Source organism: Harpia harpyja, chromosome 10, assembly GCF_026419915.1.
Source record: "Harpia harpyja isolate bHarHar1 chromosome 10, bHarHar1 primary haplotype, whole genome shotgun sequence".
NCBI classification, from domain to species: domain Eukaryota; kingdom Metazoa; phylum Chordata; class Aves; order Accipitriformes; family Accipitridae; genus Harpia; species Harpia harpyja.
The window spans coordinates 12,327,517-12,399,605 of NC_068949.1; the positions used below are offsets into that span (position 1 = coordinate 12,327,517).

At 40.4% G+C, this 72,089-nt stretch overlaps 1 protein-coding gene across 1 annotated transcript; it reads left to right on the forward strand.

The window, feature by feature from the left end:
• The first annotated feature begins 35,162 nt into the window (after nucleotides 1–35,162).
• Nucleotides 35,163–50,199, forward strand: TMEM26 (transmembrane protein 26). The gene is made up of 6 exons (XM_052800086.1): nucleotides 35,163–35,708; nucleotides 38,954–39,032; nucleotides 44,727–44,840; nucleotides 45,369–45,589; nucleotides 46,638–46,714; nucleotides 48,986–50,199. Exons 1-6 carry the CDS (start codon nucleotides 35,518–35,520, stop codon nucleotides 49,396–49,398), a joined length of 1,095 nt encoding a protein of 364 aa, XP_052656046.1. The 5' UTR covers nucleotides 35,163–35,517; the 3' UTR covers nucleotides 49,399–50,199.
• Nucleotides 50,200–72,089: the final 21,890 nt, after the last annotated feature.

Genomic DNA, 72,089 nt, shown 5'->3' on the forward strand with positions numbered 1-72,089 from the left:
GATCATTAGATAGCAGGTGGGGGAGGGCAGACGGAGGCAGATGAAAATTTATCGATTTCAGGATCTGAACTTTAAAGAACTGTTTGATCCTTTTCTTTCAAAATTCTGCACATATTGAGGAGAGATATAGTTGATATATTCAGTATTATACTCTGTGTCTATAGGGATAAGTTCCTTCACAACCCAACTTGCATTTGATTTTTATGTTATAAAATAAGACAGTTCAGCATCTAAGGAAATGTTTCTATAAGGGGTAAAAAAATAAAATACTTTAAACAAAGTCACCACCTCCACATTGTACATTGCTCAGGAGATTTTATGTGGCTACATAGTTGTGCTAACAAGAGAATATAATCTTACTCATGGAGGAAAGCAAGAACAGAAAGTTAAATTCCTCTCTGCAGAATGAGGGGTTTCACACATACAGCCAAAGTGTGAGGAATTCCAGTAAGCCTAGAGCAGGCATGGTGAACTAGTAAGCAGAAAAAATTTTAATCTGAATGATTCCATGAAGTATGCAATAATTTCTGTCTTGAGTGCAGGCCAGGTTTGCTCTCACCAGTTCTGAAGCAAGGAGAGAAGGAGCCAGGGCCAAGCCTTTACCATTGTATATTTGCCAACTCATAGCAATTGAACAATGACTACACTTTCCTGAAGGAGCCGCCTGGCTCTTAGAAATGTAGGTTAGTGTAATGTGTGTCAGGTATAAGAAAGGGGTTTCAGAGCTAGTCCTGTATTCAATTTGATTGCAAGATTAATTCCTAAATGGTGCTATATATGAGCAGATCTTCACCATACGGTACTTCTCTCTGCAGAATACAGGGGTCCTTATTTAGGCTCCAATCTTGCAATCGAGTCAACAGTGGCAGTGCTTATGTCCAAGAGGATAGCCACCTAGTTCCAATGAATTAATGATACAGGCTACATTCATATAGATAAGATTGAAGGACGGGACTTACTCTGAAGGAAATTTATATTCCTTAAAAATAAACTTGAAAAGGATTGAGAATTAGACTCTAATCAGTACTGGGTTTATTCTGCAGTGGTTTGAAGAAAATGGCATATGAAATCAATAGGAAATGATACACTGAAGGTATTTGTCATCATGCACCTTCTCATTACCCGCATTGTGCCAACTGCCAAAAGGAATGGAGGGAGGCATAACAGCTGCTAAACAAAGAGCAGGCAAGTGTAGAATCACCTGGGTTATAGCAAAGATTTCTCCTAATCTTTTACTGCAGAAAGAAAACCCAACTTGTTAAATTAAAACACAGCTCATGAGTACATCAGTGAACATGGTTGAACAGCTAAGTAAATTACTCAACTCTCCTTTCCAAAACTCCATTTCCATTTCAACTTCTGCAGTTTCTTTGCTATGAGCAATGACATTTAACAGGATTCTTTAGATCACTTCTGTAATGCAATGTCCTAATTACGGTAAATGCTCTCTCTACTTTACCAGTTGCTTGATAAAACTGATTTGATTTTTCTTTTCATTAACAAAGAAAACAAAAAATTAAAGCCGTAGTTACAGACAGGTTGGGAAACAGTTGCATTATGCTTAGGAACTGCTATGAAGAGAAAAGAAAAGTTGAAGAGAGGCCTAAAGAAATCAAGTATTTGTTGTTAGCATAACAGAAATGAAGGTATAACACACTTGTAGTACATTTTGGATACATGTTAATATACTTTAGAGCTTTCAGGAAAAAATATAAAAGTGCTTAATTACAGCTACTTGGTGCTGAGTACTCACATTTTTATACAGAAGAGGCATAATATAAAAACACTGGCTGTACAGCCAGATACTCCCAGTCCACTGGCCACAAGGAGAAACTCTAGCTGGTGATCCACCTGTCATGGTGGGTTGTTTAAAACGGTAACATGAAGGCTGTTGGCTATATTCTTTGCTTTGGAAGATAAAAGGAGTGCAGTAACAATTTCAATAACATGCAGAACACTTTCCACTTGCACCGTTTCATTTCTGCAGATGTGTCCTTGGGTGCAACACCTACATCAGCATTTTGGCTAAGAGTGACTGGGGCATGCACCTGGATTCTGCTCCCTTCCACATGGCCAGGACAAGATGCCTCATTCTCTCATGCTTACAATGGTGGTTTGGCAACCACCAGGTAAGGTTTCTGATATAGAGTCCAACTAAGGTATGTTTTTAATATAATGGGTAGACTAAAAAAATGTTAGAAGAAAAATACTGGCCAGCAGGTGCTGCTGGGAAAGAAGAAATAGCATGAACTATATCTCTTTTACCTTAGCTCCTGTTCCCTACTTGATTATAACACTAAACCTGGTTAAACTGGAATGTTCACAGTTTCAGTCTGAGCCTTAAAGGCCAAATATTTTACAGCCCTATTTGCCCATACCATTACCAGGCTCAATATTCACTTCTTAAAGTAATGGTGATGAGCTGGTGACATTGTGTTCCACATTCCTGATGGCCTGTCATAGCCTCCCCCACCATACAGAGAGGAAAGGAAAGATCCTCCTGGCATTTATGAAAATCACAGCCTCTTTATAGACAAGGGAAGGAAAGACTGGCTTCTCAGCAACAGGTAGCTGAGAAAAATAAGCAAGGCACTTTGTTTCCTCTCTCTCCCTCTTCCCCACCTATGTAGCAGGGCTGAAAACTTTCTCAGCTCAGGGTGCTGCTATTGTGAAAATAAAGTCAATTTATGCTTATGAAGCATTTAGTCACTGCAGCGATGATGGCCATATGTTAGATAAGTGCTTTTTGTGAGAAAGTGTTTTTTAAATTGTGGAGCCCAAACAGCTATTGAGCTAGGAATAAAGAAACAGGATAAGGTAATTTCTCTGCTATCACATTTTTGAGTGTTACAGTAACGAGAAAAAAAAGAAGTCACTCAACTCTAACATATCTGACAAATATGTATTACCCAATTATCTCTATAAACATTTTCCATTCCACTATTTGCTTTCCTTTTTAAGGTCCAAACTTGCAAACTTTTCTCAAGCACAGCTTGCTCTACAAGATAATCGTGTTTTGTTGGGGAAAAGATTTCAGGTCCTGGGCACTATGGTCATATGAATGAGGAATAATGTGCAGTATATGAATGAGTTCAAGATAAGAAATAGAGCAAGTCTTACATTCCATTCCAGCTTACGATTTGCTGTTCACTTAAGCAGGACCAGATCAAGACATGTATTTAAAGACAATACTAATTTCTAATGCAGAAAGATGATCCTAAGGTGGAAATTAAGAAAATAAATTACAAAAGTTTTTTTTCCTCCTATTTCTGTATTATTGTGTTATTTAGATTGATTAGTAAGTGAAAACTAACATCAATTTCATTCATATATCCAAAGATGTCCAGAATTGTCACAAGTTTACCTGATGTCTATGTCCCTGAGTGATATATTATGTACTTTTATTTCTGATGACATTGAAGATGCAGCCAGAAAAGTCCTATTGGCCAGACATCTGAGGAGAGTCAGGAGGGTAAGTTATCCCAGCCAAGTGCAGAAATAATTTATGATGTCTAGGGTTTTTTTTTAATTATGTTTTGTTGTTGTTGTTGGAGTGTGGCAAATGAGCTGGCTACTGAAAGCTCCCTAAAGACAAAAAGAAATCTCAGCGTTTGGGCAATCCACACTAGAGATGTGGGGCACAGAACTTGACCAAGGCAGTAACAGTGCCACTGGGGCAGTAAACCTCCATAAGAGCAGCAATGGGTGGCACGGTGCAAGGCACTGAAATACAAGTCATCCGCCACCGCAGAGCTCCCTTCCCAGCCCACCCTCCTGAAGCTGGTGCCTGGACTACAGCACCGGGATCCAGGGTGAGCCTCCACTCCTAAAAACGAGGAGAGAAGTCAGCTTTTGCTCCTTACTCAGCAAGAGCACTCTTGCTTCCCCCACTTTTTCCCCCCAACAATACTGCAGCAAGTAAGCCTGCAAACAGAAAGGGCATCTCAAAGGGCTTTTCCCCTTTCCATCCTATGCAGAAGCATAAGCGTAAGGCAGGGCAAGAGGGATTCAGGGATACAGCTTTTTAAGATGAAAACCTTTGGAGACTGCTACTGTACTTTTGCTGGAGCTCTACTCCTCTTGCTATAGAGAGAAGATAAATATGAGCTCATTTCCTATTGAAGCACACAAAATGTAAAATAAATATTGCCATATATGCAGAGGATTTCATTTCCTGTAACAGCATCCAAACACCTTTACCAATGTTTACCTCACTATACCAACTCAATTTTATTCTTGAGTAATGGAGTCAGGTCATCAATTTTACAGGATATTCTCTCAATGAGCTGTCAGATATATGCCAGGATATTTCAGGTGGTGTCACCAAGCTATTTGCTGGCCTGCCTAAGCTGCAGTGCATGAAACACAAGCTTAGGATAACTAGTTCAGCGTGGTCCCTACCCAAATATAGACTGCATTGAACCAAAAGTATTGGGCTATTTGATTAAATATCACATTTCCATGAGCTGTTTTATCTGCTACTGATGATCTTGAGACAAAGATCATTACAGTAACTTAGCCTACATTCTCATCCTGCACACACAGTGCCCCAATTTTACTCTGCGTGTTTGGCAGGACTTGGTATCTCTCAGCTTGTTTCACTGTCCAGAGGGCTCTGCCTGGCCTCCCACAGCAGCTCCGATTCCTCCTCATCTCCCCTCCAAAGGCACAGGACTGAAATGGCCCCACAGAGTTTGGAGGGAACAGGATATGCTGCGTGTGCAATTAAAGGCTGCAAGAGAAATTGGCTGCTTTGTATCCTTATCCCTAGCTCTGCTCCCTAGTTCCTGTTAAAAGATCAAAGGTGAGAGAGCGAGAAGAGGCTCTTGCTGGATCTTGAGATGAAATGGCAGGCCATAGACCTGAACCACTGCTGCTCTTATCTTCTGTAATCATTCAGCTACTTTGCATCTGCCCTGCCTCTCTGTAAAAATCAAGGAATGTAAAGGAGTACATTTGGCCCTAAGCCATTACTTTGCTTTAATTCCTTTCCCAAAGAAAATTTGCTTCAACGGTTTGATATGAATTTTTTTTTAAAGAATAGATGATATTAGCTGCCTCCTGCAGATAAGACTTCTGAGTTTTAAAGCTCCCTGTTTTCATTCCAATACTTTGATTAAAGGTTTCAAGAGATTCATTTTGGTAATTTTAACTTCTTTTCTCCGAAATGTGGTAAAGGCTACAGTGAAAAAAAAAAAAAGCAGCAAATAGTCCTGAAACAGGACTTCCATTCCACTGTTCTGTGTTATATATAGAAAAATTTCAGTCTCCAGAAAAAGTTGGGGTGATAGCACACTAGGCAACCCACATTCATCCTGTTTGAGTCCTGAGACACAGCCTGAGCGTGGGAAGATACAGGTCAGTTGAAATCACTGGAACTGCACTAGTTCAAATCAGGAATGGCCAAGAAGTGGTGGACCTATATGGAAGCTTTTGTCAGACTTGACCCCCAAACTCAACACCCCCCCCCCCCCCAACCCACCCCACCCCCCAAGAAAAAAACCCAGAAAAAGGAGCTATGACTCTGCAGAGGGATAAATTCAGCACCTTGTCAGGGTAGAGAGAGGAAATACCAGGTCACTGGGTCAGGTGCTGGGATGTGCAAAGACAGCGCAGTGTGTCCAGTCCCACTTTACCTGCATGGGAACAAAAGATATCTCAAAGCGTGGGGGAAAAAAAGGGGGTGGGGCCATTCTTGCCCTAAACATACAGAGAGTCTGACTGGCAGCATTTCACATGTGTGTCACTTTTTTGATTCTGTTTGCAGGCTTAAGGATTGGGTGGCACCTCCCAGTTTCATCTGATACAGCTGCCCTGATTTCTGTAGTATTAGACTTACTTCTGATAATGATCAATTAGATTTTGCATGTATGTGAGTACATGCATGCAAACTTGTCCTTAGCAATGCTCTTTTTAGCAAAGTCTGCCTTCCCACCCCAACATAAAACTATATTTTAGTAAAAATTGCTATAGACGAAGCAGCAGCACATTGGAATGAATTTATTTTTAAGAAGTGTCTCTTGGAAATGTATTGCTTAAAGTAATGTAAATTGATCTATAAGTGTTACTTCACAGCTTGCCAATAATAGCAAATATAACATGCTCCCCTACTACTGTTGCAATAAGACATAATAGTTGAAATATTTTTGTTTGTTTAGATTGGATTTAAAGAGTCAATAACAGCAGCTACTACTTGGTTCTAATGCAAATGGGGTTTTCTTTTCCTTGATCACAATGTTTGTTCCCTGCAATGAAAAACAGCTTATCACTTAGTTTCATGTGAAGTAAATATATAAATAACCCATCCCTCAAATGAAAATCCACTGTGAAACTGCAAAATTTTGATGCATTTTTAAAATTCCATACCAAAAGATTTTCAGACCTGATCTTTTAAAGAAATTGCTTTTTGAGAAATTCAAATGCCACTGCTATACAAAACAAAAACATCTTTTGAGATGCCTATTGTATGTAATTTCTTCTATAACTTCTACCAGTATTTTTTTCTTTAACTTTTATTTACCTCATGACATGTATTTGACAACTTAAAAGGGTTCAAAAGATGCTGTTTCCTTCCACAGCAAACAAGTTTGCTACCTAATGGATGGCAAGATACCCACTACAAATTTATATCCACCTTTGTATACAGGAAACTGGAGTACTTGCATTTAACCTGAAAATTCTCTTTAATCATTGCCATTCAAATAGTACCTGAAAAGTACCTGGGAAGTTAGAAACACATGTATATTAGTATTCTGGCTCAGCTGCTGTGATTCACTATTCACACACACAACGACCATGGTTCCTTTGGCCCAGAGTATCTCCTGCATTACTATGCTACTTTCCTCTTTCAAGAAAGCAATCACAGTACTACAGTAATAACTGCAGTCCATGTGGCTGCTGAGGACTACTGGTTCCTTCCAAATGCAAAGTTAAGGCAGAAAATAAGGATGAGGAAAAAAAGGAAAAATAAAAACAAAAAATGGATGAGCCAAACAAGGGAAATAGAATTAGTTTGGGGGAATGTTTCCCATTTAAGCTAGTATGGTACATATCAGACACTTTCTTTCCCTCTCTCCCCACCCCTGCCTACCTCCCTTTCAAGATGTTTTCATTTCAGGCCCTGTTGTTCATATGTTTCATACCATTTGCATGATATTGAAACTAAACCTTTCATTATATTCTGACTTTGCTACTGTCACCAGCAGCTACATCACACATATGAACCAAACAGTGAGTAATCAACTGTTTTACCTCTTTGGTTGCTTTTTTTCCCTTCCTGATTCACAATAAGAGACGTGAGATTTCTTAGGCCAGCAGGGTAAGCAGAATCCATCAGAGCAGAAGGAAGAGGTTACAGGTATTAGGCAAAGCTGCCACCTTCAGCTTGAAGAATTATAGTTGTTCTCCACTGGTGACACACTAACAAAAGAAAGTTAGCCAAGTGTATTTAATGTTCAACTGAGTCTTTAAATTAGCTTAACAATAAATACTCCTCATTTACATTTTTATGATGCAAAAGCTATATGATCATCAGAAGGTTTTGATTTTATCCTGGTAACTTCATAAGGGATTCCCCCCCCCCAATGCTCTCCCTTCACTTTCACTTAACACTTTCATTGCTAGAATTTTCCTGGATGTTTTGGTTTAAATAAGCTTCTTTATATATTAAGCCTGAATATCTATTTATTTGATTGTTTCCTCTTATGTTGAACACTGTTTCCAAACTGTATCCAGATGGCCTGCATATTTCAGTTTTAGGGCACAGATATGAACCCCTTTTCATTTTATTTGCTTTGTTGTTTGGGGTTTTTTTAAACTATGTTAAGACTTAGGTTTTTCCTGGTGGTTTTGTTGTTTGGGTTTTTTTTTAAAAAAATCACAGAAGTCCATAAAACTATACCCTAGATACATGGCACAGAGCTTTGAGAAACAGATTATTCTCTTTTGAGAATATATCACAACAAATAAAAAGCTTACAATGCCCAACCTTACTCATATACCTCAAATTTTCCTTCTGGGCAAGGGACTGCAGGACCTTAGTTATCTTCCTTGCCCTTACCTTCAAACAAGTCTGTTTCATATTTTTCCTTGTTTATTTTTCCCCAGCTGTCTCTGGAAGTAGCTGACTGTCCACAGGATGGCTGGGCTGGCCAGCATGAGCAGGAGCAGCAGAGGCTTGCAAGGAGAACAGCTGGGGTGCTGCAGGTTTGCTCTCAGGATGCCTTCCTCACACAGCAGCCTAACATGGAGGCAGGCAACAAGCACCTGGAGCTCAAGAGACACCCGGACAAACACAGCAGGGCACAGCTAGGGGACAAAAGCAGCAGTCTGGCTTGGAATGATCTTTTGCTGAGGAGGAAACAACTAAAATTACTGCCCAGGTGCAGTATAGGTGCAGGTGTAGGTGTAGGCTGGTGCTAGAATCACTGTGTATCACCATGCCCTCCCTCATTGCTCCCTTCTCAGCAACATACTGTTGGGACAGACCCTCTCAGTTTGACTCATAGATCTCACACATATCTAACCTTGCAGATGTGCTTTTCTACAGTTCAAAACACTATTCTTAGTGAAGACCCTAAAAAACGCTACCACTGACGACCTGGCAAAATAGTTGCTCCGATCTGCACACGGATACCCTCTCTGCACTGCTTTTTTCCACTGCATCTCTACAAATCTCCCATGATTTTGCTCTTCACTCATAAAGACAGCATAGTTTGTTTCTCACATTGGAGCTTGGTTAGAAGTCTGCCAAAGGATATTCATCCACTGATGTTCTCCAAGAAAACTGACAGCATTTTTATTCCCATCAGAAGTGGTCACTTAGTTGATTATGCTACATAATGAGTGATAGACTGAGCCACGCATTGTAACTCACATTCCCTAGTGACTCAACATCAAGTCTTTCAGTCTCTTTTCAAAGCTTATAGAAGAAACAACCCTAAAAGCTCCACTCCATCAAGGGTCCCTTTAGGCCAAGACGAAAAGCAGGTTCACATTTATCAATCCTCGAACAAGAAAACTATCAATCACTGAAAATACTTAATGCAAAACAGTGAAGAATGTTTGCTAAAGGCAAACAGTACTGCACACAGAGTTACTCAGGAATACAGTGTAAAGTCAAATACTGATTGTCTCTGCAGATATGCACAACCTATACAGGACACAAAGACACACTGCCCTTTGCCTAAACAAATCAAGATCTATAAATCATGCTGACACTCACCACAGTTTAACTCTCTCACCTGAGAAATTACAGCATTCTTGCTGTTTATGACTTGCAGGGCTATAGTGGAATAGAGTTTGTCCTTGTGAAATTTAACTGTTTCCAGGGTATTTTCAGAGGTCTGGTAATATCACTGAGCCTTACCATGTTGCTGTAACTAAGGAGTGGTGACATATTGTTGCATGGTACGCAGTATAATTGTTATTGCTGGAACAGGGTACTTGCAATTTTTGCCTTGCCGGCCAGCAAAGGCAGACCTAAGACTGCCTGTTTACATGCAGCAACATATTTCTCTAGAAGAGTTTGCCATATTAACTCTCACTAGCCAATTTTAATGAGACCAATTTGTACTGGAAAATGGATTAATGATATAAAGCAATTACTTAGCACTGCATGTGTGCAAGTAAAACAACATTTTCAGGAAGGGAATAGAGTCGGCCACCTCTAACAAGGCCTGTGTGCATAACCTCATCTAGTTTCTGTGGGGTTCCTAAGATGTCCATTATAATGATATCCAATTTTGGATTTCAGTTATTTCCTACATTCAAAGAAACCAGCCTTTTATTGACTACACTGATCTCTCAGAACAGGAAACAATATATTGCTAAAACTGAGGTCCACAGACAATTAGCATGAGCTACATTTACTCAGTAAATTATGTACTTCAGTCTCTGCAGTGCCATGGAAATCTTTGAAATGTGTCCTAAGAGACTACAACAGTATTTCAAAGACCCCCTTGAATTCCCACAAATTTAGACATAGTGATACTGAGCAATTGACAATCTCCAAGAGACATTCTGTAAAAAACAACTTTTCAACAGTTAAATTATCACAGGAAAAAGATCAGAAGGGGTAGTATTGTGAAACCAATTTATTCAGCCCCAAGGAACACTAGCAGGGTAACAAACTGATTTCTTTAATATTAGTGTGTTGCAATTGATTGACTTCAATATCTGTGAAGGTATATGCAGACTTTGGTTGTAGCTGTTCCTACTTTTCTATGACTTGCCCTGGTATCTAATAAGTGACATGACAGCTTTTCTCCTGGTTGGTGAAACTTGTAAAAACTTGATGATCTCTGACTTCCATCATTCCATTAAATTTGGTCAAAATGGGCTAACAGTTATTTGGTACAGAACAATAAAAAAAAAAAAAACAACAAAACAAAAAAACCCCAGACTTGTGTAAGTCTAAAACTGATCCAAATACCACTGCAATTTTTGCAAGAACTCCAAAGGTTAGATTCACAAAATGTTAACATATATATGAGTGGTGACATATACATGATTGTTTGCAAGCTATCAGGAACATTCTCAACAGATCATTGAAGTACAACAATTTTTCCTTCATACTCAGATGCTCTCTGACCAGGCAGAAGAGCTTTCTCTCAGGCCTTGATGGTTTGGATCAATCTGTCTCAGCAGATTGGGTTGGAGCAGTCTAGCATACAGATGGAGATGTTCTAATGTACGCCAACTAGCTCTAATCTGAATGTATGGCCAGCTAGCTGAGGACCGTAACTACCTCTGATTCCGATTCCATTCCTATCATGGCTTGAAATGGAGGTGCTGGTGTAGCACTAAGAGAGGTGAGCCCTTTGTGTGCTGGGAAAATACAAGAACTCTCTTGTCACCACTTGCTACAAGATCAGTAGAAACAGAACTAAACAAGAAAAGCATTGGCACATAAAGTAGATTTTTGGGTATGTGCCCACCAACATTTATGTTGATTTTTTCCCTCCATATGAATCACACACACACAAAAAAAGAAAGCAAAGCACAGCTCTCACTAGTACTGCATTTGGGGGCCAGCTCTCAACTACAATTTATTCATTCCAAATGAGCTATGAGCATAACTTAAATGCAGCCACATGGCAGCACAGTTTAAAATGAGAAGCCTATGGAAGTCAGAAAGTGGGGAATTAGCTTAGTAAAGTGAGAGCAGCTGCATTCTTTGGTCTAAAAACTAAAGCAAAGTGAGCATGCATTACAATTGTTGGGGAAATATCTGTTAAGATACCTATTCATTCTTTCTCTGATTTTGGCGAAGTGGCTAGTGGCAGTATTATGAGAATAGCTTTTGTAGCAGAACTTTCAACCAAGTCCAAATGGGGAAATGCTGAAACTCCCAAGAGAAATATCTACTCTTGTGACACTTCCTGCCTTATGTTTAGAAGAGGAGGGCCTGAAGAGACATCTAGAATGACTAAAAATAAATATTTCACGATTTGTGTAAATATAGAGAAGCAGAGAGAGAAAAGCGCCACACAGTGGTCACCTGAATCACTTTCTTTTTCCTCGTTATTTGCTCCCAACTAGGCCAACAAAACTGCCAAAGGGAATGCCTAGCAGAAGTGTTTGAAACATCAGCTCCCTGGTGACCTATATATCCTTATGTGGTTATATACTCAACTCACGTCAATCACTGCAGCTTCTTTAAAATCAGTGCTGCTATGTTCAGCATCTATCCCAAGGATTTCAGACTTTTTTTTGTCTTTTGGGCAGAGCTAGTAGCACCCATTTCTTTCATTATGCTGTGGTAGCAGCTTCAGGTGAGTAAGAGTTATGGTGACAGTCACCCATCATGACCAAAGCTATTTATTACTTGCAGCATTGTGCAAATATGAGTGGGATCCAGGGTATATCAAAGTAACCAAGGAGATTCTTCTTAGGCTTCAGCGCTGTATCATACATAAACCAGCTTCATTTGCTAAAGCTGTGCAGTGAAAGAGTGAGGTCAGTACAGGGAGAGGAAGGCAGAAAACAAGTTTACAGACCCTGAGGCTACTGAAAAGAAGAGGGCAGGCACACAACCACATTGTACAAATTACTCATTTAAAAACACAAATTCAGTTTGTCTTACGTTTGATAAGGTATAGAAGGAGAAGATTTTAATCTGTCAAAAATACTTGGCCTTTAAGGTGGGAGATAAGGAAACGTCAGCATGAGAAACAGCAAAAATTTTCATGCTTTTGAGCATGATCATCATTAGGTGCTCCGTAATTTTCATTGCTGTTTGCTGAACCTATACTTTTGGCCAGCTTATCAGTCATAGAAGAAATAATCAAGGGGAATCTCTGATGAACATTGCATTTCGTGATGCCAACATTTTGTTCTCATTGCATTTCCTGAGGGTGTTGCTAGTGACTCCCTCACTATGCTTATGCATTACATGGCTACTTCTGTTCTGATGATTGCCAGGCTTCCCCCACAGGGCTCCAGTGTCCACCTCCATGGATCACATGCCTCAAGTCTAAGCTCTCAGTAAAATATTTGAATTTAGATTAATTTCTATAAGTGTGTTATGAAATAATTGAAACTTGTGCATATATATTATCGAAACATGATAAGCACCTCATGTTAGCTTTTTATTTGCCTTCATATAGTCACTTTATGCAATGTAGGAATTAATCACAAGGGAGAGTTCATTACAGCAGACCTGCTCTGCCACGTACTCTCATACAATGGATCCTGAAGATACATGGATGTTTGGACAGAGCAGCATTAGAGAAGAGGAACATGGCTTTGGATGACACGGCTGCTTAAGGCTGACTTTGATTGTTGTCTTGATAGTAACTGCACAGAAATGCCTTATTGCTCTTAATTTCCTCTTCAACCCAGGTTAAGGTCTAAAACTTTTTTTTCTAGAAAGAAAAGTGGTCCAGAATCTACTGCTTTTACTCACTAGAAAGGCCCTGCAGACATAAATTCCCCTGCCTGCCTTCCTGCTATCCTTGTCTGTGGTAGCACAGTGCTCCAAACGAGGGTGCACTTCATAGAGAGGCACTAAGCTTGTCTCACCAAGAGCTCTCAGTAGGAATTTCCACAGCACCATGTCAAGGCTCTTGATTGCAACATTTAGAACAAAGACTATTATCTCATTCATTATGTTCATAAAACTTTGAGAACATTTCAGGTGCTGGGTTAGCTTTAAATGGTAGCTACATGTTTGCTGCTGCTCCTCTGTTGTCTCCATTTCACTATAAGGGACTAAGTAATCTAAGCAATATTTACTAGCACTACCTGTTTACCAGCAATATAATAAAAACTGTAGACTTCATTTACAAGTACATTTTTCTCTAGGAAGCTAAAGGGTTATCAGAAAGTGGTTTTTCCGTACAGCTCTGATGGTCTGGGAATGAGGAGAATCTTTCACCCATACCTTCTCCACTTACATCTCTGAGGCATGTAAAAAATATCTAGGTTTTTTGGTTTTGGGTTTTTTTTTTCCCCACTGCTAGCTGATTTACAACCTTTTTTTTTCAGCTTTGTGAAATCTATATTTCTGGCAGTGTTCACAAGCTGCACTTCAGAGTTGTTTCATCCATGTAGTGACTTCATCTCGGAACAGCCAAGATAAACAACTCTAGCCATTTCATAACATTTCATGTATCTCTTGATAATTTCCAGATTTTCCTATATTTCTTATGAATCTGGTAACATAGTATCATGCATTTTAGCAATCTGCTGTTGTTTCACTCAACAGCTGTAATGACGTGTTCTCCAATTTAGATTTTTCCGATTTATATTAAAGCTGCAATGCCTCTGATTATACAGGACTAAAAGCACTCCTGAATTGGCAAAATTTAAGATCTACTCCAACTCCCAGTTACATAAAGAAAAAGGCTTCAAATCACTTAATTTACTGAACCATTAATTAGTATTCTACTTCACTGACCTTTTCAGAATGTCTAAGACCCATGGAAATAAAGGCTTCTTGAAAAATAAAAGACTAAAACATCCACTTTAGTTACACACCAGTGGCATAATACTCCCTTATATATTAATGTATGTATTGAAAAAGAAGCAGGACAATTCTGTTCCATAAAACTGGGACAAACAGGTAAGTTTAGGCAATGATGTTAACAACATTAAATATTTTTTCAGATGTCAAAGGTCGGTGTTTTCAGATGATGGGAATTAGACTATACCCAATACATGAAAGAATTAACAAAGCCATTGATTTACTCTCCTAGCATTAGGATTCTGGAGTCTGAGTTTAGGGTCCATTTTGGAAAAGAGAAGGGAAAAAAAAAAAAAGAAAAATCAAGGTAAAAATAATGGTCTGTTACATAGTTCATGCTCTGAAAGTCTCTGAGACTAAGTTTGAGAACAGATACTACCAGCTAAGTAGGACAAAAAAATACAACTGATACTGAGTACATTAGTGTAATTTATGCATTCATAAAACTGATAGACACATTTCTGAAAGTCTTTAAAGTAGAAGTAATAATGGAGCTAGTCAGCAATTTACCACTAGCAATTAATCATTCTCACAATATTCACAACATTCAGTTTTGTTCTTGTTATTCAAGGAAGTGATGATTAATTGATAAAAGTTTAGCAAGTGCACTAATAGCAGGTGCTCCTAATTGCAAACTCTCAGGGATAATTTGGTCTGAGCTACTTTATGCTAATTTGTACAGCATTAGTCATAACAGTCTGTAATTTTACTTTTAGAACAACTTTTTCCTATAGTCACTATAATCTAATTAAGAATTTTAACTAGTTATTTGTATTGGAGAACACAGCTGAATTGTAAATGTGAGAGCCTGATTACCATAAAAGATTGAAGAAGAGGTCCTTAAAAATATGCCCCCACCAATTCAAAGACCTTGTTAATTGGTTTCAGAGATAGCTCTGTTTTAAAGTACTTTTAATGATAATATTTACCCTAATATCCTATAGTTTGAAACCCAATCCCATTGTTCATATCCCCCATCTCTTCTGAAGTTTCCTTTTAACAGCAAGTACTTCTCAGAGGCTGAACACAATCATCAGTGGAAAAAGCTGTATTCAGCTACCTGTTATTCTGCAGTTGCTGTACACCCAAAAGGCTCACTGAGGTAAATGAACTCAAGCTACTGGGCAAACAACTGTTAGCAAACAACTAGACAAACAAGCACGCACTTACAACAGCCAAATAATTGAACAATGGAATTTTTTTATTCAGTTGGTCTCTGGGAAAATCAACTATATCAGCTCTGGTTCTTTAAAAATAAGTCTTTACTCCCAAATTATTGCACAAACCAATTAATATTGTATTTTTCAAGTAAACTGTGGTACATGCCAGGAGTTGCTACATTTTCATACATACCTTCTGGGAGGTATCTGAAAACCGTGCACCAATAGCACTGGGGTTCATATCCCTGTATAGCAAATATAATGGGAATTCACCCCAGCTCCTCCCTCTCTCTCTAAACCATATTCCATTCCCTAGTCATCTCCCTGCCTTGGATTCCTCCTTGTTCCAGGCATTAGGCAGGCAAAGACCTGGTTACCTACACAGTATTTAAAGAAAGAAGTTAGGTTATACCAAATGCAATCTGTATGCATGAAAATACAACACCACCAGCAAACTGCAGAAGGACGATCATGATTGCTCACTGCATCAGCCAGCACAACAAAAGCTTCACACGGCCATGAGTCACAAACTACGCAGACAGACCTCAGAGCCATGTGGAAGCGAAGCAAATTGGAACCATGGCACTCTGCAATCCTATAGCTCCATCACAGGAGGGAGCTGAGCTTGACTTGTGGCCAAGGCCCAGTGGCATCAGCTTCAGCACCCTGCTTGCTACTGCCCTGCATAGCCAGCAGCCCCCAGGGCAGCACAGCCCTGCTGGCAGTGGTGGGACATGCTCTTGCCTAGACTGCCTACAAGCTGGGATCTGGAAATCCCTTGATCATGTGGTAAGAGGGATACCACGTGATAGAGGGATCTGGACAGGCTGGATTGTTGGGCCGAGGCCAATTGTATGAGGTTCAACAAGGCCAAGTGCCAGGTCCTGCACTTCGGTCACAGCAATCCCATGCAGCGCTACAGGCTTGGGGAAGAGTGGCTGGAAAGCTGCCCGGCAGAGAAAGACCTGGGGGTGGTGGTTGACAGCCGGCTGAATATGAGCCAGCAGTGTGCCCAGGTGGCCAAGAAGGCCAATCGCATCCTAGCCTGTATCAGGAACAGTGTGGCCAGCAGGAGCAGGGAGGTGGTTGTTCCCCTGTACTCGGCACTGGTGAGGCCGCACCTCGAGTGCTGTGTTCAGTTTTGGGCCCCTCACCACAGGAAAGACACTGAGGTGCTTGAGCGTGTCCAGAGAAGGGCAACCAAGTTGGTGAGGGGCCTTGAGCACAAGCCTTATGAGGAGCGGCTGAGGGAGCTGGGGCTGTTCAGTCTTGAGAAAAGGAGGCTGAGGAGAGACCTTACCGCTCTCTACAACCACCTGAAAGGAGGTTGTAGTGAGGTGGGTGCTGGTCTCTTCTGTCAGGTGGCTGGAGATAGGACGAGAGGAAATGGCCTCAAGTTGCGGCAAGGGAGATTTAGATTGGGTATTAGGGAAAATTTCTTTACTGAAAGGGTTGTCAGGCATTGCAACAGGCTGCCCGGGGAAGTGGTTGAGTCACCATCCCTGGAGGTGTTCAAAAAAACCACATAGACGGGGCACTTCAGGGCATGGTTTAGTGGGCATGGTGGTGTTGGGTTGACAGTTGGACTTGATGATCTTAAAGGTCTTTTCCAACCTAAATGATTCTACAGTTCTATGATAAGCCCTTGTGGATGTGGTTACAAGTCAAAATCAAAATACTCCCAGCAACAAGTCCTTTTTTCAATGCCGTTTTACAGAGACAACTGTTCTTACAAAGAACTAATAATAGCAACAAACACTGAATCATTCTATGGGGAGCAGGTAGATTTTTCACAGGGTGTTTAAAGACCTGCTTCAATGTTTATTGGACTTGAGGAATGCTCATGTCTCTTCCATGATACCGGATGAGGTCTTGACTCCTCAAAACATGAAAATGAATGGTCAGCTCAAACACACTTGGAAATACTTTCTGCATATACTCAATTTTTTTACAGAATTTCACATTGTGGATTATCTGACAGCTAAAAAGCCAAGCTTGATGAGTGCTCTCTGCATTACTGATTGTCCCATTGGTGTGTAAGCTGATCATACAACAGAACTGGAAGCGAGCCACAACTAACTCCTCTCATCTGCAGTTCTTAGTAACAGTGGGGAGGTAGGATGTGGTATTTGATTTGAAACCAGAAGCAGCTGCCAAACAGATGTTCTTGCCAAGGCATACAAAACTTTGTGCTATATGTCTTCAACCCAAATGACAGTCCAAATCTGCTAGCTAGTAGCTAAGCCATCTTCTTTTGCAAGGCTTTGGGAAAGAGAGATGCAGTACAGACTAGGTTGTATATAAGAATTGCTGAACCTTGTGACTAGGATGGGAACTTCCCTTTGGGATGCTAAGGATCTTGCCTGTGTTTGCATTTACCCAGTCTACAATAAATAAAACTAAAACCTAGGTATTGTCAGATGACTGTAAGAATAGGTGAAAATTACAGGCTCTAAGCTCCTCTGACAAGGTTCACACCATGTATGCAATATCTAGAATTTAGTATCTGAAGCCAGTGTTTAAGCTAGGGGCCCAGATTTGACTTTTGTAGAACAGCTCAATAAATACCCTGGAGAAGCAGCACTCCAACTTAATGCTTTTTTTTTTCCCTGCGTTATGGTTATCGAAATAGATACGTGCACAATAGAGGTCCATTAGCATTTTTATCAACACTGCAAGTGGGCCAGGAAAGAACATTAGAGACTTGCTTCCCTCAGTAGCTCTTTGAATTTCCTCTCCCCCTTCACACACATGCACTTCTCATACCTCACCATTAAGTACTGGATTTCAAATTCCCTTGAACATAAATCATCTATTACTAATGCAACAATCTCAGGCAGAAAAATAACTTATTTTCCTGCCTGAGATCTGCTCTTCACATGGCTTGAAAATAATTGTCAACTCAGTGGCTAAAAAACTGAAAGCCAGTGATTAACTTTAAATACCAACGCAAGCTCCAGTTGCATTATTCTAAAAATTCTTATGCCATAAACACCTCCGTAGCACCCAAGTGCCTTCCAATAGTGTACGAAGCAACCATGACTAACATCTGTCATGTGTCATTAGTACTCTCATCCCTCAAGGGGAAAAGCATTTGCAGTGAAGTGTTTTGTTTTGGTAGGAAATTAAAAGAAAAAACTGCACACAGCTACATGTTTATCTTAGAGGAACCAAGATCAAGAGATGTATATTGCACTTGGAGCAGGATATGGTCAGCCATAAGGGTCCCTAGCTCTTGGGGAAGTTTATAACATGGTCTTACGCTGCCCCCTTTGGAAAGTCTGCTTTCTGGCACAGGCCTGTATCTTGATCATAAGAACGAGAAAGTTGTCAACCACAGAGCTGTCAGCTGCCTTTTAGCAGGGCTGAGCCTAAGTCATGGGTCTCTGAATAGAAGGGCTGAGGAGTTGAACTTGATTCAGTGCCAAACAGAAAGTCAGCACAGGGGAGAAGATGGGCTTGATGTGCTCAGGGAGCCCATGGTGATGAGGAGACTCCTGTGCTCTTTGGAGCTTCTAAGACTCACAAGTCTTTATGGCTAGGTACCACTGAGCTCCCCTACAAATGTGTCTCATCACAAGGGCATCTACAAATGCTCGTCAGCTAACTGGAGTCATTGCCACCTTGCTCAAGTTTAGCTTCTTCCATCTATTCTTCAAACATAAGCCAACTATGCCATGTTGCAGTGGCATGGCATGGTATTGAGATGATGTGTTTGGTCATAAGACAAAATAGGATGCATGTCACCTCCACCGTATAGCTCAGTCCAGTTCTCTGCAGGCAACAACTGGACAAGAATTGGAATAGAAAGAGGTTGCTCTAGTTGGAGGCGCAGCCTCTCACCAGTATCCACCGAGAAGGCCTCAGACTAGCTGACTTGGTTACCCTGGGCTTTGACAAACACTCTCCAAGCTTGAGTCCCTCCCTTGTAAGGTCATCCCCACAGTTTTACTAAAGCATGTTCAGTTTCACCTCTTGGCCCAAATCCAGATTGTCCTAGGACTGCAATACGAAGCTTCAATTACATTACCTCAGACTTGGCCAGCAGTATTTTATTTATAAGGAAATGTTTGAAAACTAGTCTCTGGTTTAGCAATGCAGGCTCAACTTGTAATTTCACAGTAACTGGTCACTTCATTACATGTAATGTTGGCTTGCAGGACTGGCCTTGAAAACTTGGGGTGATAGAGCATCATCCATGACAAGTGGTAAAGCCACACCTGGATGCTTTTTTCCCCTTTGCCCCAGGCAGCTGCAGGGATTTCCTGGTCTACATCTCAAGAGCCAGAAGGCGGTGTTGATTCATCAACCTATTTTTAGTCTGTTGTTTAGCTTCCTTCCTTAGTGGCTTCAGACCAGCACACGACAATGCATTAAACCACCTTCCATCCAGTAGACACCATCATGACATATCGATGGTTTATCTGGCAAAGCTTTAAAGCACACCTGCCTCTCCTGTGCTGGTAGCTTTGCTCATGCAGACATCATGTCTAGAAAAGGTCCCTGAGCAACACTCATCGACCAGCTCTGCCTACACTGCTGCAAGAGCTCAAAGCTGCTTACATGCAAATACAGGAGAGATCAAAACTCCATTAAAAGCTTGCCCTTGGAGACTAACACAAGAAATGGAATGAACCCACTCAGAGCCACCTATTTTCAAGTCCCTGCAAATTTGTCAGGGACACAGACCCTATATTTTAAAGGATGTTTCTTTTTTATACAATAAATACCTGGCAAAAGAAAGATGCGTGAGTTTGTGTTATTATTAGATATTTCATATTTAGCTCTTTTCTCACATGTGAGTATTTTAAGGCTGCACCCATGGATGGCATGTAGTTACTGTAGTGACAGAAGTATTAAAATACCTTTAAATACCTCCATGGAGACATCTTTTTTAACCTCTTTGGTGCAGCTGTATTTATAGAAATAGCAGTTGCCAGTTTTTCAAGGCTAATTATTTTGACTTATGGTGATATTTTCCATATTCCATGAAATGTCCCTTACTTAATATGCTTTACTGTGACATTTCTCTTCTTACCAGTTTTATTAGTGTACGATACATGGGTAATGGTGACTAAATATCTTGCTTTTAAAACAAAGAAAATCCTCCTTTTAGAATGCAATATGCATGCAAATGAAAAGGTAAACGGTATCAAGAGTCAGGGTGGGCATAATCTCCTCCCCCCTCACTAACTTCTGGTAGTGACAGATTGACAAGAGGAGGTCAGGTGCACTACTGAAAGAAACATTTTAAAAAGCTGGTATTAAAAAGCTATTCATATTACTGAGAAGGAAGATGGAAAAAGAGTTTGAGGGCCTGCACAAACCTGCAGTACAGCTAGTAGCAAAAAAACCAACCCCAAAATACCACCAAACACCCCCCCCACACACACACCAGCTGAGTTTGTAAAACATCTCTGCTACCACTGAATCAGTAATCCGATAACTTCTCTATTTCCTTTGCGTAACTGCCTTGAAATACAAAAGGAAGAGCCAGGGACTCCAGGTTATGAGAAACCAACTCTGCCTACTCTATTTCTTTCTTTCCTTTATTTTACTTGACTCTTTGATTGTAAACATTTATCTACAGCATAATGCAGATCTGGTTTCAGTTCCCAAATACCTCATTCTTTAAATATTCAGTTTTGTAACCTTGTTATGTAGGACTTCAAAATTGTGGAGCCCACCAAGAACAGGTGGACAGTTCACCCACATCCTCCAGAGTGTGTAGTATGTCCCTTTAGGATACTGCACAACATATTTTATTTCTAGATATGTTAACTCATGCTTCAGTACTGATATCATCCTAAACAATGCTGCCCTCTTTCACCCCCTGCTACATTTGTAAGTCTGCCCTTCAGCATCTCCAATACAGTTTCAATTGTGCCTTATCTCAAACCACATCTTGCCTTTCTGGTTCCTTGTCAGGCTCATGAACTGACTGTTATTACAAGTTCAAGAATGCATATCCAACCACCACACTGGAAGATTCTTGAACTTCTAGCAACAGTCAGCACATGAATCATTTCTCATTGTCCAGGCTCACTTCTTCCTTTACAGATGCCTCTTTCAGCATATCTCAAGTTGTGCCTGTTTTGGTGCTCCTAATTTAGCTACTAGTGACCTCTCATTACACACTAACACCACCTAATTTCTACATCTGGTACAACAGCTTTCTCCTCTGACTTCTCAGAGACTGTAACAACAGCCAGGAAGTTTATTCAACTTTGCACCTTATTTCAAATCACAGTCCCACTACCCTTTAATCCTTTGAATGGGTGATCTGCAGTAAGCTAGTTTGGGATAGCTTCATTAAACATACTGTGCAGAATAAAATGGTGTCACAAGAAAGCTATTAACATGCAATGAAAAAATATGAGAATCATAAGTGAGAAGTACCAGTATAGTTCTCCTCATACTGTCCTATCAATGTAATAAACAAGTTCATAAATAATAAATAATTACAACAATGAGTAATACAAAAAGCTGTCTTTTTTTTGGTGGAACCTTCTCCATTCTAGAAGTGTATTATATTTGGAAACTATCCATTTCATTTGTGCATGACAGTTCACAGACTTGTAGCTAATTATTGCCATCAAACATGCATAAGACAGCAGAGAAAAAAAAACACCTGTCAAGCCATAAAGATGAGTTGATCAGTTAAATATATATAGAAAGTTTATGCAGAGCCCAAAACTACTGTACCACCCATCTATATTGCAACATCAGTATCTCAGAACGTGGACATCATTTGCATGTATTATATTTCCTCAAAATATGCCAAATTACAGTTTATAAATCATATGCTCATGTGCCATTCACGCTGTCATACTAGTGCTTCAGTTCTGTCATACCAATTTCAATTTCCAGTTCTATAGCACCAGTGGTTCACTTTGTTCGGTACTCCTGTATACCTACCACAGCTGAGTAAGCATTACCTATCTGGCTTGTACAACAGTCATGGCAATTCAGGGCCATAGAAGGCAACATTCTTTGCTACAAAGATCAGGAGTCATATCCTCCCCATACACTCTGTGAATTTAAAGAATAAATGTTTTTCTGAATCTCAGAGTTGCAAAGTTCTCTCCTGCCAGAGTTAGACATACTGTAAGAAAAGCCTGAGATTTCACAATAGTCTCAAGAGAAGTACTAAATATTTCCTGACTCACCACAGGAATGAAAGAATTGGCAAAGCGTCTTCAGCTCATAGAGTACTGTAAATCAGGATCCTGAGCTTCTGGGCATTTTGGGCTGCATTTTAAACTAACATACCTTACCATATGATTTATACTACCTCTGTGCAATGAAAATAGTTCCGGGCAGCTTGATCAGGCCTCCATCATCCTTGCTCACCTCTCTTTCTCTGGTTCCTATACCCACCAAATAAACACACACACACCCCAAAAACCTCCCACATACCCAAAACAAACACACAAAACTCAAAACACACAGACTAGCTGTAATTAGTAAAGCAAGGCCTTACTGATGTAACTGTAACTGTGTTCCACTTTTGTGGAACTTCTGAATATGGCAGCTCGCTCTTTGGGCTGAGACTCTTCGAGCTCTACATTTTAATGGGCTTATTCTAAAAGATTTTGGTTTTACTTGGTGCAGTCAAAATAATAAAAGCCCCTTCTGTGAACAAATTACCTCTCTCCTCAAATCCTCCAACAAGCATGTCAAAACTGTTGTCTGTCTTCGAGACACTGAAAGGGACTTTCAAGTAGAGAACTGACAGAATCTTATGTATCCTGTTCTAGAAGAGCCCCTGTTTTCCAATTCAATTACTGACAAAAAGAATCAATTAGTAGGATTTCTAAAAATATGCTACATTTGGATAAGCTTTCTACAAAGTTAAAGTTAAAAAGTTAAATGAGTAGATCCCAATCAAAATTCCAGAACGGGACTCCACAGCTCCTAGTCAATAGAGGTACTGGAGACTATTAATCAGCCAAGACGCTTCAAAGAGCGGTAGGACTATCTTCCCCCATTGAAACTGTTAACAGAAGCTGGCATAACTGAAATATTCCAGTTGGAACTCTTGGATGAAATAGTTAATTTTTGCTCTTAAAAAAAAAAAAACAAACCTGATGAGACTTTATTGTTTTATCCTGTGACTGTCATTTAGTATAGTAAATACTCTGATGTACTCCTAAAGTTTTCTCTGAAGAAATTTGAGGGTAAAGCTGCCTTAAACACATTCCAGACCTATCACAACAGACCCTTCTTTTTGTCTTCTCATTTGACTCCTGCAGTGCTGTTACTTGTATATACTAAACATGGAAAAGTCAGCAGATAATTACCAAACTCTAAGACCTTTCCTTAATATTTCTTGTCAGATTCTCCTGTCAAGTAAGATTTTGCCATTTCAAACAGTTTTATCAGACTTAGCAAATTCATGAGAACTAGTAGCCATTTGCTGGGATCATTAGTTGTTTGTTTTGGTTTTGGGTTTGGTTTTTTTTTTTTAAAACTGCCTTTTCCACGTGTGACTTTTTGCATCAGCAGTACTCGGAATTGACATTTGACTTCAAGGCAGTTTAAAGACCATTAGGAACATACTGTGACACTGTTGAGTCTGAACTCCAGAAGATATGTGTACGCGCCTATTACACCATATCAGCTCTCTTTATTCAAGTCTCTCAAGTCGTTATGTATACCAGGGCCAGCATAGACAGATGTCTCAAATAAAGGACAAAGGAGGTATAGTCAATGGGATAAAGCACTCAAGAGGAGGCAACAGATGACATTATTTATAAACAAGTTGGCATTGTTAGCTGTATGGAGGGGGTGATCAGAAACAATGCTCACTCCGTTTTTTATACTGTCAGACAACTCAACAATATTGTTTTACTCAATAAAATAAAAAAGTTGAAAATCTCTATGGGTCTCAGATAAGTATTAATAACTTATGGGTAAACATCATAGAAAAAAAATTCTGGCACTCAGCCTCTTTTTGCCAGGAAAGAAAATGATTGAGCAGATGGTTTGTTCAGAAACTGCAGCCTTCAGGAAGAAGCTTGTTTGTAAAATTGAATATATTTTGCAACCAACAAAGATGTAGAAATTTTCTTCCTTAGGAAGTTTTCCCTGGTTACAAGAGGGCAGGAAAGTCAGTACAGTATTCCAGTTCAAAAAGAGTATTGCTAATCATACTTTTTTTTTTATTTTTTTTTTTTTTCACTTAGGTCTGTGGCAGTCAAATGCAACAGAAGAACATAGTTAAGCATCTTGACAGCTTTATGGAAGCCTTGCTCTCAAAGACTCATATCATTATATTTCACTGCACTGATGATGAATATGATTAGCAGATTGTGACTGAGGGGTTTTTTTGTGGAGGAGAGAGTTGTTTCCTTTACACACTCCCCCTCCCCTTGTCTGCACTCATGCAGTAATTTCCCAATCTGCCAACCTGTATTTTGTGGCACAGTCCAGCTTTTCAGTCCTTTCCAACTCAGATACTAAAAAGCCAGCTTAACAAATTAGCTTGTAGAAATATTAAGGAGTTCTGTACACAGCTTCAGTATTATTTTCTTCATTAAATCTTGAACACATGCCAGGGGACAGACAAAATGTATACATACAAATATACATACACATATATGCAGATCACCACTGGACCCCAATATTCTCAAGGAGGAAAGTGGCTTATTAGGACCATAGCCAAGTACCATTGTTTAATTGTTCTGAGTAATGATGGCAAAGGCCTACACACAAACTTTGTAGCATGGAAAATAAAACAAAGTATCAACAAAGACACGATCAGGCACAGATGTGCAGAGAAGCCAGTGTCCTTCCATGACTCCCCCGATGAGATACAGCCTGGCTTTGAGACAGACCTGACTTCTCATGTACCCAATACTAACATTACAGGGGTTTTTTTATATATTCAACCTTTTGCCAACTGATCAAACTCTCTTACTTATGCTTTGAGTTTATCAGAGGCCTATGACTGATTCCAAGACACCATGCCCAAATAAATCAAAGTGTAGCGAGACACTGGTTGTATTAGCTTGACCTCAGACCCATTAGATTAGACTTGGTGCCATAATAATTACTTTCATAGAAATTCCAGTCAGTTCAGATCATGGAGGAAGAACTTAATTGTAAGATACTATGCAGAGGTACCCACAGTGTAAACAAAAGCAGTGACATTAACTTTTATCTTACAAACTTATCTTGGCAACTGTCTTAAAGCCTGAAATATTTTGCCTGTATGCCTAGTGTTCCATCTGTGAAAGGAGGTGGGCTTTTCACTAGTAATAGCTGCACCAGGAACCTGTGCCTAGCCACCATTTCATTGTGCCCCAAACTTGAACATTTTCCTGCAGAGTCGTCACATGATTCTTACACTAGAAAACAGGAAAGAGAATGACTAGAAAGACCATTCAAAGGATTCCTAGACAAAAAAGGAAAGTGTTCCTCTTTGCTGAGTTTGAATGTTACAGTTTTCCAGTGTTTGTAACTTTAGCTATCCCACTTCAACCATGGTTGAAATAGTGCCTTAGTACAAGGTTGCTTCCATTCTTTGAAATATGCAGTGGTGTAGAACTCCTGTGTGCTCCCAGAAATAAAGCCCAGACTGGTGGAGGAATTACAAATCCTAATAAAAATACTTGAAACTGTTTGTTGTTTTTTTTCCCCTCCCAGTTCTTTAAGAAAAAACAGTCCTTCCAGAAGGCTTTTTTCTGAACTGTAAAACCAACAGAAAAGATGTATAACTGTAGAGATTTATAAACTGCTCATATGCTTTCCCCCAGCTTTAAACAGAGGGGAAAACATACCCCTCTGCCATATTTTGGGGCTGCAGAAGCTTTGATGTCAGGGGAGCTCTGCCAGCTCACACCATCTGACACTGTGGCCAGGGGTCTAGTGCTCATTGCAGATCCATGCCCACTAATAAATGACAATGAGATGTAGTAAGTGCTTTCACCTTCCTTTCTAAAATGCTGTACTCACGATGCATTAAAATATGAACTGAAGTTTGTGCCAAGGTCACTCTCCTGAATCAGTTCTGTCTTGGAAGGCAGTGGCCCACAATAGGTGGTAGCTATCCAAAACAGCCAACCATTTGATGGGCCCCATCATCCAAGAAAGGGATATAGAGGAGGAGAGAAATGACTACAAGCACAAAAAGGGAAGCATGGAGTAAAAATTATGTCCAGGTTGTAGAGGGGAAAGAGACAAAAATGAGAACAGGCTGGCCACTGGAAACCTTTTGCTCTCTTTCTTTGTATGGTGCAGTTTTGCACTTTGGATGATAAGCTTGTACAAGTATTTTCTGAGATTGGATTCTGCAGCTGGTGGTGCAGGTACAGGGTGGGACTTCGACTGTGCCTTGTGGCTCTTATAAACTTAGTGGCAAATAGAAAGGTGCCCCAAAATACTGGGGGATGGATTTTCAGATTGGGGTGGTTTTTTTACATGCCTCCTTTCCTCTGAACAGAGGCAGGATGGCTTGCTATATTGGAGACTGAGGAAAGCTTTTTTTTTTTTTTTTTTTTAAAAAAAAGAAAAAGGAAAGGGAGGAGGGGCAGAAGCAGGATTATAAGAAAGAAGAGATATGATTTGTAATGTTCATGAAGCCAAAAGCTAAGAAATTAGACAAAAGAGAACTATCAAGAGGTATATTCTTGTGATTACTGAAACTGAGACTGCAAAGTTCTTTTTAAGTGAATTATGATTTACTGGCTAACAGATACAGAAAGAGTTCCCTACCACCACCTGTAAAACTGCATTGGTTTTTATCAAGTAGCTCCTGTTAAGCCCATCTAGTTGATGAACATTCTTATCAACTAGCAAATATTAATGACTTACGGGGATAATATTTCAATATATAATGACATTGCTATATCTTGGATTCTTTTAAGATCTGGATTATTAAATATTAAATATCAAAGCTGTAAATTATTGTAGCAGCTTTATACAACTAAATTAAATTCAAACAAAACCTAATTTCCTTAATCATTGACTGTAATCCTCCAGGAACATGTGCTATTAACTCAGCTACAAATGGCACAGAAATTGTATGACTTCAGTTAAGTTATTTTATATCAAATTCTAATCCAGGGCAGAGTCCTCAGTAAATCTCCTGCAGGGATTTTAATGCTTCTGCAATCATATTGGCTCTTTACTGGAGAGCTAATCTTTTTATACTCTGTTTTTTCACTCCTTTATCCATTTCCTTCACACCCTTACTGAGCTATAGGTAGTACCTTCTATCACATACCATGTTTTGAAAGATTTGTCTTTCCCCTCTTGCATTCGATCAGCAAGATTCAGGCTTTCACTTATGCCAGAATCAGATAGATTTTTTTTGTTGTTTCACATGTGAAACTGAATCATTCCAATTCATTTCAACATGTATGTTAATTGGCACTTGTTATGATCTCTCTATAAGGCTGTCATAATTATTCACAGTTTGCAGTCAAGCATTCAGAAAACAGAACAATTTTCTCCTCTTCAAGAACCCTATTGGAAGTAAAATTAAGCAGATTTAATTTAAGCAAGAAACTTCCTCAGAGACTCAAGACAGTGATCAGATAATAAAGAAATAAACCTTAGAGCTCTAGGAGGTAGGACTTGGAGAAACCTCCAGAGATCTTCTAGTCAGCCCTCTGCCCCAGTCTGATCAACTAAACTGCTGTCATTCCTGACAGATGTTCCCCTAATCTGTGCTTAAAAGCCTGTGACAATGGAGATTCAATATCTCTCTGTGCAATCTATTTCAGTATTTTACTGTCCTTCCTAGCAAGATATGTCTCCAGACATCTAATTGCAATCTTTCTTGCTGTTTAAGCCTTTTACTTCCTCCCTATGCTTTGGGACCGGGAAATGGGCTATTCCTGGCCTCCCTGCAACAGCTTCGTGAACACTTGGCCACTTCCATCTCTCCTCAGTTTTCTCTTTTCTAGACTGAATCACAGCACCCCCTTTTTCTTTCCTCAGCAGTCTTGTTCTTCTATGGACACTATCCTGACAGTTCTCTCTTGGAAATGCATCACCTGAATTAGGGTAGTTTAGCTGAGGTCCTTCCCAGCATCAAGAAAGGTGGAAGCAATAACTCAAATCTGGCATGTTACAGGTATGTTTATACATCCCACTGTGCCTCCTTCAGAGCAGAACACTGCTGACTCACATTGAATTTGTGAGCCATTCTCATCCCCAGTCTCTTTCAGCTACTTGCTTAATATCCTATAATTATTTCTTTATGAATATTGTAAATCAAATCTTCAGAGTCTCTTGAACTTAAGATGGCGAATAGCCACTACCCCCAAATTTTACTGCCCAAACATTCCAGTTTGTCTCAGAATTTACTTCTATTGCTTATTTACAATCTCATTTGTTCAGAGCTCCCCTTCAAAAAAAAAAAAAACAAAAACAACCCAAACACATTACACGTGATCACCAAAACCGCCAGAACTTCTGTACTGGAATTCTTCCTCACAGGATTTCCAGCCCCTGTACTGCTGCCCAAACTGGAGTCTTCCGGGTGCTTGAACAAGGGTCTTTTGATTCTATAAGCACTGCAACCTAATAAGGATGTCACTTTTGCTATTGTCCTGGGTTCAGCTGGGATAGAGTTAATTTTTTCAGGAACCTGGGAGGTGGGGGGGGACATAGCCGGGGCAGCCGACCTGAACTAGCCAAGGAGCTATTCCATACCATGTGACATCATGCTCAGTATATAAAGGGGGAGCGGGCCGGGGGGAGGGCTCGGGACTTTCGGTGGTGGAGCATCTGGTTCCGGGTGGTGAGCAGTTGCACTGTGCATCACTCTTTTTGTATATTCTTTCATTAGTACCGTTGTTGTTGTTGTAACCTTTTTTTTGTGTTGTCCCAGTAAACTGCCCTTATCTCAACCCTCGAGGTTCCAGGGGTTTTTTTCTTTTCTCCCCTCCGTCTCCTCCCTATCCCACCGGGGGGGGGGGCGGGAGGAGTGAGCGAGCGGCTGCGTGGTCCTTTGTTACCGGCTGGGCTGAAACCACGACAGTCCTTTTTTGGCGCCCAACGTGGGGCAGGAAGGGTTGAGATAACGACAGATCTGGCCAGAGCGTGTTGAAACAAATTTGTCATACGCATTTCTTCTATTAGATAAATAGATGTTAGTCACAATGTTGATTCATTTGTTTACATGGTGGCGTTTTGTAAGTTCTTATGTGCTCTATGTATTGCCTGTAGTCACGTTTCTCACCTCTGGAAGAGTGATTGGGATTATCATTTTGCTGTACTGGGCAATGTCGACTTGTGAAATGATTACATCACTGGTCATGAGGTTAAGCTGGTATCTGTATGAGGCAGTGATATCATTTCCATACTTCGGGCACCTTCTATCGGATTTTATTGGTAATTACACTCACTCCATGGGGAAGTTAGGGGGGGATACTTCCCCCCCATCCGTTCGCCTCCCTTCTCTCCTTCCGACTAATTACAACAGCTTTTGAGAATTTTGAATATCCTTGGGATGCACAAGCCAGCGTGCTGTTAGTGCTATGCCTCCTGAATATGTTTCAGGTCTTGTTTAGGGCTACAAAAAGGCTCTTTAAGAGTACCACCCAGAGATCTGCCCCAAAGCTGGATATTCATGGGTGGCACGGCATGTGGGAGGATATGGGCAGGTATCTAGAGAACTTCTCACCTCCAGTGGCTTGGAAGTTCACTCCTGAACAACTACAGAACCCTCATGAAGTGGTAGAATATTTGAAAGAAAAATGCTGTGGCTATTCCAAAGACGTACAACTCGCTGCACTGTGCTGGGCCCTGGCCAGTATCTACCAAACACTGCTTGATATTAGGCGGCACCCTCAGGGGGAAAAGGGGGAAAAGATGAAAAACAGGACAACAGGCACCGTGGCTACCCCTACCCCGACAACAGGCACCATGGCTACCCCTACCCCGTCAACAGGCACCGTGGCTACCCCAACCCCGGAGACAGATACTGCAGCTAAACCAGAGAACCAACCTGTGCCAGTATCAGTCGCCCCTGTACAGAAAAAGAAACACACAAAGAAATCAGTTCGCTTAGTGAGAGATGAAGATGAACCAGGGTCATCGCGAGAACAGGAAGAAGAGCAACTGGCAGCGCAGAGGTAAACCCATCTGGGCGGCCGCACTGTGGCAAGATATTGCTGTTCGGATAGAGAAGCTAGTGGTAAAAGTACGTCACGTAGATGCTCATGTTCCCAAGAGTAGGGCCACTGAAGAACATCAAAACAACCAGCAGGCAGATCAGGCCGCCAAGATTGAAGTGTCTCAGGTGGACCTGGACTGGCAACATAGGGGTGAGCTATTTATGGCTCAGTGGGCCCATGATACCTCGGGCCATCAGGGAAGAGATGCAACATATAGATGGGCTCGTGATCGAGGGGTGGACTTGACCATGGACACTATCGCGCAGGTTATCCATGAATGTGAAACATGTGCTGCAATTAAGCAAGCCAAGCGGTTAAAACCCCTGTCGTGTGGAGGGTGATGGCTGAAATATAAACAGTGGGAGGCCTGGCAGATTGACTATATCACACTCCCACGAACCCGCCAAGGCAAGTGCCATGTGCTTACAATGGTGGAAGCAACCACTGGATGGCTGGAAACATATCCTGTGTCCCACGCCACTGCCCAGAACACTATCCTGGGCCTTGAAGAGAAAGTTTTATGGCGACACGGCACCCCAGAAAGAATCGAGTCGGACAATGGGACTCACTTCTGAAACAACCTCATAGACGCCTGGGCCAAAGAGCATGGCATTGAGTGGGTATATCACATCCCTTATCACGCACCAGCCTCCGGAAAAATCAAACGATACAATGGACTGCTGAAAAATACGTTGAGAGCAATGGGGGGTGGAACTTTCAAACATTGGGATACACATTTAACAAAAGCCACCTGGTTAGTTAATACTAGAGGATCTGCCAATCGGGCTGGCCCTGCCCAATCAAGACTTCCACATACTGTAGAAGGGGATAAAGTCCCTGTAGTGCGCATGAGAAGTATGTTAGGAAAGACAGTCTGGGTTAGTCCCCCCTCAAGCAGAGACAAACCCATCCAAGGGGATGTTTTTGCTCAGGGACCTGGGTACACCTGGTGGGTGATGCAGAAGGATGGGGAAGTTCGATGCGTACCTCAGGGAGATTTAATTTTGGGAGAGAATAGCCAGTGAATTAGGCTGTATGATATTTAACTGCTAAATAACCTGCCAATGTATGTCATTGTATCTATAGTGTCTATATGCCATATCAAGGGTATTACTGTAAGAATTACCCAAATGACTGAAGGATGGACTTTGAAACTGAGCCAAGTACAACAGTGATAGAACTTGAACTGGTGCCCAGCAACTTCCTCAAGATCAGCCTCTTCGACCTGCAGGCCAAGGGTGTGGGTTGCACCAAATGTACCAGCCACAAGTTCCAGAGGCAGCATACAACAACCTAACACCTCACACCATCTCTCTTATCCTGAAGAACTGTTACAACAGATGGAGCCCCAAAGTCATGGACTAAATAAAATTGATGGACACATTGGAGGGATAGCCCATCGACTAAGGGAGTACTATTTGTGTGTGTGTGTGGGGGGTGTCCATATACATATATAAGACAAGGAAAGTGGTAGTAGTTGATTGGAAAATGTAAGATCTGGGCATGATGTAGATGGTATAGAATAAGGGGTGGATAATGTCCTGGGTTCAGCTGGGATAGAGTTAATTTTTTCAGGAACCTGGGAGGTGGGGGGGGGCATAGCCGGGGCAGCCGACCTGAACTAGCCAAGGAGCTATTCCATACCATGTGACATCATGCTCAGTATATAAAGGGGGAGCGGGCCAGGGGGAGGGCTCGGGACTTTCGGTGGTGGAGCATCGGGTTCCAGGTGGTGAGCAGTTGCACTGTGCATCACTCTTTTTGTATATTCTTTCATTAGTACCGTTGTTGTTGTTGTAACCTTTTTTTGTGTTGTCCCAGTAAACTGCCCTTATCTCAACCCTCGAGGTTCCAGTTTTTTTTCTTTTCTCTCCTCCGTCTCCTCCCTATCCCACCAGAGGGGGGTGGGAGGAGTGAGCGAGCGGCTGCGTGGTCCTTTGTTACCGGCTGGGCTGAAACCACGACAGCTATTTAAATATGAACCACTTGTTTCTGCAATTTATTCATTTCCTACTATAGAAATACTCTTGCACTTCTCCACTAGATTTTCCCTCATTGACCAAAAGTAGGGCAGCACTTCAGCTAAGGCTTTCCCAAGTGGAGGAGGGCACTTGGCAGGTTTCAGTTCTGCATCTCTACTAATGTGACCATCCGTTTCACAATGGCATGGTACTGCTGACTTGCATTCAGCTTGCAATCCATCTCCAACCCTAGTTTCTTCTTGGGAACTGGTGCACTTTCAGACGGTTATGGGGTCTGTTTAGTGAAATCAGCATAGTGACTCAGCCTAAAAGCTGAAATCAGACAAATGCATGTGCAAAGATTCTGTGGCACGGCTTTTTGAAGTGCCAGATTTCCTGTTCCTGCAGCAGGTCACTGGTGCTGGGGGCATAGTAAGGTTTAACACTTCCCAAATGCATCAGACATGCTGTAATTGGCTATTACATGGAAGAGACATGCAATAGGTCTTGCCAAGGTGTCTTGGATGAAAATCCCACATGCCATGACATGTTCACACCATTGTGTCCAGGATTTGCCAGAGTACAGCAGCTCATGTGGAAGCATCTAACTCTCAAAGGTTCCCAGACAGAGAAAATTCTCAGCATCTACATGGACAAAGTTTCCAGACAGAAAGAAGAAGATGTATCATTAGCAGGGCACTCCATACAGACATGAGTCTTGCTTTGAGCTTGGATCCAACCAAAAATACCAACCTACCACGTGCATAAATTGTGCTGCTCTCACTCCAGGTCAATTTGTTTAGAGACTTTATAGTCTCTACTCTATTAAAGTAACCATTTCAGGTCAGAGTAAAGGTCCATCTATTCCACTATCCGCCTCCAAGAGTGGACCAAGCTCCATGCTCAGGGAAGAGTACAAAAACAAGGTAAACACAAAGTTTCTGCCCCAAGTACTCCCTAGCCCATGATCAATTAGCCTGACAACTGTAAGTTGCAAATTAGTAGAAACTATGAAAAGAACAGAATTAGTGGAACACTAGTACATATAACATCATAAGGAAAAAACCCCCCACTATTTCTATAAGCTTTTGTGCAGGAGTCAGTGCTGTTCCACACTACCGTGTACATCTATACTCATGCTGGGACTCCAAAGAGTTCATCAGCTTCTGCACAGCCTTATCACCCTGAGGGCACAGAAGTGCCACCTGACCATCCACTGACCCCACAGTTCCCTAGCAGACTTCCTGTTCATGATGTGTTTGAACAGATAACAGACATTTTAGTTATTATGCTTTTTCCCAATTGTCCCTCACATTCCTTCAGCCAGCCATCACGGTCCACTGGTCAGCTAGATAGAGTCAATATTATATATAATTCCTACTTGTGTTTGGGACTTCCACTGATGTGAAGTCTGGATTGCTCATTGATGAAGTTACCTCATTAAGCAGTTCAGCTCCAAGGTGTCTTAATATGCAGAACTACTAGCTATAAGCAAAGCTCACTACATCCTTCCTGAATACATAATATCATGGGAACGTCCCATTGATCATCATCTTTCCAAGTTTGACATCTGCACTGTCAGGATCTCCATGAACAATTAGGCATACCAGTTCTGCCATGTCATTTCTTAGACATCAAGCACTCCCACAGAGGAGTATCTTGTTTAAATAATCTCTCAATTCCCTCTGTTCCCTGTTTCCTCTTCAACTAGGTTTGACCTTAACACCAACGGAAGGGCTGTAAACCAACAGCACTCAAGGCACGATATGGCAGGGTGGCTGTTGGCAGGGTATTATCAGTAGTAGGTCCTTGACTTGAATGAATTTTCCTGTGAGTGAGAGGAACTTGATTTTGTTGCTTCAAAAAGGGATGCTGCACAGTCCATTTATTTACTCAGGCATTTCCTGAGTGAGCGATCTATACTGAGGAATGGCCTTCTGGTTTTCTTTTTTTTCTGGGCAGGGTTATTTTTAAGTAGTCTTCTCCCCCATGTCCCCCCACTCCCCAAGGGTATCAGCTGGCCAGCACCAGCTTCAGCGCTTCATGGAAAAAGAGGCTTAGTTTTGCAGTGAGGAAAACTTGGATCTTAGCAATTGAGGAAAAATACCTTCTTAGAAAGGTCACAACTCTTAGAAGAGTATCTCCTTGTGTTTAAAGTAGAACAGGATATTTAAAATTAAATCAGCTAGGAAGTTAGGACCTTTGGAGTGCCACAAACATTACATGGACTTGATTCTCCATTTGTATTTTACAATGGTGTATCTCAATTTAAGTGCTTTGGCAGTAAATCAACACAAAACTGGAGCAACACAGTGACAATTTTGATCAAGAAGAAATTTGTCTTTGGTTACCCAAGTGTAAATTCAAATAAAGTTCATAATCACTATGAGAAACATTAAAGCAATTTTTCAAACATACTCTGTACTTTCTAAACTGTTCCCACAGAAGACACTAAAGGTCAGTCTAGAGGTAACTCGCCTAATAGTCAAAATTCTATGTATTTCTTGTATATGTCCCTATTGGCCTATTTGGCAACATTAGCGTTAGCCCAGATTTCAGCCTAATTTCTGGAGTTCCTCACTGGGCTCCTTCTTAGTCCTGAAGCAGGGTGTAGATTATACAATATAGTAGTTTGACTAGATTTCAGTACTGGTTAGCTTTTCTAACTTCTGTTGCACACAAGGATTCCACTGTTGAACTAAGTATACAGTTTCTGCTTTCTGTATTGCAGTGTCAAATGAACAATGTTAAAAGCTCCCTGATATAAATTATATCTTTCAGGAGGAAGGGAAAGAGGCTTTTGCAGTCTCAGTAATGCAGCAGAGCTTTTAGCAAGGAAGATTCAAATTAATAATGCTTCTTACATTTTGTCTCTGCTAGAAATCTACAAGGTGAGCGCAGCAAGTGGGACTAGCAGAGAGATGGTAACTGTGTGAGATAGAAACCTCGCTGCCATTTAGTCCTTGAGCAGATGATAAAGAGGGGACAGAAAAAAACCCTTCACGCCCCTGTCTTAGCGTGGTCAGAACTGTACCGAGCACTACAAATCACTGCAGCCTGAAAGCGTGAGCTTTTTTTTTTTTTCCTTCCCTTTAAAAAGTTTTCAGGAAGTCTGGGGGAGGGGCAATGCTGTTTCTTTTTTGTTATAATGGGCCCCTTTGTGGAGATGGAAGAGGAGAAGAGATCTGTGTGCCTGTGGTGCGCACGCTTCCCAGTGATTCCCAGGGTAACTTCCCAGGGCTCCTAAAAAGCGCTGGGCCCCTGCGGTGCGTGGAAAAGGGGAGGGGGGCTGCTCCAGGATGGAGCTGATTGTGCTGCTCAATGCTCTGGTTACTCGCCTGCTCTTTGTGTTGCACTCTCTCATCGGGGTCTGGAGAGTGACTGCAGTGAAGAAAGAACCCAAGTACTGGCTGCTGGCACTGCTCAATCTTCTCCTGTGCCTGGAGACAGGGCTCACCCTCAAGTTTAAGCAAGGCAGAGGCTACAAATGGTGAGCATATCCTGCCGGCTCCGCCGGAGCCCCTCTTGCTTCTTTGCATGTACTTAGCTGCAGATGCGAGGCTGCCTTCTGCAGCAGCTGCCCGAGAGCTTCGTTTCTGCCAAGCTTTCAGGGGATTTGCGTTTTCTCCCCTGCTCCACCTGGGCGGGGGGTGTGGGGTGGAAAACTGGTGAAGCCCTGGCTAGCCCATTGCCAAATCCAGAGGGCTTTCAGGAGGAGCAATTTTGCAGCAGACTACTTGGGAGCCACTCTCTCTACAGTTCTCTGTGTATACCCATACTAACAGCTGAAAAATGGGGGAAATGTAGCTGCAGGCAAGGGGTACATGCTCGAGAGCTGCCGATGCGGGGGGCTAGGGAAGCAGGGGGCACGCACCGCCCCCCCCCAATGTCGCTGGGCACCTCCTAAACAACACCGTGTCAGGGACTACACGTGTGATGTGCAGAAGAGGGCTGGGGGCCCACACAGGCTATTCCATGCAGATGCCCTGCACCTCTTACTCCATCCTGCCGTGCCCCGGGGTTTGCACCTCCTTCCCTGGGACCGCCTTCCCTGTCCCTGCTGCTTGCAGCAGTACTAACGCCACGCTAGTGCCTGAACCGAAACCCAGTGACAGATAAAAGGTGAGCAGCAACCACTCTTGCAATATAGCAAGAGTAGCTTAAATATTTGGGTTGGAGAGGCTATTCCAGAGGGGAACTTTCACACATGAAAGGCTGCCTGAAAAATGAACAAAAGAGTTAGCCATAGCAGAGTTTGCCCAAGCACATGGGTTTTTACATGCATCTAAAGAATTACTGCAGTCATCTACAGCTCATCAGCGCTCAGTCAGCCAAAACAAATGATCTGTAAAAAGGAAGTGGTCATGTAACTAATTGTCAAGATTTCACTAGTACCTTTTATTTTTAAGAACTCAAACTGCAGGCAGGCCCTGAGACAAATCCAGGACAAAAAAAGCCCTAGAGTATTTCAATGATCTTAAATTCCTGCCCATTGCAACCTGTGAAACCCATTATAACAGAAGCAGTGTTGTGTGACAATTCACACAAGTGTTCTGTGCTCTAAATTTGAATGTAGTAAAAGCAGTGATAAAGTCTGGAGCACAGGAAAATTTAACCACAGCAGAGCTCCAAATGCACAGTTATGAGAGAGGGAGAGTGAGCAGACCCAATTCACTGGGGAGAGGAGGCAGCAGTAAACTCTTCATGAAGGAAGACTTGCTATGGCAGCTTTTGGAAAATCCAAAGAAAAATAGATACAGAAAAAGCAGATCCATTTTAGATGAATACATGTGCTAGAAGACTGGGCTAAATTTAGTTAGAAGGAAATTTTGCAAATGGATGTCGTCCAGCACTTTAAGCAGCACAGTAAAGAACGTTTATAGGTGAGAACTGTAGACAAATGGCCAGCATCTATTTGCATCAGGATAACTTTCTGCTCCAGTGGAAAACGCTCACATTCAGAACAGGCAGTATCATCTGCGTTTATAGAAATACCTCCATAGACAATCACTGATCCAAGGAATGGCCAGACAGTGCCACAGGACTCTCCTGCTTCCAAGAGCCTCATATTCTCTCCATTCATTATTGACAGAAGACTGTTACTTATTACACCAGCACAAAAAATTAAATGGCACATGTGGAGAAAAAGTATTATTGTGGGCCTGGCCACATAATATTTCCTCTAGATTGCTCCTTCTGAAAGAAAGGCAGGGTTAAAGCCCCTGAAGTCTCCTGGCCTGATCTAGTATCATTAGCTCAGTATTGCTAACCTGCCAGCTGGACAGATTTTTCATGTGCTCAAGTCCTACAGGAAATACTGTAAAATATGTTAGTTTTCCCATTCAAATGAGGTGTGTTCTCTCCCAAAATAACCAGGCTAAAACCCCACAGAATCACTAACAAAAAAAAAAAAGCAAACAACAAAAAAACCCACTGCCAAAACAACACCCCCTCACCCCCCCCAAACAGAAAAACAAAAAAATAACAACAAAACCAACCCCCACCCAAAAAACCAAACCAGGACTATCTTATTTAGAGGGGATTGTTTGAAACACTTCATAGCAGCTCAGCAACACAGTCATTTTCCTGAGCAGCAGGGTTTTTTCTTTTCCTCAATACTTAATCTCCACTGGAAAAGCCATGATTACAAAAATAAAGGTACATTCAGGGTAGGAACAAACAATAAATGCAACAACATTTGACAAAAATGTTGCTACAGTTACATACTTATAAGCAATTTAAATTCACCGTAGAATGTGCCGACAATGATGGAATCAAGCAAGTATCCCAAGTTTGACTTCACTGCCCTGTCCTGGGCCAGTACATATGAGTGATGCAAAGGCTGCTGTGCATCTCAGCAGCATTGCAGTGATGCTCACTCCATACTACAGCAGAGCTAGGTGGAACATTAGTGGCATCAGACCTCATTCCTACTCCAAAAGGATAGGAATTGCCAAAAAAAACCCACCCCAAACCAAACTGTCACATGTTTAATAAGAAAACATCAGCAACCCTCACAAGAATCAGTGCTTGCAGAAGGAGTAATGAAACCTCTCTAGTACTTCTGAATAAACTCAGCTCAAGAAGCTGAAGATAATAAAGCTTCACCATCATAAGTTATATAGAAGACTGGCAGGGAGAGAACAACTAGACAGAAATCCTAAATAATTATACAATTGCCAGCACAAATGGGGAAACAAGGCCAAGACCCATTTTCATAAACCAATTTAACCTGCACCAAAAAACCTCCTACTGAAGAAATGCTTGTTTTAGGCAAACTGATGTTATTTCTACCTTCCCCGTTTCAATGTACAGGATTCTGATCAACAGCCTTTATCCCAGCATCATTCAGTGAAATGACTTGATGTATTAATTCACCTTTCATGAAATCAAAAAGAGTATGTTAGCTAGAGGCTTTTTTTTTTTTTTTTTTTTAAGTACAGAGAATGCTGTGATGGAAATAAAGTGGCAAAGTGGCTTTGGTTAGTTCTTAAAAAGGTATTTTAAATAAACTTCCATATATGATCTTAGTTGGATGTACAAATAAACCTATGATTCATAATACTGACAGCATGAGGAATTCAGCAAGAATAGCAACTTTTATTTGCAGTTACCCTATTTCTTAATATCCCATATGGTAGGAGGCACAAGATACTTTTCCATGCAGATAATGATAGGATATATGGTATTTACAATGTGATATAATACCAAGCTATCTTTTCTTTTCCTTCTCAGGTTTTCACCAGCAATATTTTTATATCTGATTTGCACAGTACCATCACTATGGCTACTAGAAATTCATCATGGGACTCAGGTATTTATTACGAGACAAGATGGACTAGTTTGAAATTGATGCATTATTTGATGGCTTGGATTTGGGCATATAGACAGAAGTCTGCCAGGTCTTGTTCCAATTTTCTGTTTTATACTGGTAGGTCTTCCAATCTAGCTACAGCTATGCTATGACAACTGTGCATTTCCTAAATATCAAATAATGAACCTCATTCCTAGCTAAAAATGACATCATTTATCTGTATTTGTCTGGGGAACTGAGGGGTAGAGTTTTGAAAATCAGCCTTTCGCCTCCAGGTTACCAGCTTGAATCTTGCTCAGGATGGTGAAAAATTTCATTGCTTTAGAGGCCTTTGTAAAACAAAGTACAAGTTTCACAGCACTTACAGGCAGATATCACAACTCCAAACAAGCCAAAATTGAGACAGGTATCAGTGAAAGGGGTCTTAAACTCAAATTACCTCATGTTTGCAGCAACCTAGGAGAATACTCACGGATTGCTACCACAGATAGCTGACATTGTAGTCTGTCAGTGTTTATATCCTTGCTTTGCTCATGCTGCATCGTAATCTGGGAGGCAGGCATCTGGATTCCAGTTCAGGACTAAAACACATGGTAAAATTTTTAAAGGCAATTGTTCTTTTGGCAGATGGGGTCTGTTAGGGCCAGGACAGAGCCATTTAGCCCAGCAGCTCACACTGAGTAAACTACCTCCTCATGCAGGCTGCTTTCAAGTCCCCATAGCACTTCCACATAGTGAAAGAGGGATTTTGCCTGTCCCAGCATTTGCACATATACAGTACCTTACATCCACAGCAGAAAAGGGCCTGATAGAAACAAAAGCAAAAAGTAACAGAAGAAAACACATAAATTAGACTAAGACAACATAGTGCCTCATTTTCTCCTTTGAAACATTGTTAGAGCCCACAGAAGCATAATCAAATATTCAAAATTGTGTTTACACTGAAAATGCCTGAGGCTTTTTCTAAATACAGCAGCAGGAATTTATTGTCTTCTTGTTTTGCCAAATCTCCTTAAACAGTCACAGACAGGTAACGTGGATATTGAGAACATTTGTCATAGTTAAATCTGGTCCAAGAAACAGGCTAATTCTGCAGTCAAAGGCAGCACTTTATTTCCCAAAATGATGTTAGAACATGGCATACTTTGTTCTTATTGATATACTGCTACTGTGAATTAAAGAGGGAGTATATCAAGTTAACAGCTTAGTTTATACCTGGAGAGATAGGATAGAGAGTTCTGGAAACACACAATCTAATAGATTCAAAAACAATACTTCCAGAAGGGGAACAGCCTTCCTAACAATTATGTCTAACACAGCACCTGAGCTAGTACTACTCCTCATACTAAAGTATTGCTGGGATTTTCCTTATTAAAATAATATCAGAATGGGTAATTATGCAGTTGCTAAATCCACATATTTAATATATACACCATGAAAAAAGTTTGTGGTCTTTAAGGCAGTAGAACTTCGATCTCACATTGAATCTTCAACAGGAAGCATCAACTGCTTGTGTCAGTGCTATTATTTAAGGCATGTACTAATATGCAGTCTCTCTTCCTAAAGGCAGAGGCAATTCTGCCTCCGAGTACTGCAGAACTGGACATAAGTAATACCATTCATATATCAACAGTGAAATACTGACTGCATAGAAACTAGTGCTTTGTGGTAAAGTGTTTGGGGATGAAATACGTGTTTGGGAGAGACTATAAAGTAAATTGAACTTTACGGAGTGAAAAAATTCCTGTCTGCAAAATAGAGTGGCAACAAAATTAAAACCATTTAATCCATTAAAAACCCCAAACATTCTTTCTTAATATTGTATAAGATCTCAGATAAACAAATAAGTCTGTTAACTTTCCAAATGCCTGGTGCATAACTACCACAGAAAGCGATAACTGACCACCTTTTGCAGGGCTTACTGACTACCAGTACTGTAGTCAATGTAGGCTTCCCAGTCAGTAATAAGATAGATACTTAGCAAACATTTTAAGGGAATAGTGAGTATTACTGCCCATTCCCTCAGCCTCATTCCAAAGTGGGATTCCCTTACCAAATAAAATTCTAGTGTATTACTCTCCTAAAAGTAATCTTACATCTTGGACCATTTCTTCCCTCCCATACCCATTATCTTCCTCAGTTTGGAAAACAGCTTAAGCAATCTTTTCTCCCTCTTTTACGTTTCAGCTTTCCTGTATGAGCAAAATGAAGCAGTGACAGTTGCTTTGAATTTCTGACATCACACATGTTGCCATAGTGACAGCCACACTGGTTTCCAGCAAATCACAGAGAACAAGCAGGGTACCTGTTGCTTGGCAGAGGGCCCACTCTGTCGGGGGCCGGGGGGCAGCCTCCGTGCACATTAACAGGACTGAGGGTACTCTGCCCTGGTATTCCAGCATCAATTTTACCATCTCAATGCTGGACCCATTGTGGAAAGTTTCAGCTAACCTCGTTTTTATTTGGGAATAATGGATTGTGAATAACATGCAAACATAAATTTGCTGAACTAGTTCAGGGTTTCAGGAGTTCCCCATGCACTGACAGCGAGCTCTCTGCAGGCCACACAGTAGGACAACACCCTGTCATGCAACAGAGTTTTCATTTTGATTAGAAGTTTTATAAATCAGAGAAATGTAAGCTTCATCTCAGAAGAAGTAAACCAAGCTATAATTCATGCAAAATGTGTACAATTTCTTCCTGTTTAATTTTGCACAGTAAAAAAAAAAAAAAAGGCACTTTTGTTTAGCTGTGCACACAGTCTCGATACCTAGGAGTAACTGGGCTTTAGCAGTAAAGAGGTAAACAATGTTTAGCAACTGCCTGTGAAACTTAGTATTCACTTTTGCCTTGTCACATTCCTATTAAGTCACTGCACATACATAATTGGCTAGGCAAATATGCCTGGCACAAACAGCCCTGTTTACATGCATATACATGATGAAACTAAAGGCTCTTATCCAGACTTTCAAGTGAATCACCACCACAATCACCACTTAATAAATATTCAGAGAGAAACAAACCAAAACAAGATATGAACATATTTAAATTAAAAATCCGGAGGCTACTTAAATGACTGGCTTTGCAGATGTGGTTTTCCACTTCCTGCCTGCATGCAGTTGAGAAGAAACGTGGGCTCAGCCCCGAGGAGTGCCATTCAGTCAGAGTTCATGGAACTTTGCACTGAAACAGCAATCCCCCATTCAGCTGGGAGTAGTTTCAAATATTACATAGGAGAAACCTACAAGAGACACTGATAAAGTGAATTAATTTTCTTAAAGTATTCTCTGCAACTTTGTGCCACTAAGAAAAAAAAAAAAAAATTGGGAAAGAGCCCCCTTGCAAGCCCCCTGGAAGCTGCAGAGTGCTTTCCTCCACCTCCCTCCAGCAGACCAGCCACTCTGGTGCTGTGAGAGCACCTGTGCTCTGTTGCTGGCATAGGGAGAGCCACAAGATCTGCTGAGCAGCACCCCTACACGTTGCTATCCACACAGTGTAACTGCTACAAGCTCCTATTTCACTCCTGTCCTTCAGCCAACTGATTTATTTGCTGGGAGTTCTCACAGTGTTTGGGAAGGGATTTTCACCACCCCTGCATATACAGCAAATGCAGCAGGCTGCCTCACGTGGGTCCTGCCTCAAATTTGGCAAATTCATCCCTGAGAAACAGGGCTTTAAAAAACAAACAAAAAAATCCCCAACCTCTGATGTGAAGTTTAATGCAAGTTCATGGCTCCGTTCCTCTTACCCCTGCCAGACCAGGCAAGGGGGCAGAGGGTCAAGCTCAAATGCAGACTTAATGACAAACCAAAGTGAATTAGCCTACCTCTTCCAGCACAAGTTAGCAATCCCTTTGTCCTACCCAGGCTACTTGTTACAAGGTAGATACTCACTTCTTAGTACTCTGGAATGGTTATGCCAGTTACCAAGTATTTTTAGGTCGTGGTCTCCTCAGCCGACTGTGTCACACTGCCTGTGGGGGCTACTCAGAAAGTTGACTTTGACCTTGGGGGCTGGTCTCCATAGGATTCGGACTTTTTCTCCAGGCAACATGTAAAAAGGCTTCTCCAGAGCACCAGTTAAATTTCCTTTCTGAAACATCCTCTGAAAAAGCTGTTCTGTCTCTCTCTCTGGGTTAGCCCTTGAACCAAAGGAGAGATTAGCCCCACAAGGCTGTAGCTGGGCAGAGTACCAGGCCCTCCATCTTACTGTTTCCATGTCCAGAACTTTAGACTTCCCTCTTCCAAATGGAAGTATCATCTTGCCCACATCTGTGTGTCAACCTTTCAATGCTCTCACGCTCACCTTCCAAATACAGCAAGCATTCAGTTTAAGAGCCTTTACCACCAATTATAAAAGCAACAAGCACTGACTTTTTTTCCAGATTTTTCAGACCATGGGAAGCTGCTCCATTTATCTACGACAAGGTCAGGCAAGAGGCAGCATTTACCCAGATACTAAGCAACATTATCAGAGACCAAGTAAAGTATCAAAGTAGAATCTGAAATTTGCTAGAATGTGACATTTGCTGGAAAATGTTGCCTTTATATTGGCAGGCATTATGCTGAACACAGCTACTCAGTATGCACTAGAACACATTCTGATTGTTGCAGAAAATCACTCCCAGTGCAATAAAATGGTGGGGGGCCCAGTGGAGAAATGCAAATTATCTGGTGTTCTCTGGCACAAATAGAATAGGATAAAAGTCTTTAATAACAGCATGGTTTGATTTTCTAATTACCCCTTTTTTATTACAATGAAGAGAGATGTTAAGGGATTGTTATGAAGATAGATTTTAGAACCATACCCCAGTTGCTCCAGGGCCAGCCTTGGGCGTGAAGGTAGAAGGGCAGTACAGTGCTGCAGACCTCAGACAGGACACAGTCCCACCCACTGGTTTACTGCAGTTGAAGTAACAGTATATTTTAGCCAACATTCAATTTCCTAGAGCACTGGGTACTTGGAGAAAGTAAAAATACCCGTTTTTTTTCTACTCTGCAGGGGTAGGCAACAACACAGGCCCATTTTTATTAATTATACCTGAATCCCACACTCTGAATTTCCTTGCAGAATAAGGAATGGGGCTGGGGGGGGGGGGGGGGCAGCAGTAGAGAATACAACCCAAACATCCTACCTCAACTCTATTCATTTCAGCCTAAGTCATACAGAATAATGAAACAATGGCATTTTTAGATAACTTTCTGGATAATAGAGGTGAGCAGCAGACATTTTGAGAACAAGTTTGAATATAGAGACTGACCATGAACATAAAACAGCAGACTGACCATAACCAATTTTTACCCTACTTTACTGTTTTAGCCAGAGAGAGACTATGTAGGAAGCCCAGCAGCCTGTTCGGGAGAGCTGCAGGCAGATCACATTCACAGAGTGTGGTCTTAACAGCACAAAGATGTCACCCACTCCATCAGCCTTTGATTTTTACATGCTGTTCTACAGTACAATCCTACACTTTCTCAGGGACCTACCAACACCTCACTCCTGTCCTCACGAGAGGAATTCCTCCCTTCTGAGCAAGAGGGCAATTACAATCAGAGTGAGCATGTACCTTTGTAAACATCAACTGACTTTCACAAATGAACACTCTAAAGTTCAGCAAAACAGGACTCTTCCAGCATAGACCACATCTGCTCCCTGTGTGGGATGTTTATGCATGTCTGGTTTTGTTCACAACAGTACTGTGGTAATGAGCCTGGAGCAGTTCAAATGAATGTCAGCAACCAAGACTTCAATCAATCCAGAGACACCAGTCATGGAAGTGAAGGAACAGGTCACCACATCATTCAGACGGTGGGACACCTTTTCCTATTCCTAGTAGAGATCTTATAATATTAGAGCAATTAGAGAGGACTGTTGTGCCTATTTGGGCAAGCTCCTCACACAGTGAGTAAAAATTAAAAAAGAAAAAGAAAGAAAAGAATAGTTTGGGAAAACCATATTGTGAAAATGGCCTACAGTGTGCTGCATACTAACTCTTGTTGGTAGGACAAGTCTCTGTGTAAAGAGGAGACTCTTCTACCATTCTTTTTCAAATCTCAGTAACTGAATTTAGAAAGCCTCTGGGTGATGGTTCTGCAAAGGATAATGCCCAGCAGAAAAATGAGAACAGGAAGAGTAGTACACAGAGAAAGACTTGCTATTCATTACCCAAAGTCTGTATTAATGTGCCTTTTTCAAATTATGCCTGCCACATAGAAATGATCTGATCTAATACAATGTGAAGGAGAACAAAAGCAAGGATGAATACAGTCTCTGAAGGTACCTATAATGTCAGTCTCCTGAAGTTACAGTATGTTACTGTTGTTGTCTTTTAAACAGGCTAAAGTCTTTGTGAATCACCTTTCCACAATCTGTGAGACTGTATGGACACTGGCCCTCCACCAGACTTTTCTACTGCTACTAGTAGTTGGGAGATGGCTTCTCCCCATTGGAGTTGAAATCACCCGGGATCAATTGTCTCAGCTGCTTCTCATGTTTGTGGGAACAGCAGCAGATATACTTGAATTTGCTAGTGAAACCTTGGACATCGAAGATGTTCGGTAAGGACTATTTGCTGACATAAATAATTTCCATAGTGCAAGACCTTTGTGTTGCTTGAAGATTTGTTTGTGCGATCTGCAGTGTTCAGACTGGTGGAACTGCGTATCCCACAGATAACAGAAGGCTACATTCAAGGGCTCCATTTTCCTACTCTCACCTGTCCCTCTGTAAAAGACCTAAGTCCTATGAGCTTTGTTAGGGATTACTCATCTGTTGCCAGCAGAGAAGCACATCACATCCATCCCAATAAAAGGGTACAAAGAGCCAAACAACTAGCATAACTGCCATGCAGCATCAGTTCTTACAGCTACAGAAGCTGAAACTGGATACACAGTAAGCTTCTTTCAGGTTAAATGAATTGTTTTAGACTGGCAAGGAAGCAACTAGAGTTTGCTTTAGTGATTCATTATCCAAGTTGCTTCTTTGGTTATGTCATACGTACTTTCTTCATGATAGAACGACAAAGTGTTCAAAGATAAGAAGAAAGGCAATGTCATAGTCTGGTGTGAATTTTCAACATTGTAATCTCTCCCAGAGAAAGTAAGCTCATCTTCCCCTCACAGCACTGAGATGAGCTGTGAACATCCATCATAAAGAAAAAGAATCACAGAAGAGGTTCATCCTCTCTTACGGACATACTATGTTATTTTACTTTTTTTTAAATATCAAAGAAAAGGTTTTACAGCAGGAAAAGAGGTCCTTCCCACTTGGCAGAGAAGCTTCAGGCTTGCGAGGAATGTGTAATCACTACAAGGGCAAAGATATCTCCTCTTTGAGCCACAGAGCCTATTTCCATATGCTTAGCATTATAATGTTAGCATCAGGTATTTAGTGTAATTACACAGCTGGAACATGTAGCCTGAACAGCAGAAATTCCATAGCAAAAGGTGCCTCTGTTTTCCTTAGTCTTACATCTCAAAAGTATGCATTAATCACTGTTTTGCTCAACCATCCTTTAAATGACATTCCAAATACTACAGGAAACATTTTTGTTATCACATAAGGAAACTGCATCTTCACTGTTATCACTTTTTTCCCCTCCCATAGGAAGAATTATGCTCTCATAAATGCAATTCTTGCTGTTTGGACCTGGAGTATGTTACAGTTTCCACTTGATCTTGCAGGTTAGTACTTGCACTCAGACAAGAAAAGAGAACAAATGCTTTAAGTTTTTGCTGGGATGTTTTGTGGCTGTGCACACACTACAGACTATGCCAAGTACTTCTGGTGGAGAGCAATTCATATAACAATGATGGTTTTTGAAGAAAACCCATTGTGGTTTCTTTTGAGGAAACACTTGTTTCTGGCTAATCTCTGATCTCCCTGATAAAACTACTCTACTTTCAGAAAAAACTGGAATTGCATTATTGTATTGGAACATCCGCTCCAGTTGCCTGTTACCACCTTAAACTTTACTATGTGAGCTCTCAGGTTAGATCTGGTCTTGCATTATATTATGGCTCAAATCTGAGTAGGTTACTAGACCCTATGAAGAGATAGGAGATTGTCAACCACAGGGAACAGCACAGCCAAGAGCACAGAAGATGTCATCACAGGAGAAATTACCTAGTCACAGGGAACCTAAAGGACCATGTAACGTTGGGACTATACACCCTTATCTTAATCTAAAAGGCCCAACGTTCAGCCAGCTCAGGCTTGTATTTGTCCCTAGGCAAAAAGGGCTTCTCTATGTCCAAAAAGAATAATGAAAGCTGCCTCAATCATCATCTGTTCCAACCATTTTGGCCTCCAATCACTACAAGTTTGCAACTCAACTATACCAGTCCAAAGATATGTTATCCTCACTAGCATCTTATATAAAATTGATTACTAGGTTGACACATTGACTAAAATAATAAATTAATAAAAAAATAATGAAAAAAATATTCCAGGCATTTTTCATTAGCCTTTTCTTCACGGACACCATTAGGCTTTGTTTTCAACACTGAAGTTACGAAAATATTTCAGCATTTCAGCTCAACAGCTCACCTCCTGAAAAAACTGATATATTCTGTTAAAGATGCACAACACTCAAGTTTAAAAAAAAAAAACCAAAACCAAACCAAACAAACACCAACAACCACCCCCCCCACACACATCACCACCACTCAAATAAATTCAAATAGTGCTTAAACAATCATAGTATTAATTTAAGTAACCTCTTGTACTGTGCATTTTTTCTCTGGTTATTGCTTTTCTGCTTATTTAATTACATTTACTAGTTAAACATTAAATTATTGAATACACGTTGCCCTGAAATTTACTATAGGTACAGTTTATTTTAGGTAGCTCTGTACAGTTGCACAGATAGTACTTCTTATTCAAACATCAGAACGTTTACTCACACATCAAACATGACATGAAAAAGAGATTTTTTTAGGCACTTATTACTGGACTACAGCAATGCAGTTAGTACTATTAAACAGCAACGGTGCAAAAACATATTACAAAATTAGCTGCTGCTGAAGCTTTGCCTAATGCATTCAGCAAATTTCTACATTCTACAATTCATTTTCCACTCGAGTCTCATTTTTTTTTTTTTCCCCAGTGTTGACTCAAAGCAATAGAATTCTTTTGGTAAGCTGAAATGTTTGGCAGTTGTTACTGCATCACAAGTAGCTATGTTTTTTAAACTAATGAAATCCTCCTGCCTGAGAGACAGGTTAGTTAAGCTACATGCATTTTCCTAAGAGGCAGCCATATTTACCACACACAAACTGTTCTGATGATCCTTCTCTAGACACCATGCCACAAAAAGCACTCTAGCCCACCACAACTTGCATGCAATTTCATACCCAGAAGGCTAAGAACAAGTAACTGTGGCTCAAGTCTTATATGGCAGAGACCACAGTTTCTTCCTATCCATAGTGCTTGATATTGCCCCACACTGACATGACTTATTCTTACTATGACACATGAAAAAGGCAATGGTTATCTGGCAAATCTTTTAAAAGCAAGGTCTTAGACAGCCTGGAACATATTGAAGTGCTACAGCTCAAGCTGTTCCCATTCAGCATGGCAGGTTTTTTTCTTAAATATACATATTAGCCTAGCATGTTGATTTAACAGAAAAATGTCTGGAGAAGTTGTTACAGAAAGATTAGGTGTTCTATTTCTGCTTCTTGTTTTAAAAGTGTATAAATACTGATAGCTTTGTGGGATAGAAAAGGGGAAGTGGTTTTTGGTCCTGTTCGGCAGACCATGTAATTGCCTGCTTAACATGAGCTTAGTGTGTTTTGCTGAAACAGATCCTAGAAATTGGATATGCTTTATGTTGAATTGTTCACAGTTGAATGCATTTATAATCCGGGGTAACCTGGATTATAACTGCCCTTTAGGCCAACCCTGGCTCAATTTTAGAAAGTTATTTTAACATAACTGTGTTTTATTTCCAGTACAGCATATTGGCTGCAAGCCAACTGCATCGACTAGGCGGATCCCCAGCTTGCTGCTGTGCAGGTACAGTGCAGAACTGTGGAACATTGGGGTCAGCCTTTTCATACAGGATGGTCCCTTCTTCATTGTGCGTTCAATCCTGATGGGCCACTTCAGAATATTCAATCAGATGCTGGTGTTTTTTACAGCTAAGAATATCTTAGTTGTGACTCTACAATTGTATCGTTTGGCAGTGATAACATTAGACTTCCGTGCTACCATCTTGCAGAAGAGCAGGAAAGAAGTTAGCTGTTGCCCTTGCGAGCCTTACGAAGCTAGTACTCTTGCCACCGCTGACCAAGATACAGAAATGAAAGAGTTTGTTGCTTTTCCTCCAAAAGAGCGATCCCAAGCTCCATCAGAAGATCAGTGAGCACAGTTACTGACTTGAAAGAGGCTGCATTTCCCACAGCTTCTTCAGAAGGGCTTAGCCTATTTCTACGATCAAACATACCTTGAGTGCCTAAGTCATCTCTTCCACCAAGAGATCAATAATTTCTTCTAAATTTGAGGGAAATTTCAGAAGCAAATTCATAGAAATGGGACATTTTTTTAATCCATTTTTATGGTGGGTTTTTACTAGTTCCCTATTATATTATCCACAGGGATTTTTTAGCCATAGTTTGTAGTAACAAGAAAGGTTTGGCACACTTAAAGTTGGTTGTTATGTTTGGTGGCACTGTGCTAACATATGTACTTGCATGTATTCAAATAGAAGGACAAGCCTATCCATTATAGGAAGTAGTGAAGCATTTAGCTCTACTTGAACGGTCCAGCTATAAAGTAGAGCACGATGAACAATATGTTCACCATGTATGGGAACAACTTCAGCAGCAACAACTGTGCAGACATGCAAGTGAAGGGTGGTGACAGATTTCTACTGTTACTGTGACATCTAAACATTTTTCTTAAGTTTCTTGAATGAACAATCTTCTTCAAAATGTTACCTCATCCTTGGCTGGATTCAGTTAAAAAACTATGCAACACCATGAAACTGCATACACAAGACTGTCTTTTAGGAACTGCATGGTCTGAATAACCTAAACCTTAAAAAAAGGCAGCCTCACAGATCATTAGAAGACAGCTGCATTTGTTACAGGCATTTGCCACAGAGGTGCTTGCCTTTCTATTTCTACCAGTTAGAAGACAAAAAAAAAAAAGCAAAACAAAACCACCCAGGTTTTTTCCTGGTTTCACTGTGCTTGCAGTTGAGACAAGTTTTAAAAATCATATAAAACAGAGACATTTTAAAAAGTGGCCCAACTCAGGCATACAATCTAGCTAGAAAGAAAATGACATTGTTCAAGTTTGACAAGACCATCTAGACAAGAGGATTCAGGCTTGTGCTTCACATTTCATAAAGCACCACAAGGTCCTATGAAATAACTTGAGAGATTGTCTGGTCTGCTGAGTGTCAAGATCCATTTTTAAGAAATGGCTAATAATTATTAATTTAGTACTTTCACATTTAGAGTGAACAACAGAGGGCCTGATTAATTTCTCCCAAGAACACACTTTAGATCAGCGTAAGACCGTTGACTTTGCTGGGCTTAGCTTGTAGAAGCTGAAAGTAAGATAAGTGATTTTTGAAAGCCTGCCTAGAAAATTATATTCTCACAGAAAATGGCAGGTGCTTTTACAAATTTCTGCATCCATTCTAAAAGAGAGCAGAAAAGCATATAAAAAAACCTAGCAAATATAAAGCGACGTAATTAAGGTAATTTCCCTTATTAAAAATTCCCAATTAAACTTTATTTTCTAAAGCCTCAGCTATCTAAAGACAGAATCTGGTTTCCAGAATGAATAAAAGTGTTTCTGCCACAACTGCAGCAGTCATATACTTATTTATCCATAGCCTGATAAGCAATGACATGTTTATTCTTTGAAAGATGAACCTCATTTAACAATTCCAATTCCCAAACATGTGAACGTGTTTATACTTTTGAGCTGTTACTATTCTATGCAGGACCAGGCCCTTCCATTATGAAAGAAGAAAACGCACAGCATAAAGAAGGAAGGAAGTCTCATATACTTATAGCCCTTTCTACCATTTTACTTTAGTAATGATGTGCAGCACCTTCTGCTCTTCTTATTTTGGGCCTTTTTCCAGCGGAAATTTAAAAAAGCCAATCATCATTTGCCATGGTGTTGTGAGGTAGACATATGGAGAGTAGAATGCAACTTCACTTGGGATTTTAATTCAAGTCTAGAGGTAAAAAAGCTGGAGTGCTGCTGCTGACCAGCTGCGTTGTCTAAAACCTTTCATACTAAGGTGAATTTAGAATCAGTTGGTAGAATTGCAACACATCTCTTCCTTGATGAAAGCCAGGATTATTCACATTCATTTTGAGTTTACCACTTGCTGGTATAGTAATTATCCTGTTAAAAGGATCCTTGCTAATTAATTTGGAGTGTACTGAGCTTGCTAGAACATCATTCTAAATTCATCAGCACAAAAATTGCAGGACGTACTTTTTAAAACTTGCTTTCTATTTAAAGGCTTAGTTCAGCAACAAACTGCCTACCAGGCTCAGCCTGCAGCAAATGCAAGATCCCCTGGGGTCAGCAATACAGAGACTAGGTACAGCAGGAATATTTTACAGAGAACTGTATTTCCTGGTCTTCAGGCTGTTCCATTTTAAAGAGCAGTAAAGCTTCTAGTCAGATTTACAGTGAGAAGAACTCACTCCAATGCTAGGTTGTTACTACTAGATCCTATCCTCATGCCCTCACAGACAAAATAGGCTGGATCCTTCCTCACACTTACAACAGAATAGATTTGGACTTCCCCTTTCCTCCTCACCACCCATCAGGGGTGATGACAAACAAATTGCTTAAAAACAAAAGAAAACCCAAACAGACAAACTTAGCACTTAAATGGTGGGTAGTCTACCTCCCCACCTGCAGAGGGGAATCACATATGCCAGGTAGCAGCAGGATGGCATGCGGTTGGTTCACTCCACTGAGAAGCCTGGAAATGGCAATTAAGAAGTCTAGTAGCTTGTGTGTTTGGTCACAGCGGCAAACCCCAGTTGCGAGCCCTCGTCACCTTCCTCTTGCAATTTTTTTGCGAGGGAGGACTACAGCACTGTTTTTTTCCAGCAGGCTGTTTGAGTCAGCTGAATCAGCAGCTGGGTGTGCGAAGCCATTGTGTCATCCTGCAGCCTTCCAGAGCTTTGCACTAGACAGGTGGTAGAATGCGTTTTCTTGAAGATCTGCCAGCATCTGTGGCGTATCTAAAGAACAACTGATGTCATGCTTGCTATTCAGAAGAAGCTGCAGTAAACTTTCAGACAGGGAAAATTCAAGTCTTCAAAATGGAAGGATTTCAGAACATTTATCTTCACCATTATTTACTTGAGTCAGGAGAATTACATTACTAAAACTGTTCTGCAAATAGATATCTAGCCATTTACTGTTATTTATTCTGGTTGTTCCTGCCTTGTCCTTTTAGATTATTCCATATTAAACCTCACTGAAATGTTTTACCACTTATCTTTTCCTGAACTAAAATGTATTCCTCCTTTCCTTTGGACATTGGCTCAAATAAGATCGTAGCCCTGAGCCTGAAAAAGAAAAAACAAAAACCAACAACCGTGGTTTTATTGCATTCCTGTTGGTATTTGTACTGTACTATGTTCTCTGGGACCATGTGGAAAAGGAAGAAAATGTGCAATTACTTTTAAAAAATTCCAACTGTATTTTACAAATAAAAGGCAGTTACCTCAGGCATAGCTGCCAATTTATTATGTGAGAACTGACTGTTATATGTTCCCATTAATTACATCTTCCACATGCTGCTTTTCCTTTCCACCCTTCGTAAGTTAATTACTTAGGCCAGATTCTGACTGCAGCCGTTGCTTTGAAAACCCACAGCAACTGCAGTAAATTCCACTCTATTCTGGATAGGTTCTTCTTTATCCAGAGCCTTTGCCTCCAAGTATGCAAGTCACAGCGTAATCCCAGAGAGGATGTGTTTAATATCTGCACACGGGATGTGTTTTACAGATACAAACAAATACATATATGCATTTAGACATACACACCTGGCAATGCCTAATACATACAGCTTTTATGTCTGTTACGGTGTGTGAGATTGCTGATGAGAACACTCTGCAGATGCCCGTAAAACACTTACAGAAATACCTAAGCATTACAAATATCTTAAAGCTTAGGGCTCTAAATACTAAGCATACAATACTCTCTGAACAATATACTGATTTAAGATACTTTTTTTTTTTTTTGTAAGTTCCCTGGAATGTATTCTTTCCATGCAGGTTTCCTCAGCTGAATGAAGCCTACCCAATCATTATTTCCTCCTCAAAAATAAAGTCTTTGAAAAGAGCACTAGCATCTAAAACTGCATAAGGCTGTTTCTCTGGTTCTGTGTCAATAGAAAATAGACAAGCCTTGAAATCACCAGGTTGGAGAGTCCTTGGCCCTCTGGTCTTTGCATTCAATTCTCCATCTTTTTCCACACTGTTCTGTGTGGAAGGAAGCCTTTCCTTCCTTGTGAGAGGAAGGAAAACAGATTGTTCTTAATCTGTAACAGTGAGGCAATAAAAACGGTCACGATGGCAGAAGTAGCAGAGATGTTTGCCCAAGACTGGTCATTACACCAGCAGGGAAATACAGTGACACAGACCCCTAACGGAATAGATACTAATGACTAGAAAACCACACATGACCTGTGTTCTGAAAACCTTCCGTGGCCCTTCAGAGCCAACATGGGAAGAGTTCTTGTCAGCCAGCTCCACTCCAATGACCTCCAGCAAGCTGCTAATGCAGGAATTCCAGGGATCCTGAGTCTGTCTTGCAGGTAACCCTAGAAAGCTCTATGCAAACTTTTCCTAATTTGTGCTCATTTGAGTCTTGTCTTTTCCCTTTAGATTGGGTTAAAGGGGTGGGAGGGAAAGTGATGTAACAATATAAAAAAAAAATTAATTTATCAACCTAAACGCTTACCTCATCCACTACATACTGCTGTTCTTTCCTCGTCTACATTTCTAGCTGCTTTCTGGGCCCACCTTCCAGATCTCGATACACAGACAAAATATGCTAAATACTGAACTTCCCACTGCTGCCTGTGAAAGTCTTCACAAAAGCACACAAGAATTCAGGCCAAAGATTAAGAAGATTCAAGCCTATTTCTTCCTGTTAAAGATGGAAGGTATCTACAGCTGCCAAAGAGTTTCCTCCATTTGTTTGTAGCCTTCTACAGAGGGAATAATGTTTTCCTGAGTAGTCTTTCTGTGAAGGATTAGCTTATTAAACAGCAGCATCATTTCCTGTAGCCCTATGGATTGATATCTCCTTCAAACAATCTTAACATCGTACAAAGTTTGAAACAAGGCTCTCATACTGTGTGTAAAAATAAGGGCGTTGAAGGGTGGTATAATGCAAAAGTGATAACCTAACCCAGCATTTTTAATGTTGGGAGGTGGAAAAGGCCTCCAAGCCAAGTAAAGCAGGCCTGCATGGGTATAATCTGTAATAGCAGCTAGGAAGATCTGAATTAAGAATTGCTCTAAAACAGTCAGTCTCCTATACATCTAACTAATAGTATCCTAAAATAATCATACAGAATGGATATAATCACAGCTAACACCCAGGCCTCACAGAAGACTCCAGAATAGTGTTAGAATAGATTTACAGTGTAAAAATCTAGTTGAGTCTTGCTGTTCTTTCATTTGATATTACTCTGAATAAACTGATGCTTCACATTTGAAGAATGTGTTGGGCTTAATTTTATCAGGCATCCTGCCTAAGTGCTTCACAATTTCAGTCCCCTGATAGAATTCAGAAAAACTTGTCTTTCACAACAAACTTGGTAGAAACCTTGTTGGAGCATCTTTCAGGATTGCCAAAGACAATAATATGCTCAGCAACTGCAGTATGTGAACCAAGACAGCTATCAGACACTATAACTCACTGTAGGCCTAATCCTGCTTTCAGTAAACATTCCCAATGCTACTGCTGAAGATCATTACTATCTCTGTAGTATTACTACAGAAACATAAAAACAGGACTCACTTTCTCATGTGACCAATTTGAATGTTTTAAGAAGCACCTTCCAAAGAGATTTATTACAACTGCCAAACTAGAATACTCTCTTTTACTCATCAGAGGTTAGCTCTGTGAAGTGGTTAGCCTTGTCTCTGAGTGAAGGGGAAAGGGAGAACTCTTTCTTCTTTCCTTCCCTTTTTTCCTTCCAGATTTCACATTGAGATGAAATCTAGTTGTCCTGATCCAGCAACAAACCAATATGAGTTAATGTTCTGCCTTGTGAGCTGCATATCAAGTTTAACTTAAAATTTAAGCTCCATTGTGGCAGAAAAGAAAAGACTATTTTGTGGTCTAATCCAAGGAATACTAATTCATTAAAAAAAACCTCTTACATGCAGAAAAAGAAGAGAATGCATAAGTAAGAGTTGCCACAGGGGTAGCCTGAAGCCATATGCCAGCAAGTTACTCTGCTTGTATATTATGAGAATTTTTATCCATCTAATCAATAAGAAATGAGTAGTTACTATGGCAATTTCTACACTACAAGGTACTTGTGCTGCAGTAGAGCATGTTCTAGAAGGACAAATAAATTTACCACTGTTACGTAAAGTTTTGCACCTTTTACAGTGTTACAGTGCAGTGTGTAGGCTTGAGAAAGGTGAGAAGAATAAACCGAGTCAAAAGTTGATGGTGGTTATAAAGGATGGCTTGGGAATTCTTAAGTGACTAATAGATGCCAGATTAGAGCAATCCACAAACATTCAAAGAAATCAAGCAGTGATTTTGCAGATCTTTAGCTTGAAATCAGATATAACAAAACTAAGATTTCACTACTGTATTTCCCTTTGATTATCTTCCTCAAAGTTTAAACTGATGGGGCTAGAGTCTAGTCTCTCTTATACCACCATCAATTTATACTAATGTTGATTTCAAAAGTTAGCAATACACTCTGCAGTAGCCAGGGCTGATTACAATGGATGTACTCCCTTGCAGCACAATACTCCATAACCTCATAGGGACTGCTGACACTTACACATAAGGAGAACAAGGATAAAACTTCATTCTCAAGATACAGAATACTACAATAAAAGTGCAAGGTTTTTTTAAAGGTTTAAAAATACTTGATCATAATCATCTTTATGAAATACACAGAGAAAGTACATATGGCTCCTACAAAATCTTTATCCCAATTCCATCGCATTATATTTTGCAGTATTTTCCCCACACACACACCTCTCTTCAAAACATTATCATTTTTCAGGTATTAGAGCAAACGGGAAGGGACAAATGCTGAGGAGAAACCTAAACACTACAGAGGCAGCAGGCAGTTCCCTTAGGGAGATCTGACAAGGCAGAGTTATCATGGCTGTATACAGAGACAAATTAAGACGCGTCACAACTGCTGAAGATGGACCAATGATTGTAGCACAGACCAGTCAAAAAGATGGTCAGGAGAGAAGCCTAGGTAAATTAGCATTGGGGCAACTTTAGATGAGAGAAACAGGCACGCACAAATACAGGGGCCCAAGGACACTTTAAAACGTCCATTAACATCTCCTAGAATCCATATACAAATAACACCTAGCAAAGTTAAAGTGCATCCACTTCTGACAAATATATGCACCTAACTGAGGTTCAGATTTTGATGCCTTTTTTCAAAGTGATCAGTGCTGAGAACTGAAAGATAATATGACTAAAGGTACTGGGTTCTTTTCCACAGGATTCACATACAATTGTATTTTTACTCATAAAATACTGACTCTAAAGTTACATTATAAAGAAACACTAATTCCTACATAGGAAGGCTCTGGGCCTCACTGTAGTAGCAAACACATGGCCCCAAAAACCTCACAGGTAGAAAATAATTAAAAGAAGCAGTAGAGTATAACCTACGATAATTATGCAGGTTCAAAGGACATCTTTGAAGTGGGACAATCCCTTTGAAATCTGAGAAGAATGAAAGAAAGAGAGACCTTATAACAAAAGATGATAAACTAAGGCACGTCTTTTGAAGGCTGGAAAGTTAAACGATAGTTCTATATCACAGTCCAAGCAAATGCTGAGGTAACGTGTAAACATGCAAACAGAAATCCAAAGCTTTGCATAACCAAAACATTGCATAAAGGAAACCAAGCACTGCATGAAGGAAAAACACTTAAAATACAAGGGCTGCCTAGCAAGCTTACCCTATGCGCACCATCATGAAGGAGCGTACTAAGAGGCTGGGCTGCACCTGGAGAAGACACTCAGCCTTCACATTCTGCCTGCAGCATCTGTACCACAGTAGTCAACGCTTCACTGCTTGAAATTAAGACAGTCTGTCTGTATATGGTTTTCTAGGACTCTTGAAAGGGCCCACAATTGGACGAGAAGAGTGTTCAGACAGGCTCTTTATTTTCTCCCAGTTGTGTTACTTCAATTGTACTCCCATCAGATTATTTCAAGTCCATTTCCTTATTAAAAAAAGACCAGCTGTATCAATTTTTCCACTGCAGAAAGAGGGAATGAAACAGAAGTAGGCTGGCCTGGAGACAGTCAACATCATAAAACTAGACTTGGAAAAGGCTTTATTCTCACCTCTTGGATGTTTACTGGGGTCCTTAATGCCACAGAGCAATTCCTCAGAAAATACCATGTAATGCAGTTACCAATAACAGTTCAGAAGTTACAGTCCTTCACTTCATCAGCTGAGTATAAGAAATAATATCCTTCTAGAATGAGCAAGAAGAGAGAAGGGAAGATTTTTACAGCATTGTTTCCTTAACAGAACTGTTTCTTCCCAAAAAGCTTTAAGGCAGTACACTTGTGTTTTAAAGGTCTATTTCGGTAGATGGGATAGCTTACATCAAGCCTCTCAGTTTGAATTAAGCAAACTGAGCAAATCTGATACCTCCTTTAAGAAATCTTCAGCTGATCACATTTTAATTTGCACCAAATGTTTCTGTGTCTACCTCCATACAACTCATCCTGGACAGAACTTTCTTATAGCAAGTTGTACTTTTAGCTAGCTCTGCAGCCAAGGTTCTCTTTAAAGCACTGAAGATGGAAGAAAACATGGCCTGTAAGGAAACACAGCAGGAACTGACTATGCATCTAAGCTAGTTCTCAAAGTGGCTTTTCTATGGAAGTGTTTCCAATAACAATCTTCAGCAAATATCCATTTTGCAATTTAAAGAGCCTGTCACTGCCGTTTCAACAGATGTGCAATAGCACCAATTATTCACATCATACAAAACCAAACCTTTTTAAGAAGGACAACGTACTTCATTGTGCTGCACTGAGAGAACTGGTACCTACTAGGAACTAGAAATTACCCTGGAAGTAGAAAAAACACTATTTGTCCCAAAGAATGATTAGGTCTTAACAGAGAAGATCTGAAGCATGTCAGACACTGTTGGATCTCCAAGATAGCATGTCCAAGACAGAGCATAAAACATGTCCTGTGAATTGTGAAACACCATGAGCTCTCCACTTTCAGTATTTCATACTCCTATTGTGTAATGTCCTATTTATAGACTTCAGGCTCTTTGCTGGTTATTTTATTGTCATCAGTAACAATTGTTTGTTGCTTGCACTACTTCCTTACCTCAGATTTATACTGCTCTCACACTCTCAAGAAAAAGCAAACAACAAAACCCAACAAACAAAACGACCCAACCCCACAACACATAACCCACACTTTCACAGTGGGGTACAGGATTTAGGGAAACAGCTATCATAAGCACCTTGCAAGATAACAGGTCTAAGCAGCAGCAAAGACACTATTAAACATTACACTCAATTTAGAGCATAAAAGGTTTCATTCTAGAACAAGTCACTGTTAAAAGTTTAATGGAAAGTAGGATCTTACTCTCTACAAGTGTTTAAAAGAGAAGGGAAAAAAAGAAGAAAAAAAAGAGTCCCTTACTGAGTCATAGTGGCAGCAACAGAATTAATCCTGTTCATTCTACCTTCCTTCTGTGTCCTGAGAGGTTACTCTCATCCCCTTGCTCCTACACAGCTTTGTTCCAAGCAGCCTCATGGACAAGGATCCCTTATAACTTACAGTCATTTCTGAAAGATGGACCTCAAGCTACATAAAAACTGAAAATAAAAGTGAGTAAAGCCCAAGCATCACTGCCTTCCCACTGTATCTCACAGCAGTTGGGAACACTGGTTAAGGAGAGCAACATAAAATGCTGCACAGGCACCCTTGTCCTAGCGGAAGGCAGTGTTACTGTGAATTGAACTACTACTTTGTTAAAAGAAGCAAGTAGTCCTGTGGGATGTGGGAGAAGGGACATCACCACAGTGAGGTTTTACTCAGCTACGTAGAAGAATATAGCCAAGCCCTCTATTTGCACATTTCAAGGACAGAGTGAGGAACCGTGTCTTTTTCAAACACTTAGTAGCATTTCAGATGATACTAGATGTCATTTGGAAGCACTTCGCTTATACACACAGCTATTAAAACAAGGCCACAGGCACTGGGAGAGAAGCAGGGAGAAGAGAATGGTACTCGGACAGTTAGAAACGGGGCATGCAGTTGCACCTTACTCTGGGGCAGGCAGAAGGCTTGGTTAATCCTGGGATTACCGTAATTGAACGCTTCCTGTAATGACTTCAGCACAGTTTTGCACAACCATGGGGTACCATACACCTATTCACACCACACACGTTCAGTGTAGCAAAAGACAGGTAGGATTCACCAGCTCTGCTTATCATACCCTTACTTTCAATTGTCCTGTAAATAGAAAATCTGCAGATAATCCTTCAGGACAGACTCAAGCAGGATAAAGTCCCATTAGAAGGGGTTACCTTCCTCTCTACTGCATGCAAGATATAAACAAACCCTCCTGAAGCAGCTAACTTAGCAGATGGTGAGCTACTTCTTTGTCTTCCCTTTCTCCTCACTATGAGACTATATATGTTATAATTAACATATCTATCCCTTTTGTTTCTGAGTCTACCCTGACCAAAGACATAGGAAAACTTTACAAAATAACCAGCTTCTGAATTCACAACTTCATTATCAACACAGGATGACAGAAAATGCTCTTACCATATCAGGGCAGTTCATTTCACATCCAATGTCTAAGAGACCAAGAATACACACACATAAGCATTTGAGCTAATCTAATTCCCTACTTGCAACAAGAAGAGTTTTCACCCTCCCAACTGCCTATTCACTAAGCTCCTCCCTTCCCTTCTTGCTGCTCCTGGGGCTCACCTGATGGCAGTTAGCAGCTCCTTGATTCAATTTACTAATTCAGCAGAAAACTAAGCAGCAGAGGTAGGGAAAAGAGAGGTACAGTGTGTTGTTGTATTAACTCAGCTATGTTGCCTAACTGCCTGATGAATGACAAGTCATGTAGCCTAGCTGGAAAGAGCCAGATCAGGAAACTGTTTCTATATTTAACTGTTGAAAAATTACGCTTGCATTTAGTGGATCATTACTGACTTGAAGCTCTCTTTTCTCTGTTGCTGACTCCCACAGTATGACAGGAGGATTATCCAAGGATATCTCTGTCTGGTGCACAACATAGAACAAAACAGCAGAAAGCTCTTCAGATTCGCCTGTGCTTGGAAAGTTTCCCAGGAAGGACAAACTGCAGTGGCAGGATCCCTTTCAGTTTCAAGTGGAACAAGTCTATCTGAAATAGCTGCTTGCAACTGCAACAAGAGACTGTGAAACTGATGAGAAACCAGAATGGAGGACTGACCAAAGGGAGATGGACCTTTTCCCCAAGGAGAAAACAGAAGAGGGCAGCTCTGCCAGTTTTCCACTGCTTTCCCCACTTCTCTGTATTACCTTAATAACAAAGAGGATTGGGATCCCAGATGGTAACAACAGTCCAGATCTCTTTGGCCTCATCCACTTTGGGCTCCAACTGCATTCAAATATAGCTGGAAAAAGGATGATTAACTGGCAGTGTCAGGCTGGCTTGTGGGAAGAAGAAGAAAAAAATTGCATTAAATCACTGTTTTAGAGACAGGTCTGAGACTTTGGAGAATTTTTTTTTAAGTGACTTAAAACATGACTTAAAGCCCCCATTTTCCTTTGGCAATTTTTACGAGATGATACAAACTTCTTCAGTGCTCCATAGCTTGCCTGAATATCAAGTGATTCAGCAAGTTTTCCAATTGTCTATATTAATATTTTCAGCCACAGTGAGAGGAAGACAATAGAGGCCAGATATGAAGAGCACAAACACAGCTGTGCAGTCAGGCTCTTCTAGAATCATTCCAGTCTGTCAAACCATAGTTCCAGAGTAGTCAATAGTGGCCAGTTTCCTATCCATGCTGCCCTACAGCTACAACAGCATATCGAGCAAACCCCTTACATTCAGGTAAACATGAGTCTCCCTGAAGATCGATAATCTTTTCTGACAGTAATTAATTATATAAAGGACAGGGTGTTGTGCCTCTCAGCCTCCAGCTTCTCTGTTTTTGACAGAGTTTGATCTTACAGTTATCTTTCTGTTTGGTGTCACTCTGCTGTGCTTCACACTGGATCTTCCAGCCTTCTAACAATGAACCAGGGGGTCCATGAGACCCACATGTTTGGCTGCCAGGCTCTCCCCCAGGCTCCCTCCCTTTTGTCATCTGGGTCTGCAGATGGAGTTCTATCCTCTGGTATGGAGAAGACGTTGTTATCATAGTGTACAGCACTTCAACAAGCATTTACGCTGACGTGCTTGTAATGGATTGGTAGATTGCTTCCATAACGCTCAGGAGAAGGAACAGCACATTTTTTTTTGCATTTGTAGTTTACTTAAGACTGGGGACCTAGCCCTAGACTTGGGCATCTATGATAATAGCACCAGCTGTCACACTGTAGACTGGGGGTGTTAGACCAAGTGTTAAATCTTGGTTCAGTATATTGCAAGACAAAGATTTTGTTAGATTAAGTTCAGTAAATGACAGATCCACTTCTTGAAAGTCACATGCACTAAGAAATTGAGCAAAGAATCTGCAGCCTCCAAATGAGGAGTGGCCTGTTTGCAGAGATGAAACAACTGCAGATGTTTCCAGAGTTCTGGTACTGGAAGATGACAGGCCTGTTACAGCTTACACACAATCATACTGGTTACAACTTCCTCAAATTCTTTACAGCAAGAAAATGGCAATCCCTCAGGTTGGCTGACAGCCATGGGGATCTCCATCTATCATTCCATGTATCATTCCTAATTTGTTAAAGCTGTTTGTCAAAGATTCATGCAATATCTAAGATGACTGATTAATTGTTTTCCAAAGGTTTCCAACATTAGTTGTCTGAGAAAAAGAAACTGTGAACAATCTTCACCTAAGTGAACTGAAATAAAAAGCAATTTAGTTATTAGTAAAAGGAACAAAGTGTCATGATAAGACACTTACCTCATTTAGAACATGGGATTACATCAACCACCATGCCACTTGCACCTAAAAACCATGCAACGTAATGAAGCTCAATTCAGCACACACATAAATCTAAATGTGGCTAATCACATTAGTCTGTCCACACAAAATGAAATGACCTGTGACTAATATTAACACAGATGAAACTGAGGAAAATTATTTGTAGTGCAATACGAGCATCTGTTTGGGCTGCACTCAGTTCTAGCTGGTTAGGAAGTGAGGACAACAAGGAAAATAGGACCCTTTCTTATGCTCAGCAAGGCTGAAAGTTCAGCAAGCTTTGCACACACAGTAACAAATTATTTTGCCAAAAGACAAATCATTCAATATTTTGCAAATATTGTTTTGCCTCCCGAAGGACAGTTATTTTGTTTGATATATTCACATGATCTCCAGGGAACTACACAGAAACAACGGTATGGATAAAGACAGACAGAACAATAATGAAGTCAGATGTCCTGGGGTACTGATAATGTGCTTTCAGGTCACAAAGTAACTACATCTAATGGCACTTTACTTAGTAGATATATACACAGTTCAGAAGTAGAAAATCGGAGATGTCCGGGCAAAGGCCAAAAAGGCTGTAATAGTTTATACCATCTGAACGTGTGGCCCAATATACAACCATGTTCTCATTAAAGACTTCAGGTAAAGGCTACCAGATTCATTTCCTAGTGGTAGATAGTTCAGGCAGAGGAACAGACATCAATGTTTATAAAGGCCTAATGCTTCCTGAATGCACACAAGCATCAATTTGGGATGTTGCTGTATATGGCATCAGTATCCCTAGCTAGTCATGCACTTTGATGCTGGGGATATTATTGACTACCTTAGGCTCTGTGATTAAACAGTTATGCTTTTTCTACTCGTAGGGATTAAGCAAGAAAGAAGGTTCCCAGTCTCCTCATTGTAACACACAGAAAGTATAATATGATGTCACATATGTTAATCACAGAAGGTAGCCTTAGGAAGCAACCACAGATCCCGTGACAAATCCTTGTTATGCCAGAGACAAGGCCTAGTTCAGCAGGCTTTTCCTAGTCTGAGCTGTAGTGAACAAATGGACCCTGCCAAAATGTCTGGAGAATAGTAACCTCACACCTCTTCAAGCTGCACATTTGTAAGTGTAGATGCAAAGACAGATGACTAAGATGGGTTGAGTTTTGCACCAACATCAAAATTTGTTCAAGCAGGAACTAGCAATCAGGACAGATGACTGTGGCTGTGCAAGACCTCTTCTTTCTAAGGCCAGGAACAGAAAGAAATGTCCTAGAGCATCTGAGCTGGATAAGCCATTTTCCAGTACTCTTCTGAATAAAACACAGTGAAATGGACTGGCTCTCCAGAGAAACTGAGCATGTAGATTGAGTACCAGCCAATAGTATATGTTTATAAGCAACAGCCTGATTCAGCCAAAGAATTCTTTTTGGATATTTTTGTTGTTTAAATGAAGAAGAGAGAAGCTACTGGCAGCCTGCCATTGTAATGTGATATCTTGGCAGGAAAACGCTTTGTGTTATATCACAACCATATGGTAGTGGAAAAGATTTTTTTTCTATTAAGTTCCTGTAATAGTCTATTCCCATTTTTAACACAGCCTTTCTGTATAAGAAGAACATGTTCGCTTCTCCATTCTATCACAAGAGTTATTAGTATATGACTACACTTTTATAGTTAATAATGGCAAACATTAAAAACATTACAGTTTCAGAGGTACAATTACCTCTTCTATTGTTAAAAGGTAAATGAGCACACTGACGGAATGTAGCTTCTTTGAAGAGTTAACCCTGGTTTCCTGTAGGAAGGCATTCCTTTTTTTTTTTTCAATAGATGAGAATACTGTCCAAATCAGCTATGGTATTCTTTGGTAACAGTGAGAACAGGAAGATGTGTGGGAAGTTGTTGCTTGCATTTCTCTCTTCACCAGCTCATCTCCATTCCAGGAACAGCAACAATAAATAGATTCCTTCAGATATCTTCCTACTGCTAGTAGAAACCCAAAGCAAGTCGATGTTATAGGAATCTGAGTTCTTCATATATTCTTAGGACATGCTCCTACTCTGGTCCAGCTGACTTTCTCCCTCTACATGTCTAGGAATCAGCAGATACCAGCATCAGTGAATTCAAAAATTTTAGATTTGGAAGTCTGCAGGCTTTGACTTTCCTGTTGGGGTAAGTCTGTTATCAGTACGAGGCTACGAATGAGTTTTTGGCGTATGCATACTCCCCAGAACCCAGTACCAAGCATGTGTTACTATGCTGCTCATGTTTTCAACTTTTGCAGTGTTCTATCTTTGCAATACAAAAATGAATAAAAGCACACATAATTTCTTTTCCATTAACAGTGATCCAAACACCACCATAATCATCTCTGCAATCACCTTTTTTGCCAGGGAAGCTGAAATACAAGAAAAGACACAGAGGTACTTACCTAACAAAGCTTTCTCCAGCACAGCAAAAAAATTTCATTAAGGGCTCCTGAGGCTGATCTGTGCAGGATCCTAGTTCAGAACATGATACCCCTGCAGCTTGCTCTTGCCCAGACAACTCTGCTTGTCAGGATTGCATAAAGCAATGGATGGGTAGCTGGATTCTACTTCTTCACTGAAGTTCTTTGGCCCACTATGGCTACACTGAAGTGCAGTAATAAATTAAATAATGCCCCTGAACACTTCCAGACACTTGAATGTGAACATCTATGAAGTTAGGCAGATAGGACTGTTTCTGGCATGCTTCTGACCCACGCAAAACAGTATTCACCCCTACAAACCCAAGGTGTGTGTTAAGTCATGATGTTCCAGAAGCTGTCCCCAGCTGGCAGTACTTACACATGTGGAGGCCCAAATAGTTTCCAAGCGTAATCACATGCTGTTCTGTGCCAGTGAACCTCAAGGCCTTGATACTTTCGTAATTTCTAACAGGTTTAATTTAGTAGGAAATATGTAAGCTAAGCAATTCCCATTGATTTCAGCTATAGACTGATGTCAAGAACTAGTTGCACTCCATGAGTGAAAGGAACAGAGTCTGGCCTACATTTGAATTTGCCCCAAGTCCTTCACGATATCATTATGATCTGGATGCCTACAAAAAACCCATAACAACAGAAGTACTGAACTCTGGAATGAAAACCCATAGGGAGGAGTTTGTGAGAAAATGATCGAAAATTCAACTGCTGTGACATGTGTGATGGCAGCGCTGAAGTTTCTGCACTCATTCCCTGAGCAGAAACATTACCAGGGCAGGTACAAATATGAGACTATTTCAACAAATGGTCCATAACTTGCCTACATGTTAGAATTCAATTTTCTCTACTTTCATATACCTTTATCGCACTTCTTGGAACATAACAACCTAAGAGGTTTCTCTTTATGGCATGGAGCATATGAATGTTATAAAAGAGTATTCACAGCAAAATATCCTCAAGAATTATTTACATTACTGTCAGCTCTTTTGAGACACTTAGACTAATCATGTCTTTAGGGATTTTCCTTTTTAAAAATGTCCGTGTCCCTTGATAAAGTCCTTCACACTTTAGCCAGAGAAACCATATTTTGCTCATATGATGTATTTCTGACTGACAGCATAGTTTGCAGCCTTTAAAAATATTCATATGCAGTAGTCAAAACATAGTATGCTTGCAGCCCCTTGGAATCTTAATTCCAAGTCTGTCTAACTTTCTGTCAAAACTTACAGAGTAAGCAGTAATCAGAAAGATCTACTGTGAGAAAGAGTGAGTTTTGCAGGATCCAATGAGACAAAAGAAAAGGGTTTTATCTTCTGATTTTCCAGAGCAGAATTGCAAAACAAACAATGCAGCCTCAAAGCAACAAATCTGAATTGGTCATGGTATAGCTCAATGGAGAATAAATACACTCTGAAAAGAAAATGAGAGATGAAAGAAAGACTTGAGTGTAACTTACATTTGTTAATGTGGAAATTATGAAAATAAGTAAATGCCTATAAAATACATAAATAGAATTCACCCAGATTTACAGTTTGAATTTGATTCTGTCATTCCTTCTTATATATAATCCAACAGAGCTCAAGCTGCCTAACCATTATTACAGTAATACAGAAGTCTGCTATGCCTAGTCATGAATCTTAACTCTGCCAGTGAATGGTATACCAACAGTAAATGGGCCAAGAACACAGACTTCCTCTACCTTAACTATTAACCATACCTTCAAGCAAGTATTGCTTGAGTAAAGCTTTGTATTCTGCAGGCATTATTACCAGCTCTTTCCAAGCCTTTGCTTACAAGTCAGCTATAAATGACATTGAGAGTTTGCAGCTGTTCCCCTTGAGATCAGTGGTGAAATTTGCTTAAACTTTGCTGCCTCTAGGAGTGTAGTGGTATGTGGAAGCACTCCAAAATAGCTAGAACAGTATAGCAGCTTATGACTCCCACTATAGACTTCTGGAGAGGTAAACTGAAGTCTGTGGTCAGGTCCCAGGTATAAAGTGAAATCCAAACCCACCTCATTCCAAAGATCACGAAATCAAGACACAGTCACTTAAAATGTTCATGTGCGCACACACAGAGAGAAGTGAGCAGGCCTGGAGACAGCAGTCGCAAGTCAGCATGCCTGTCTTGACAAGAGACTAGACAGATTTGTTCAAAACCAGCTTGTACTATGCCTAAGAGCAACTAATTCTCTCCTCATGTTCATTACGTTCTCTCTCCTCTTTATGTGAAAATGATCATTCTGACCTGCAGAAAAATGTTTAATTAGTGCTCAGTTTCATGGTCACAGCATTAAGTTTTTTCAAAGATGCCTTACAAACTGAGAACAAAAAAACAGAAAAAGCCCCGTTACCTAAGAGCCTATTGAAATTCTTTAAGTCTCTGGGCATGCATTATGTATTCACCAAGTTTGCTGCTGGTGATGTAAGTTAGAAATTCTCCTGCTGGTTTTGATTACAGCTGCAGAGTCACAGATTTGAACAGCAGTAGACAATCATTCTTCTGAGCCTGCACATAAATATAAAACGTTTCCTTTTTCCTTATCACATAAACCTTCCACTATGATTACTTCAAAATGAATTCCTGTTTTCTTCAGATTTTCTCCACTTATCATGTTACAATTAACAAAATGTATTCCATCCAACAAAGCTCTGTTATTTGCATATTCAAAGGTCACCATACAGGTTAAAGTTATTTAACTATGAAAGAGATGATAATTTCACAATCTTTTTACATGCAGATAAAATACAAAATTACCTCTGGGTTTTTAATTTGCACATTTACAGACACATGATAAAGAATTTTACGATAATGGTATAAGCAGCATAATGAACTTTCAATTAGGCTGTGACAGCTCTTCCCTCTAGTCTTTGCATTGTCATTTTATTATTTAAAACACTGTCATCTCTTTAAGGGAGCAACAAAGAATTTTACTTACTACACCCATACTTTGGAAACAAAACGGCAGCTTCTCCCAAGAGTGCTGCTGCAGTGTGTCAGCTCACATGCGTGCACTGCTTGGCATGCAAGTGCTCCTTGCCAAGCAGGGTAGGAAAGAGATGGAATCAGATAGAATAAGATCAACAGACCATCAGGTTTTATGGGTGTCCCTAGCACTGAACAGTCCAGATCATCAGATTAGAGCAGTGATAAATGGCAAAGAAAAGTCCCATGTATTGCTATAGCACTCTTGTGAGTTTTTTTACTTTATTTCATATTGCCTTTGTACAAACACAATAGAAATCCTTCTGGACGTGAAACCTAAATTATTCCTGGAAAAAGCAATGCTCACTGAATTTCCTATGAAACTGTAACAAAGTGAAATTCTGCTCCCCATCTAAGAAGTTCTTGACATACGTTACAGAAGATTAGATTCCTTGGCATGACACTTCACCCACCTCAGGTAAACCAATGCAGCTGAGCTAATTATGAGTCCAATCCATTCCAAAGTTACCCTTTTCTCAGTTAACACCATGGCCACAAACCAATTCAACCTTTTAGAATGAACAAGCAGAGGACGAACATTTCTTAATATTATGAACTACTCCGAAGTCAGTTGCTGTGACTACTTTCTATTTGTGTCAAAAGCCAACCGTGTCAAAGTCATATTTTGGTTTTTGTCCCAACTGTCTGCACTTTTAAACTAGAGAGTAAATGATGGCAACAAAGCAATTGCTGTATTTTTAGCTGTCTAATCACAAACCTGCTACTGCAACTTGAAAATTCCTGGAGACACAAGCACTAAAAAATATAAAAATTATGTGAATTTAATGAAAAATGAGATCCTACAAACCTCCAGAAATTGACATTACTTATTGAAAATCACAGGTAATTTTACGTCTCAGCTGACTGCAATAGAATGTAGCCATTTCTGGTCATATCTGATGTAACAGTATTGCACACCGATGGTAATTCTTTTACAAATGTAACAATTTTGAAGGGTGTAATCAGTAGGTCACACAAAACAACAGCCAATTTACTTCTCTCAAGCACTCTGAACAGAAAAGAAAGGTCAGAGATATGTAGGCAAAGGAATCCCTCTATGAAAGTCACAATAACATATGGCTACAATGGGTCTAGAGTAGCTGTTGAGCTATTCTACTGTCAGAGGTTTTACCTTCCTTGACATGTGTCTTCCTCATCTTCATTTGCCATGAATCCCATCTGGCTTGGAACTTGGACAGTTCAACAGGTTACACAGTGAAAGCAACCTCCCTCTACCCCATCCTGAGACACCTTAAAAGACCTCTGCATCTTCTCGGATTCATCTCATTTTATTTTTGTCTCAGTTGTAGATTGGATTATAGGGGGAGGAGAGGAGGAGGCAAATGCAAGTCACGATGAATAGCATCCTAACTGTACAGATTACAGTTATATGCTGTTCCCCCCATAGTAACTGCCCCCACCAAAAAAAGATTCAAATTAGTAATACAAAACACACAATCTTAGAATTAGAATGCAATTTTTCAAGACTTCTACTACAGGAAATACAACCACATTCCTTCATGGCTGGACATGAGAACCCCAATGACAACATTACAATAGCAAAACCAAATGCCATGCATTTAAAAGACTATTTAGAAAGACATGAAGGGTTTAGAAGTTTGATACACCTAAGACTGTGTAAGAAGTGACTTAAGATTGACTGAAGTGGAAGTCTTAAGATGAACTGAAACTTTTTAGAAGTTGATAAAAATGAGAAACCTAATAAAGTACATTTGTCTTCCTGATTTCATCTGGAAGTTGTTCTGTGAGAAGCACTACAAAAGACTTCCATTTTTATTTCATGTCAAATAAGGCTACAAATCATGTTTTGGAGAACTGGAAGTCTTGGGGAAAGATGAAATTGCCATTGTAGTCCAAAAGAGGACTGTATATATTTTACAGGTAAGAAGCTTACTTGGACTGACCCCTTACAGAGCTTGATACAACACGGAAGCTGAAACTAACAATGTTAAATTGTCTGAATTTTAAAAAAACTTCTTATATTTCTGTTACTTTTACATGTAGGATGGAATTCACAGTCTGACTAAATTCTTGTGCACCCAATATACAGGAACTATGGAACTACCAAGTTGCTTTTAGCAATTCATCCTGAAAACCCATCTTTAGTTAGTGCTTTAGTGCAGAAAACACCTGGAAGCCAAACTCTAGCTGTTGCTGTAGTGGAAGAAAAGAGTAGTGAAGAGTGGTTTGCTATCAACATAATTTTGAAGCATGAGATTTCACATAGTGTAAGGAGTTAGAAGTGTTATTCATCATAAAATTATTCAGCCCTTTTAAACTATCCAGCTACAGTATTAATCTTGGTAACCTTCTTTGACAATGAATTAAACAGACTTACCAGACACTGAATAAAAGTAGTATTTCCTTTTATTGGATCCACATTTATTCTATTTAATATCACCAAGTTTACATATTATAAGAAAGAACAAAGGAGGGTCTTGTTTTCACTATACATTTGTGATCCTGACGTAGATTTTTTTTTAATTCAACAAATTCTTTGTCCTATTTCCTTGTCATCCTGCCCAACTGTATGCCTCTTCAGATTAACTAACATAATAACAATATTTTAAAACAATTGCAGGAGGCATAGAAGTTGACAGTCTTCTCCTAGGATACCTGCTTAGTACCCTTGCCACCATTCTGAGATAAGAAAGGCTCTTTGAAATACCCTGTAATATGAGCTGTATGCCTAAGTGGTGAAATAAAAAAGACCCACTCTTCATCAAACTGTTTACCATCCTATGCTGAGGAGTAACCAAGGCTACTGGATGGAACTGGAAGAAAATCTTTTAACAGTCGATTTGATGAAGAAATTGAAGTTTCAGGCCAACTCTCCAGAAATCCATGCCATCCATTCAGAGACATTTTGGTTTTAGAAAAAGGAAAAAGAACACACAAGAAAACAAGACTTGTGTGATCATATTATGAAAATGTTTACATGCCTGTCCATCTCTGCCACCATTTTCTCCCCCTAATAACTCAGACACCCAATAGACAATGTTCATTAAACCTGGCACAGCAACAGCAATTGAACAGAAAAACTCCTGGAAGTTTCATGAAAACAAACAGCAAGCTAAAGGAGGGAGGTCCTATTAGTGCACATACTGAGTGGAAACCTCTGACATGAGCTCCGCTAGTAGGTACCAACTCCACATTAGCAAGAGCAGTTGCATAAGTTTCTACTACAGCTCACAGCATGTTCAACACCTGAGCACCAAAACCAGGAGCAATGAGTCCTATGAGTTCTGCTACTTTCAGGATGGAAATCAACACACAGAAGAAAAAAGCCAGTTTTTCCAACAGTTCTACCAACCAATGGCTAAGCTCCATGCGGGGGAGGATGGAGAGAGCCAGTGCAGGTGGCCTGCACATCTAGTGGATGATGAAGGAAAGGCATTTCAGTCATAGGTCCAACTTAAGTCAGAAGGAAAATTTTTATCCCACCCCCATTCAGGATTGGCCAAAGAGGAGAAGTGACTCAGAGGTGTCTTATTGTCGTAGAATCTCCATGGAGCCCCAGCCTCATGTGTTACACTTTGCTCAGGTCTCTGCTTCAAGCCACTGCATCACCCAACAGCTGGTCCAGATCAGGTACTACCTGAACACCAAACCACAGCACATTTTCCAGCAAAGAAAATGGACATTATATTCTTTTAATGCACAGAAGTATTTTTCTCTCTGTATCTTATAAGTACCTCTGAATTTCAGCTATTTTCACATTTATTTTAATCCTCTGCCTTCAGGTAATTCGATGAATCTTAGAGAGATTTTGGAACAACTTTACAAACGTATTTTTTCTCTTTTAATAAAGCCACTCTTCTTTTTTATCGTACCTTCACTTGAACATTTTTATGAATACAGCAAAAAGACAAAAGAACCCAATATTTAAATGCTCTGCTTGCATTACAGGACTATACTCTCACATTTCTTAACCTGACTGCATATCAGTGCCTCAGAGCTGGATGCAGGAGGGCACAAGGCATTAGCTTAGCACAGGCTCAGTTAGACCTTGAGGCCTGAGGGCATGACTGTATGCAGAGACTTACCCCTTGGAAAGGAACCAAAAGGCAAAAAATGCTGCCAGTTGCACTCAAAGGCAAGTTTCCCAGAAAACCATAATCCACAATTGGCAAGAAGGTAAAAAGATCTTGGCCAAAGGCAGAGTTCCTTCATTCTAACAGGGAGATTGTGGTTACAATTTCTTCCCACCT

Excerpts from the sequence above, each read along its gene's own strand:
- TMEM26 (XM_052800086.1), top strand. The coding sequence starts at position 35,518 with ATGGAGCTGATTGTGCTGCTCAATGCTCTGGTTACTCGCCTGCTCTTT. Across the intron at positions 44,841-45,368 it reads GTCACCACATCATTCAGACG|GCTAAAGTCTTTGTGAATCA; the intron begins GTGGGACACCTT and ends TCTTTTAAACAG. Across the intron at positions 45,590-46,637 it reads TTGGACATCGAAGATGTTCG|GAAGAATTATGCTCTCATAA; the intron begins GTAAGGACTATT and ends CCCCTCCCATAG.